Source organism: Aegilops tauschii, chromosome 5 (genome assembly GCF_002575655.3).
Source record: "Aegilops tauschii subsp. strangulata cultivar AL8/78 chromosome 5, Aet v6.0, whole genome shotgun sequence".
Lineage (NCBI taxonomy): Eukaryota > Viridiplantae > Streptophyta > Magnoliopsida > Poales > Poaceae > Aegilops > Aegilops tauschii.
Genome location: NC_053039.3, coordinates 466,674,530 through 466,746,618, shown reverse-complemented (window position 1 = coordinate 466,746,618; position 72,089 = coordinate 466,674,530). Strand labels below are relative to the sequence as shown.

General features: G+C 46.5%; 2 protein-coding genes across 2 annotated transcripts; both read right to left on the bottom strand.

Moving 5' to 3' along the window:
• Positions 1-44,878: 44,878 nt before the first annotated feature.
• Positions 44,879-46,148, bottom strand: LOC109786326 (probable WRKY transcription factor 17). The gene has a single exon (XM_073498170.1). It carries the CDS (start codon positions 45,907-45,909, stop codon positions 45,007-45,009), a length of 903 nt encoding a protein of 300 aa, XP_073354271.1. The 5' UTR covers positions 45,910-46,148; the 3' UTR covers positions 44,879-45,006.
• A 3,181-nt stretch (positions 46,149-49,329) lies between these two features.
• Positions 49,330-50,559, bottom strand: LOC109786324 (uncharacterized). Its single transcript, XM_020344903.1, has 2 exons — positions 49,874-50,559; positions 49,330-49,735 (listed from the first exon to the last, which is right to left on the bottom strand). Exons 1-2 carry the CDS (start codon positions 50,557-50,559, stop codon positions 49,330-49,332), a joined length of 1,092 nt encoding a protein of 363 aa, XP_020200492.1.
• Positions 50,560-72,089: the final 21,530 nt, after the last annotated feature.

The window sequence follows — 72,089 nt, the reverse complement described above, 5'->3', positions numbered from 1 at the left end:
TAGAGGGCCTTATTGAGTCTGAAGACTTTGTCAGAATGCTTTGGATCTTCAAAACCTGGGGGTTGAGCAACATATACTTCTTCCTCAAGCTTACCATTGAGGAATGCACTTTTCACGTCCATTTGATATAAAGTGATATCATGATGGTTAGCATAAGCAAGTAATATGCGAATAGCCTCAAGTCTAGCAACAGGTGCAAAAGTTTCATCAAAATCAATTCCTTCAACCTGTGTGTAGCCTTGAGCTACAAGCCGTGCCTTATTACTCACCACAAGGCCATTTTCATCTTGCTTGTTGTGGTAGATCCACTTTGTGCCAATGATATTGTGCTTGCGAGGATCTGGACGTTTGACCAGTTCCCAGACGTTGTTGAGATCGAATTGATGTAATTCCTCTTGCATAGCTTGAATCCACTCAGGCTCCAGAAATGCTTCATCTACCTTAGTGGGATCTGAGATAGAGACAAAAGCAAAGTGACCACAAAAGTTAGACAAATGTGAAGCTTTTGAGCGTGTGAGAGGACTTGGAATGTTGACGTCGCTGATGATTTTCTCAATCTACACTTCGTTTGCAACGCGAGGATGAGCTGGTTGTCATTGACGAATTTGATCAGCATTTTCTTCAGCACCATTTTCTTCAGGTGCATCAGCATGACGTTCTTCACGTTCTGGAATGATTTCTTCAATAGATTCTTCGGTAGGAATGACATCCTCAGTAGCCTTGAACTTGATAGTTTCCTCAGGTGACTGTTCATCTAACACAAAAGGTAGGTGCTGTCTTTGCGAGCCATTAGTTTCATCGAACTGCACATCTACAGTTTCAACAACTTTGTGGTGAACGTTGTTGAAGACTTTGTAGGTGTGCGAGTCCTTTCCATAACCAAGCATAAAACCTTCATGTGCTTTTGGTGCAAATTTAGAGTTGTGATGGGGATCTCTAATCCAACATTTAGCACCGAAGACTTTGAAATAACTCACGTTGGGCTTCTTGTCAGTGAGGAGTTCGTATGCAGTCTTCTTGAAGAATTTGTGAAGATATACCATGTTGATGATGTGGCACGCAGTATCAATTGCCTCAATCCAGAAGCGACGAGGCATCTTGTACTCATCAAGCATAGTGCGAGCCATCTCAACCAGAGTCATGTTCTTGCGCTCCACGATGCCATTATGCTGAGGAGTATAAGGAGCAGATAACTCATGAGTAATACCAAGTTCATCAAGATAGTCATCAAGACAAGAATTCTTGAACTCAGTTCCATTGTCACTTCTGATGTGCTTGATCTTCACACCAAAGTTGGTTGAAGCCCTCGAGGAAAATCGTTTGAAGACTTCCTGCACCTCATGTTTGTAAGTGACAATATGCACCCATGTGTAACGAGAGTAATCATCAACAATAACAAAGCCATATAGAGATGCATCATTTGTAACTGCTGAATAATGATTAGGACCAAAGAGATCCATGTGAAGCAATTCAAATGGTCGAGTGGTAGTCATGATAGTCTTTGCTGGATGTTTGGCCTTGGTCATCTTTCCAGCTTCACAGGCTCTGCGCAACTGATCCTTGAGGAATTTGTCATTCTCAATGCCAATGACATGCTTCTTCTTTACGAGCATGTGCAAATTCCTCATGCGAGCATGACCAAGTCATCAATGCCATAGCCAGCCTTCTGAAGCTTTTGCAAGTAGACATACGGCCGCCTGTGGTCCTGTAGAGAAATCAACAATATACATATCTCCTCTCCTAAAGCCTTCGAAGACTTTGGAATTGTCAGCTTCCATGATCACAACACAACGATACTTGCCAAAGATGACAACCATATCAAGATCACAAAGCATTGAGACGGACATGAGGTTGTATCCTAAGGACTCGACAAGCATGACTTTGTCCATGTGTCGATCCTTTGAGATCGCAACCTTACCTAGACCCAATACCTGACTTTTGCCTTTGTCAGCGAAGATGATATGCTTCAGATGCGATGGAGATATGGGGACATCCATCAATAGATTCTTGTCTCCAGTCATGTGATTTGTACATCCACTATCGAGGACCCACTCATTGGCTTTGGGTTGATCATCCTGCAGTTGAATTAGTGCAGCTTACGAACTCATATACTTCATCAGTGAAGAATATGACATCAAATTCATCAGATCAATTTAATCAAGCAGTGGAACAGATAAAACAGTATGAGGACGTGAGAAATGAAAGTTCATTTCTTCATGATTAGCCTACGTCCTTTCAGGCATTTTCAGGTCTCCAGCAAATTCTTCAGACGTTTAAGCACGTCTGGAGACCTGACCCTGCATAAAACATTAGTTCCTTTTCTTCACCACCCACATCTGAAGGGGTGGCAAAGAGTTCATCATTCTGCGAGCTCCATAAGAGAATGGTGGCATAGAAGCCATTCCACTTCGTTTCACATAAGAGGGGTTAGGATAAGCATATGAATAAGCAGAGAAATTCTTCGAGGACTTATGAACATAATGATTAGAAGAATAATGCTCATATTCATAGCCCTTAGCTCTTCCCTGCGAAACAGAAGGGTTAGCACGATGATGTTCATATGAGGACTTTGATCCACGTGAGGAATTTGGTCCATATGAGGACTTGGATCCATATGAAGAATTTGATCTGGGGTTTCTATTCTTCACAGGTGGTGTCGTGATGACATTCACCTGAAGATTTTCAAGGCACCTTTTGGGAACCCAGATTTTCTTCATAGGGGAACTGTTCCTACAGTTAGTGCCAACATATCTAGCAAATACTTCACCGTTCTGATTTTTGAACAGTTTATAGTTGGAGTCAAATGACTCATCAGAAGAATGAGGAGATTCACATGTAAAGCCAGATAAGGTAGATGGATCTACTCGAGGTTCCTTTGCAGCAACCCATGAGGTTTTGGGGTACTGCTCAGGCTTCCAGTATGTTCCATCAGCATTGATTTTCCTCTCAAAGGCAATACCCTCTTTTCTAGGGTTCCTGTTGAGGATCTGCTTTTTAAGCACATCACAAAGAGTCTGATGCCCTTTGAGGCTTTTGTACATGCCTGTCCAATACAATTCCTTCAGCCCTGCATCATCAGTGATACTAGCAATGTCCTCAGATGAGGAATTATTGACAACAGAGACATGTGAAGAATTTGTAGCAGAAGAAGCATTTGAACATTCAGTGAAGAATTAGCAGATTCACGTTCAATGCACTTCAAACATGGAGGAATGAATTCTTCCTGGGTAGCGTTGATATGTTGAGCAAGTAATGAATCGTGCTCCTTCTGAAGATCTTCATAACTCACCCTTAGATTTTCAAGATCTTGCTTTCTTTGAAGAAATTCATAAGAAAGCTTCTCATGATCAGATAAGAGAGTGTTATGATGACTTTGAAGGTTGTCAAACTTAGACTGAAGTCTCTGAAGACTTTCAGCCAAAGCTTTAGTGCGATCCATTTCTTCACCCAACATATCATCACTTTTGTCTAGCATGTTTTGAACCTTTTCAAAAGCCTTTTGTTGTTTCACAACAATCTTAGCAAGTTTAGAGTAGCTAGGCTTGAGGTTTTCATCAGATTCATCCTCACTCGATTCAGAGGAGAGGTGATTGAGTACCTTGGCACCTTTTGCCATGAAGCAATAGGTGGGAGCGTAGTCATCATCGCCTTCATCAGACTTGTTGGTGCAGCCATTTTCTTCAGAGTTGAAGATGGACTTGCTGACGAATGCAGTAGCGAGAGCTAGGCTCGCCACACCAGACTCGGACTCCTCAGATGCCTCCTCTTCCTCATGTTCCTCAGATTCAGCCTCAGAGTCCATTTCCTTGCCAATGAATGCCCGAGCCTTCTTGGAGTTGCTCTTCTTGTGAGATGAAGACTTCGAGGATTTTGATGATGAAGACATTGAAGATTTCTTCTTCTTCTTTGCGTCATCAGAACTGTAATCCTTGTATTTCTTCTTCTTTGATTCCTTTTCCCACTGAGGACAATCTTGAATGTAGTGACTAGGTTTCTTGCATTTGTGGCATAGCCTCTTCTTGTAGTCACTGGATGAGGAATCATTGCTCCTTGAGGATTTTCCAAAACGACCACGTCTAGAGAACTTCTGGAATTTCTTCACGAGCAGTGCTAGCTCCTGGCTCAGTTCTTCAGGATCACCAAGGTTACTACCAGAATCTTCACCTTCAGATTCAGAGACAACCTTGGCCTTCAGGGCACGTGATCTGCCATAGCTCGAACCATAGAGATCTCCCTTCTCAGCAAGCTGGAACTCATGAGTGTTTAGCCTTTCGAGGATATCAGTAGGATCAAGTGACTTGTAATCTCCACGTTCTTGTATCATCAGTGCCAGAGTATCAAATGAGGAATCAAGCAATCTCAGCAATTTCTTCACCACCTCATGGTCGGTGATGTCAGTGGCACCAAGTGCTTGAAGCTCATTTGAGATGTCAGTGAGGTGCGATGGTTTGCTGAACATTTTCATTGTCGAGTCTCTTGAAGCGGTTCAAGAGATTGCGAAGAACGTTGAAAGATCGTGGATGTCGCCTAGAGGGGGGGGGTGAATAGGCGCTTTAAAATAATTACGGTTTAGGCTTGAACAAATGCGGAATAAACCTAACGGTTAATTTGACAAGCACAAAACCTAAAACAACTAGGCTCACCTATGTGCACCAACAACTTATGCTAAGCAAGGTAAGCAACTAAGTGATAGCAAGATATATGACAAGAAATAATATGGCTATCACAAAGTAAAGTGCATAAGTAAAGGGCTCGGGTAAGAGATAACCGAGGCATGCGGAGACGACGATGTATCCCGAAGTTCACACCCTTGCGGATGCTAATCTCTGTTTGGAGCGGTGTGGAGGCACAATGCTCCCCAAGAAGCCACTACGGCCACCGTAATCTCCTCACGCCCTCGCACAATGCAAGATGCCATGATTCCACTAAGGGACCCTTGAGGGCGGTCACCGAACCCGTACAAATGGCAACCCTTAGGGGCGGTCACCGAACCCGTACACTTTGGCAACCCTTGGGGGCGGTCACCGGAACCCGTCAAATTGCTCGGGGCAATCTCCACAACCTAATTGGAGACCCCGACGCTTGCCCGGAGCTTTACACCACAATGATTGAGCTCCGAAAACCACCAACCGTCTAGGGCGCCCAAACACCCAAGAGGAACAAGCTCAAGGGTACCAAGCACCCAAGAGTAATAAGCTTCTCAACTTGTAACTTCCACGTATCACCGTGGAGAACTCAAACCAATGCACCAAATGCAATGGCACGGAGTGCCCAAGTCCTTCTCTCTCAAATCCCACCGAATAACTAATGCTAGGGAGGAAATTGAGAGGAAGAACAAGAAGGAGAACACCAAGAACTCCAAGATCTAGATCCAAGGGGTTCCCCTCAGATAGAGGAGAAAGTGATTGGTGGAAATGTGGATCTAGATCCCCTCTCTCTTTTCCCTCAAAAACTAGCAAGAATCCATGGAGGGATTGAGAGTTAGCAAGCTCGAAGAAGGTAAACAATGGGGGAAGAACACGAGCTCGAAGGATAAGGTTCATTGGGGAAGAAGACCCCCTTTTATAGGAGGGGGAAAATCCAACCGTTATGTGCTCAGCCCGCACACGAGCGGTACTACCGCTCCACGAGCGGTACTACCGCTCGGGCGGAAGAAGCTGGGAAACGGATCAACAAAACATGAACCTTGGGGCGGTAGTACCGCTTATAAGCGGTACTACCGCTCACCCCAGCGGTACTACCGCTCGACCGGAGCGGTACTACCGCTTATAGGCGGAACTACCGTGCCTTACTGCCGCGCGACTACCGCTGAACCCGACACGAAAAGAGCAGACCCAAAATCGAGGCGGTAGTAGAGCGGTACTGGAGCGGTACTACCGCTTGATGCTACAAGCGGTACTACCGCTGCCACCGCGGTACTACCGCAGGGAGAAAAACAGAACTGCCAAAACTTCTTCATATGAGCTCCGAATTGAGCAAACTCAAGCTTGTTGGATAGAGGAAGACGAGTAGCATCAAAACAGCGACAGGGGAGGTAATGCCAACAAATAGAGGAGTGAAACCTCCAACCGAGAAGAACCGGCATAACCTCCAACATCAAAAACATCATAGAAGATGTGAGTGAACTCCGTTTTCGATGAACTCGAGCTTGTCATCAAGATGACCATAAGCTCCAAAACTCACAAAGAGAAGAACCAAACAAGAACAAATAAATATGATGCAAGGATGCAATGGTTTGAGCTCTCTATGAACGATACGATCAAGCTACTCATCGAGAGCCCCCCTTGATAGTACGGCAATCGATCCTATAACCCGGTCTCCCAACTACCATCATGAGACCGGTAAAATAGAAAACCTAACAAGAGCAAACCTTTGCCTTGCACATGGTCCACTTGAGCTAGATGATGACGATCTTGACTCCCTAAAGATGGACCACCTTTCTTGATTGCGTTGGCTCCACGAAGACTAGTTGATTGCTCCCCCAAACTCCACTATGGGTGAGCCACCCTTCCGCACATCTTCACAAGTCCATTGTCACCACAATGTCTTCAAGCATTTGATCTCTTCGTGATGCTTTACTTGAACTTGCCCGCTTCACTTGAACTTGCACACCGCAACCTAACCCCACAAAGAACTCTCACAAAGACCATGGGTTAGTACACAAAGCGTAATTGACAATGCTTACCATACCATGGGATCGCTTGATCCCTCGGTACATCTTGTGCGCTTTGTGTGTTGATCAACCTGATTCACTCTTGACTTAGTCTTGATCAACCTTGACTCTTTCCAACTCTCTTCATTTGGATGATGTCTTGAAGGTAAACATGAATGATCACACAATCTTCTTCTTCAAGACATGCTTGCAATAAGCTCAACTCTCACATGACCAATCTTTGGATAATTCCTTAATAACACCTTGGTCACCACATAAACTCCTTGAAACCAACACATGGACTTCAAGAAATGCCTATGGACAAATCCTTCCAATATAACTCAGGGCAACCATTAGTCCATAGAGATTGTCATCAATTACCAAAACCAAACATGGGGGCACCGCATGTTCTTTCAAACGTCAACTCGAGAGTCACGTTGTGTTGAGAATCCTTTGTTGACCTTGGACAGCCTATCCCAGATAAGCTTAGCAATTTCCAAAGCACTCACACTTCCGTACTGCCCTTTGCTCAGATGGCCACATATGATGTTCTTCGCTTGGGAATCGAGTTGCCTGAATCTCTTCACATCAGTAGCATTCAAAGAAGGTGAGACTGAGGGAACACCATTTTCCACAACATACCAGAGATCGTTATCAATTGCCTGAAGATGCATTCGTATCTTATTCTTCCAGTAGGGGTAGTCCGTCCCATAGAAGGTAGGACACCCCAGCAGAGACCTTGATCATACCTGCGGTCGACATAACTAAAACTCCAGGGGGTTAAACCAAAATCACACAGAACAAGGGAGTACCTTGCTCTGATAGGCGATTATATCGACTAGAGGGGGTGAATAGGCGATTTTTATGAATTCTTCACTGAGGAATTTCAGGGTGAGGAAATTCCTAAGCGAAGAACTACTTGCAGCGAAATAAGTACTCAGATGTATACATGACATAACATAAACATGGACATCATGATGAAATGAAAACAGATACAGAGTACAGGAAGCGTAAGCACAGGATAAAACAGGATGAAGACAAACAGACTGAAGAAATTAAACTGAGGAAATTGAGAAAGTCTTCAGTCAAAGTCTTCGAACAGATATGGACAAGCACACAACATAGTAATGAGGAAATGGAAGATTTAAGGAAATAGAACCAGTAGGCTTGGTGAAGACAATGATTTGGTAGACCAGTTCCAACTGCTGTGATAGTTGTACGTCTGGTTGGAGCGGCTAGGTATTCAAACCTGAGGACACACAGTCCCGGACACACAGTCCTCACCGTATTCTCCTTGACCTAAGGTCACACAGACCTCGCCCAATCACTCATGGTAAGTCTTCAGGTGACTTCCAAACCTTCACAAACTCGGTCACTCGGTGATCCACAATTTCCTCTTGGATGCTCAGACCCTGACGCCTAACCGTCTGGAAGATCACAGTCTTCAAAGGTAACAAGCATCGGATCTATGCAAGATCAATCTCTTCAGTGATGCTCAATCACTTTAGGTTTGTAGGTGTTTGGGTTTGGGTTTCTTCAATTGATGATTTTCGCTCAAAGTCCTCGGAGGATGGGATGCTCTCAAATGACAAGTGTCAGTTTCTCTCGGAGCAGCCAGCCAGCTAGTGGTTGTAGGGGGCGGCTATTTATAGCCTAGGGAGCAGCCCAACATGATAAGACATAAATGCCCTTCAATGAGATGACCGTTAGGTGGGAAGATATTTTGGGACAGCTGGCGCGTGGCACAGCAACGGTCGGAAATTTGACTATCAAATTCCTCAGGGCTATCATGTTCCTCACTTGTAGGCAATCCACACTGGCGAATTCCTAACTCCTCAGTGAACAAATTCCTCAGAGACCAGAAGAACTTCGTCTCTGTCACTGAAGAAATTGACTGAGCTGCATGCGATTTCCAATGGCTTCACTCGAAGGAATTGGTAGGTGTAGGATTTTGAGTTGAGCATCACATGGAAATTTTTCCTTAGTATTTCCTCGACCCCCTTTAACAGTACGGTGTTTCCTATGAATCAAGAAAGAGAAAATGAAACTACGAAAACAAAAGTCTTCACGCTTCATGTTCCTTGAATGAATACCAGGTCTTCAGGGTTACACCAATTTCTTCACATTCAAAGTCTTCAGAAAGTCTTCAGAAATCCAAAGTATTGAGTCGAAGAACTTCATTTTTAGGGGTCGAGTTTCTCTGTAAATATCAAACTCCTCATAGACTTATAGACCTGTGTACACTCACAAACGCATCAGTCCCTTAACCTATAAGTCTTCAATACACCAAAATCACTAAGGGGCACTAGATGCACTTACATCAATGAAAAAGAATAAATCTACCAAGTTGATGAGCCGGGTGGCACAACAAGGGGCGGCATGACGTACGGTGGGGTAGCGTATGAGGTGCGCCTCAAGACCCGGTGGAGTCAGTGTGAGAGACCTCACAGGTATCATTGGCCTTGCTCGCATGTGATGACTGCCACAAGGTTCAGAAACTTGAACGTATCCAATGGTACCACCATGCGGTTGCATGAGTTCACATTGGAACGAATGAGGTTGACATGGGCTCCTAGTTTTCATCCCTTCCTCAATCAGTCACAGTGGCCTAAGTATGATGGGCCACACATCGTCCCCGACCCCAGACTCATGGTGCCTACAAAGGAAAGAAGAAGAAAGAAGGGGTTTATGGGTGACATGGATGATCTAGCTGGATACACCGGAATGAAACAATTTGGTAGAGGCCATTTCATGGAGGCACCGGACATCAATAGTTGTGGTCAATGTGACGAGCCGGGACACAATGTTAGGAAATCCACCAAAAAGCCACGGACCGATGCCAACACTCCGGATCACACTGGAGGTACCGGTGGCACACAAGGAGGTAGGAGTGGTAGTGGACGAGGAGGTAGGAGTGGTGCGCGTGGAGGATGGACGAATTTTGGCGATAGTGGACAAGGAGGCACTATTAGAGGGCGTGGGGGACGGTTGACTCTTAGAGGAGCCAGTGGCCGTGGTCATAGGACGAGAAGGGTTGATAGAGGAAGGCCTATTGACATCTTGCTTAACCTGGATGGTTGAAATAATGTGAACGGTACTTAAATTTATTGCTTAATTCGGTCTTGTTATTTGTTTTTCTTGCATACATACATGTTATTTTACTTTACTAACAACCAAAATTTTCTTTATAGGCATGGCTTCTTCCGGTTCCATGATGAGGCCCCGTGTGCTAACCGCGAGGACATGCCGGACAAGTGGACAGACGCCGAGTTGGATAAGGGGAAGGACAAAGATATTAGAACTCCATCATGTTGGTGTGGAGATGTTTGCAAAGTTAAGGTATCCACCGGCCACAAGAAATAATGGACATAAGGAAGAAGATATTTTGTTTGTCCCAACTATGCCTATGATCGTCCTCGTCCAGCTCACGCCTATGATGTACCGCCGGTAAGTTGTTGAAGTTCAAATAGTATTCAACCGTTGGTACAACTTGAACCTATCTTACTAATGACAAAATTTGTTATTTATTCGTACGTAGTCGCCGCCTCCACTTTGTAAGTACTTCACATGGATAGATCAAGATGTGCCAGAAGATGTTAAAAGAGATCAACGTCGAGATTGTCTAAGGAGGCAGCAGTTGTTTGAAGAAGCATTTCAGAGAGGCTTGGATGAAGAGCGCCGTGAAAAGGAGAAGATGGAGCGAAAGAAGCGTGAGGAGGAGAGGGCACACAAGGAGAAGATTGCTCGTCCAGAGGAGAGAGCAAGAAAGATTGCAAGGACTCGTGAAGCCCAAGAGGAGGATGAGGCACGTGACAAGAAAGGAAAATGGCCTCGTGTGACCCAATAAGGCCTTCGTTTTGAGAAACTTGTCATGAACTATGTCTTCGATTCGAGAAACCTGTGAAGAACTATGTCTTTGATTTGTGAAACTTGTGTTGAACTCTGTACTTTATTTGTGAAACCTCTCATGAACTATGTCTTTGATTTCTAAAACTTGTGATCAAACTATGTCATGAACTACATTTCTTGTGCTGCTGTTGCTGTCACTTGTTTGTTTGGCCTATCTGAAATGATGATGAAGAAGAAAAACAGAGCAAACTCTGCTTTGCACCCTATCGCCAGAAGCCTCGGCGGTAGGATATGAAACCCTACCATAATAGGGCGTGGTGGTAGGTCGTCGAACTGTCCTGGAAAGGAAACACTCCCCTGTTCTGCGGTAGGGTTGGCCACCCTACCACCAAGGTAGACGGCGGTAGGGTTGGCCACCCTAATGCCCGTTCTGCTGCCTATCCTGTGACCAAATAGGCCACATTTTCTATGGTAGGGTTGGCCACCCTACCGCCAGGGTTCATGGCGGTAGGGTTGGTCACCCTACGGCCTCCTCTGCTGCCTGTGCTGTGACCAAATCGGCCACATTTTCTGCGGTAGGGTTGGCCACCCTACCGCCGAGGTCCATGGCGGTAGGGTTGGCCAGCCTACCGCCAACGTCCATGGCGGTAGGGTTCCTTTTCCCTTTCTTTTTAGCCCTTTGCCTTTGCATTTCTTAGAAACTTCTATGAACTAAGCATCCACAAATGACATCCACAAATGATCGAGTAGCAAATACATACATACCTGACACATAGTTCATTACATCCACAAATGACACTTGTTCAAATGACTTAAAACATCTACCGATTCGAATGACATGAGTTCAAACTAGAAGCTTAATCTACAACGAAAAATAGATCTAAAACGTATAAGACGTTTAATTTGTTTGTCACGCTCAGTATTAGGCTTCAGTTCATAATCCGAGGATCCCACCCAATTCTCCAACACACCTTTCGTTTCGCCAAATCAGGCCCATCGAGCACGTCGTTCCGGAATCTCTGACATGCCTTGTGTGATTGCCCATCCAATAACCTGTCCGGGTTTTGTCAAGTCCCGCTCGCGGAATTCTTCTTTGCTGACAGAGAACCCAATCTCCATAGCCACAGCTTGTCTGCAAGCATATTCCATGTCATGCAGCTCATTAAGTATCTTCTGTTTTTCTTTCACAAGCCTCCGAAAAACTTTTTTCTCCTTAAGATCAGAAGGTTCCTCCATAAAAGGATACATCACTACAAAAAAATACACTTCCGTGATGATACGTGTTTGTCACAGTAGGTCGCATTTTTTGTCATGCATGTACATCCATGACAATTTTATGACAGAATCAAGATAGTCATACCTGTGCTGTCGTAGAAGTGTTCCATGATATTACCAAAATTATCATCACGGAAGTGTCCACTTCCATGACGATAAATCGCGCATCATAGAAGTGCTTTCGTCAAGGGTGACCGACACGTGGCATCCACCGTAACGGAACGCCGTTAAGCTATCTGGTCCGGTTTTGGATCCGATAACCCGCTAACAGCCCCGACCAATGGGGATTTTCCATGTGTAAAATCATCATTGGCTGGAGGAAACACGTGTCGGCTCACCGTTGGGACAGATGTCATCCACTCATTGGACAAAAGGCGCCTATGATACGTCGACACGTGGCACGGCCCAACAGAGGCCCATTCCTGTGAAAAGGCCGGCCCTTTTGACTTGGTCAAAAGGTGGCGGGCCGACCCATGGAAAGCCTGTTAACGACCTGTTCGCATATAGCCCATTTACAGCCCGCTAACCCAGGGCCCGTTACGACCTATCCGAATTAGGCCCAGTAGCGTCATCTGGGCCGTCCAATATGATTCCAGCCCATTTTAAGTTCCGGCCCATGTGAAAGGGCATGTAGCCCCTAAGTGTGGTTTTGGTAATTAAATGACAATCTCTATGGACTAATGTTTTCAGTGAGATATATTTGAAGGTTTTGTCCATAGATGGTGCCACAAGGATATTGGATGGAATCAAGGATGAATTCCATATATATGAAGATAGTGCCTCAAGGATATTGGACGGAATCAAGGATGAAGTCCATATATATGAAGATAGTGCCTCAAGGATATTGGACGGAATCAAGGATGAAGTCCATATATATATGAAGATAGTGCCTCAAGGATATTGGACGGAATCAAGGATGAAGTCCATAGATATGAAGATATATTTGCCCTATGCTTTGGTATTAAATGACAATTCCTATGGAGCATCAAGTGCATTGAATCTTATATGAAGATATGTTCCATAGTGATGCTTGAAGTGCATTGGGTTGTTTTGTGAAGTCTGCCATCAAAGCATCCGAAGAAGTCCTCATGGTATCCTTCTCTGGATACCCCGTGCACACGGGCTTGTACCGTGCGCACGGGGTCGGGTGTGAACTCTCTGGATACCCCATGCTCACGGGGCCTAGGTGTTGGCTCTCGAGATCCCATATCCAGTGAGGTTTCAAGTTGGTCGTCGGGTACTTTTATTGAAGCCATCAAGATTGGTTTCAATGCCTAAACTAATTATGTTCATGATGGAGTTCATTGGAGGATCTCAAAGATTGATATATTTGGGCTTCTGAGGATCAAGTCTTGAGAGAGTAATCAAAGAGAATAATTCAAGTTATGGTTTCAAGACAAGATCATGGTGAGCTCATGTGTTGGGTTTAGGTTGATCAAGTCTTGAAGCAAACAACTAGAGTGAAGAATTCATTGTGCCTCCCAAGATATTATGATGGAGGGCTTTTAAGGATCAAGGGCTTGAGAGAATAATCAAAGAGAAGAATTCAAGTTATGGTCTCAAGACAAGATCATGGTGAGCTCATGTGTTGGGTTTCGGTTGATCAAGTTTTGAAGCAAGCAACTAGAGTGACGAATTCATTATGCCTCTCAAGAGATTGTGATGGAGTTTTTAGAAGGGCAAGTGGTGACCAAGATGATATTCATAGTGGAACTTTATATGGTCATGGAAGAGTCTTTGGTGATATAGCTTGAAGCAATGAAGGGAAATGAAGAGTTCATTGTGGCTTTCAAGAAACCAAGATGGAGCTTGGAGTAAAGATGTTGGTTGACCAAGATGAAGCTCGAAGATTAAATCTAAGTGGTCAACTCTCAAAGCACAAACATTGTACCACGTAAGATCAAGTGATCTAGTGGTATGGTAAGTAATTGTGAATTGTTCTTTGTTACCTAACCCATGCTATGTGTTTGGTATGTCTATGTGGGTTAGGTGTTTCTCATGGGCTTTCATCAAAAGGAAAGATTTCAAGTAGCCTATGTGAGGATGACATCAAGTGGTGATGGTCATCGGGTTCGAGGTGTCCAAGTGCAAGATGAGAAGCCGGAGGTTATATGCTTTGAAGCTTGTGGTCCACATCATGATAATGCACATGTGAAGATGGGCTTAACTTAAGGCTTCCCTCATTGCAATATGAGGAAGCAATTCGAGTATCTTCACCAAGTGGTTGTGGACAAGAAAGGGATTCCAACTTGAGGCAAGCATTAAAGTCATCATCAAGCTCAAGTTGAATATGCAAGGCAAAGGTATAACTTAGCTAGGTTTTTCTAGTTTTGCCGATCTCATAGTGCTTGGTGGGAGACCGGATTATAGGTTTGATAGCCGTACTATCAAGAGGGACTCTCAGGCAAGTAGCTTGATCACGTCGCATGTAGAGAGCTCAAACCTTTGCATTACTTGCATCATTCTTTCTTGTCGATCTTGGGTGGTTCTCTATCTGAGGACCTTGGGCTTTTCCATAGCTTCAAAATGAGCCCAAGATCATCGAATTCGGAGTCCGTATGCCAAAGTTATCAACGTTTTAGTGGGCTGCTGCTGGCTGTCCTGGGGACTCCGTGTGCACGGGGTATTTGACCCCCGTGGGCACGGGGGCCCATGTGCACGGGGCTTGTACCGTGCGCACGGGACCCCGTGGGCACGGGGTCTAAACCCCCGTGCGCACGGGGTGTCCGGGAAATGCCCGTTGGAGCCCCAACGGCTAGTTTCGGAGTTTGGCTATTTAAGGGCCCTTTCCTCCCACCGGTTGGGAGTTGGTTCTTACACTTTCTAAACACCATTTTGAGCCTCTCTACACCTCTCAAAAAGCCCTTTCTCCCCTCTATGTGAAGGGGGATTTGTGGATGGATTTGTGAGCCATTTGTTGATCATATCCATTGCATCCCCTGTCCTCAATCTCCTACTTTCAAGAGTGCATCTTGTGAGATTGAGAGAGTGTGTTGAGCATTTGTTGCTTGACATTGCATTGCATTTGTTGCATTGGTTTGAGCTCCCCACATCGATTAGTTCGAGTGAGAGTCCGTGAGTTTATTACTCTTGGAGGTTTCGGCCTCCTAGACGGTTTGGTGATATTCATTGTGAAGATTGTGAAGAGGCCTATGTGGCCAAGGTTTCCCCGCGGAGCTTCCTATTGTGGTGTGCTCCAGGGAAGGGTGTGAAGTGGCCTAAGTGGTCAAGGTTCCTCCGGAAGCTTCCTTGTTTGTGGTGTGCTCCGGAGAAGTTTGTAAAGGTGTGGTGGTCGCCTTCAAGACCGACCCCGAGTGAATCGAGGCTCATCCGTTGGGGGTGACTCGAAAGGGAGAATACGGTGAGCCACTTGGTGGCGCCCCGAAGCTTTGGCTTCGGCACCGCTCTAACGGAGATTAGCACTCTCACGAGTGTGAACTTCGGGATAAATCCGCATCCCCGACTCACTTGTGGTTATCTCATACCCACACCCTTTACTTTCCGCAATTCATACTTGCTCTTATTAATATATCTTGTGCTAGTTGAATTGCTTAGTTGTTCCTACACTTGCATGTCTTGTGATATAGTTTGTGCTTGCTAGTTTCCTTAAGTGCCTATATTGTTTAGCATAGGTTGTTGGTGCACTTAGTTGAGCCTAGCATATTTAGGATTTGTGCTTGAAAAGTATCTGTTTAGTTTAATTCCGCATTAGGATAAAGCCAGATCCGTAATAGTTTTAAAACGCCTATTCACCCCCTCTAGTCGTCATCTAGTTCCTTTCACCATGCATGGCCCATGACGTCTTTCGGCCCAGATGAGGCCCTTTTTAACTCTTGGCCCATTAACAGCCCGTGGTGAAACTGGCCCGTAATGAACAGTGTATCACTTTATACCCATTAACGGCCCATTAATCCATTGGGCCGTTTGCAGCCCATGTTATCTTTCGGCCTTCTCAGGGCCCATTTATTCTTGGGCTCATTTCGAGCATTCGGTTACTTATGGCCCGTTACTGCCATTTTCTGCTTGTGGGCCAAATTCAGCCCGTGGTTACAGTCGGCCCGTTTGTGGCCCGTTAATACGTTGGGCCGTTTTCATAGCGTCATCAAATACGGCCTATTAACGACGACCCGTTATGGTCGGCCCATGAACGGACGACTCCAACTCTAGCCCGTTTACGGCCATAATGCGGTCTGTTTTTGTCCCATGTTTGGCCAATCGATCATACGGCTCATCTAAGGCCCATTGATGATATGACCCGTAGAAGGCCCATTGTTTCTACGGCCCGTAGAAGGCCCATTGTTTCTACAGCCCGTAGAAGGCCCATTGTTTCTACAGACCGTAGAAGGCCCATTGTTTCTACGGCCCGTAGGAAGCCCAGTGTCACTAAAGTAAATATGTAGCCCATGGCCTGTTAAAGGCGGGAAACTATTATAGGTTTAGACCTGCTAATGGCCCATATGAGTAACGAGCCGGCCTGAAGACCGACAACACTGAGATCCACTAAACCTTCCGGCCTAAATTACAGCATACCAACCAAAGAATAAACCTAGACTATACAACAAAGAAATTACGGCATATTAGGAATCAAAGTTCGCTACCCGGTGATAATAAAGCGCAACATGACCGCGGATTACATACACTGGGCATCAAAGGTCGCCACCAGTGCATATAAACGCGCCGACAAAAGAATATACAAAACTGAGAGCACTTCAGAAGGCACTAGACCTGGCAAGCTCGGGCCCCCGCAAGCAGCCGAACAAGCTGATGAGACCCCAGTTGTGTCAACGATAGATGCTTCACCCCTAGCTGTATGGCACCATAGTGCGCAAGGCAGTCCCCTGACATCTTCATTACATCTTTGACTTCAAGTCGGAGCTGAGCTGAAGCAAGCCTTTCCGCTTTAAGTTGAGACTGAAGAAGTCGAACTGATTGAGGCAGCGACTGCACAGAGGTTGTCTCACACCTGCTGGTGAGTAGCTTCAACTCAGTATCTTCATCAAGACAGGACCTTGGGGTCATCTCGCTGTCCTCAAGATGGTTTGGCTCACTATCTTTCCTAAAGTTCTGCCTGGCATAAGAGATACGACTTTGAAAGAGAAACAAGGAGACACGTAATAGGTTTCACAATTATATAAGCAAATAAATGGATCTGTTCTGCATAAGGAACATGTTTTTACAACTACAATTTAAAGCTGGTAGTTGTTGCAAACATCCAATCAGATGTAAACAGCAATGGAGGAAATGATGCCTATCCAAATCTATACTAGAACAAAGTTTGAAGGCTTGAGAAGGATGAACTTACATTACATGTTAATACGGGCTAGACAAAGCCCTTCTCCATGTTGATGGAAAGATAATTCAATAAATTCCCCAAAGAAAATTCTTTATAAGCGTTGCCATTATTCTACATTTTGCAAAGAGTAAATATACATCAAATAATATTGGAAGAGATAGAGGATAATGAAGCTCAGGTGCAGACTGATGATACATAATGAAATAGCAATTAATTAAGTACAGCGTTACAAGGCAAAATGTACTGACAAGAGGAATGCAGAGCCCAGTATTATCATGAGATCCTATGATCCTTTGAGCAAGGAGATTCATCTGAAATTAGTTTTCATACAAGAGAGAAGGTAAGGCACATGCAGAAATTTAGGAGTTCAAATTTTGAATTGATATCATAGACAGTACCTGACGCTGGGCTGTCAGCAGTTCTAATAGGGGTTTGGCCACTGGAGTAGGGGTAAAGTCTGTTACAGTTGGGCCTGTGTTTTCTGTGGCTGCTGATCTATCTGATTTAACAGGTATCACTACCTTTTCCAAATACCTAGTTTGTACTCCTTGAGGATCTGCCATCACCCTCTTCCTTTTGGACATCTATTACGAAAGAACAACATTTGACTGTAAAAACATAGTATGACGACACATGGAATAGGTACAGAAAATGGATAGGTATGGCATATACTCATATATGATGCTTAAACTAAGCAGATGGTGTAACAAAGTAGAAGTAATGCAAGAGGTCAGATGCAAAATATGTGCGACCAATACAACCTTGCCAAGTTAGAGCATGCACCTTGATGGGTGAATAAGATAGGCCATCCTCCACCATGCCAAGTTTGTTAGCCAGTGGATCGTTCCGCAATATTCCTCTCGTGCGCCCATTCTCATATTCATTTTGATAATGTTCAATACCTGACATGCATGAAAACATAAAAACAAGTGAGATTATCTTTGTAATGCAGAAGTGATTCTAATCCAATACTTCCTCCCTGTAAACCCCTTTGTGCTATCTCTGCAATTCTTCTAAGAGGTGACATGCATGCTATAATTTGGTGTGTGCATTAATATAATGTGGCCTACTACTCAAAATATGAGAGCTCCAGAAGTGATGATACTTTGCAGATGACAGCTTCAACATATAGTAAAGAAGAACAAGTCAACCTGACTTGACAGATTCAAAATATACTAAGGGAGAATAACTCGACCTGACCAGTCGTCCGCAAGAGAAGAGGATCGTATTAAAGAAGAGCAGAAGAGCAAGCAGATTGAAGATATTACAAGTCTTTCTATACAATGTCGGTTGGCCACCCATGATGAACCAGAGCGCACAGAGAAATACTATTCCTTCCGGTCTCTCCATATGTGGCTCACATGCATTTCGAAACTAAAGTAGGAACATTTAGCTGACCAATTAAACATCTCTCAGTTTTACTAATATTAGCATAATATGAGATTTGAATTTGTACAACTAAGCTTGTTTAGCTCGATGGGTGGAGCAGTGCTATTACGACACGAACCACGTAGGCTGATCGTGGTCATCATAAAATGGGGAAACCGTAAGCATGATGAGTATAGTGTTGACCGTGGCAGTGGGATGGCAGATCTGAAGCTGCAAACCGCGCAAAGGGTAGTTAGCAACCGATATTTGCTTTGAAATAACAACTAAGATTTGGTATGAACAAGAAAGTAGAGTCAACAAGTGACAAAGAAATGCAATTCTGCTGTCTCTCTATATGTCGCGACATGCATTTGGAAACTCAAGTGGGACCTTTAGCTAACCAATTAAATGTGTCTGTTAACTAATATCAGTATCATATCACAATCATATTTGAACAACTAAGCTTTGGAATTTTGAGTGTTGTGTTGTTTAGCTTGAAGGGTGGAGTAATGCTAGTATGACAGAAAGCACCTACACAGATCATAGTAGAGTAGATAAAAGGGGAAAACCCTAAGCATGAAGAGTAAAATCAGGAAAGTGGAACTAGCTGGACCAGTGGGTGGCGCACATGCTTTTCGAAACGAATATAGGAACATTAGGTGACCAATTAAACGTTCTCTATTTTAGTAATATGAGCATCATATCAGATTCGTATTTCAACACGTAAGCTTTGGAATTATGAGTGGCATGTTGTTCCGCTTGATGGGTTGAGGTCTTGAGGAGCAGTGCTAGCACGACACGAAGCAGGGAAGCACCTACGATGATGGTAGTGAATATAAAGGGGGGAAAACCATAAGCTTTACGAGTATAGTGACCGTGACATGGCGGATCTGAAGGTGCAAACCGGACAAAGCTACTTCGCAACCAATGTTTGCATTCAACTAGCCACTACGATTTGGTACGGACAAGAAAAGTACAGTAAACAATGTAAGATCTATTTTCCGGGTGAGATCAATAACTTAAGCACATATGGAAGAGTACCACTTGCGACGCCGTGTAGGCCCCTGCTGATACGTTGAGGGTGCTGCAGGTGCGATGGCTGTCGGCGGCGGGGAAGAAGACTTTAGATGGCAGATGGCCGGGTTGGGGGATAAATCATGTTGCCGTGGACGAGGCGGTTGTAGGAGCGGCAACGGCAAAGTGGACGACGGCGCCGATGAAGCGAGACGACACGATGAAAGGATCCTGGTCCGGCGCCGTGGATGAGAGACGTCCATCTCTTGCAGTGGACGACGGGGTAGGGGTAGCGGCTCCGGCAAGGTGGAGGATGGGGTGGCGGACGGAGGAGGCTGGCCGCAGTGGGGAGGTTGTCGTGGCGCCGATGGTGTATGAATGGGGAAATGGAGGGGGAGGGGGGATCTCAAACTTTGGGACGCGCTTGTCTGAAATGTGGGAAAGTTACGAACTTATCCCCCATTTAAAATTTCGGACATCACGTCGGTTGGGGATATGACGGTAGTCTCGCATCTCCCAAAATATTTGCCGGTAATGATTTCGGGCGAGGAGAGGGTGTTTTGCCGCCCACGGTTGGCGCCCACGGTGTATGAACGGGGCTGACAGGTAGGGCGGTTGTGTCACGTCTGAGGGAAGTTACACATCTGCCCCTATTTAAAATATTAGCCTACATCGATTTCGGACGAGGAGAGTTTGTTTTGCCGCCCACCGTGGATGAATGGGGAAATGGAGGGAGAGACACATGTCTTTCGGACGAGCTTGAATCAAATGTGTTTTGCCGCCCACGTTTGGCGCCCACCGTGTTTGAATGGGCTCAAAGGCCGTCGTGTCACGTCTGATTGAAGTTACTAGTCTACCCCTATCGACAGCAGTGTAAATCCGGTCGATAAGGATGTCAAGTGTCAGGGGTAGACAGTAATTTCCATCTTGCAAACACTTGCTTCCGGGTGTTTAGCCGGTTCGTTCAAAACTTGGGAGAATTAGCATTCACGTTTGCCCTGGGCCCTGGCAACTAAATCCAAATCCAATTTTTATTCGATTACGAATATCCACAGATAATTCTACGTTTTGTTATTTATTTCTTCAAAACCACAACAAAGATTTATTCCACCTTTATATATGATTATGATTTAGAAATGCCGCGATCTTCGAATTCAGTAGGTTGGATACACTTTGAGTTAAACAGTTATTTCATCCAATACAATATGCTCACACGAAGAACAGTTCACCTTATGTCAATCATACAAGTACTGAGGATTACCTCGCCTAAAAAATTCGGATCATTACAACACATGGACAACATAGGGGGTCTTACAACATAATCCATTCAGAGACATGACACAACATGCAAGTACAATAATCTAATGACAATTTCAACTGCTGTCTAAAGAAGAACAGGGATTACCCTGGGCTTCAGATAGCAGAAGCAGCAGGACCTCCTCCGTCTTCAAATGCAACATTCTTACTTCCTCCAATTCTTGGGTTGCTTGCATAATGCGTGCAGCTAATTGCATAATTTCCAGCTTCAAGATCGAGATTACCTCATTCATGGCAGCCACACCATCTCTTTCTGCCTCTAGTAAAGCCTCAGGAACTATAATATCTGTGCTCAGACTGCTCTCCGGTGGTGTTGCCTCTAAACTGCTACCATCTGGTAGCATGGATGGTGCACTGCTTCCACAAACAGATTCTGGGGTTGTACATTGTGTCCTAGTGTGAACGGCATCCAGAAAGGTTTCCGCTGGACATAAGTAAGAGATAGTCATCGCATGATCCATGCAGTCAGCTTACATGGTAAACGACATACGAATTATTGCCGAGCATGGCAAGCTATATTTAAATGGTTCGAAGCAGCATCAGCCGAAAAGAAATTAAAATGGTAAGATGAAACTAGGGATGTAAGTGGTGAATAAACGACATCCGCCAGTCCCATCTAGTTAGTTTTTGCTAGCTCCCTGGTTCGTTTTCCTCAAAAAACAAAAACTCTTTTGAACTATCATACCACTAGTGGACTTTAATCGGGATTAAACGGGACCCAGTTGACATCCCTAGTTGAAAGGGAGTGTACCACCGCTATATTTAAGTTGCCAAGGCATCTAAGCAGTTGAAATAATCTGAGAAAGCAGTTAACAGTGTGGGCTCATATAAACTACAAAGACAGTCTTGTGATGAAGTTCAGAGGAAAAGTTAAGGACTCAAATGAACTAGGCATGCATTTCTTTATGATAGTACAGCAAGCACTGCTGACATATTGGCCAACTCAGGTATAGCGTAACAAGTAACAAACAAACATTCGAATCAAGCAATACAGCAAAGCAGACAACTGAACTATTTGTTATTCTGTAGGATTACAGGTTGAGGGCACAAGCCAAGAAAGAAGCCCACACGCATTACATTTCACATGTACTAAAACACACTGGCTTACCATATGTTGCTGTGAAGCCTCGCTGCTGTTGCAATGTTCTTTGAAGATATCGTCAACATCCCGTGGTTGCAAATCTACTTGTTGTAGTTTATTCTGCACTCTCTATTTAGGTAAAATTAATTTTAATCGCATGCACTGGTTCGAATTGATCATCAATGGTTCATCTAAACTAATGAAAGAAGGGTGTGTGCATACACGACAATATATCTGCTTCCCTCTATTTTTATGCTTGTTCGAGGTGCCAGCCCCAAAAGAACAAATATTTTGCTTGATGGGGTTGGCAGCTCCATAATTAATAGAAGCATCAAATTAGTCATGCAACTTGGGAAGATCAAGAACACATAAAAAAGTAATGAACAGAGGCTCGTAGCAGTGATGTAATAGCTAGCATCAGAAAATGTAGGGTAAAACGAACAAAAACCAGCGGAACCACATGCTAGTTTGCTGATGTGTAATTAAGCATAGAGAACATGAAGAAGTCTGATGGAACCAACATGTGGCATCATAACAACACCATTATCATAAATATAGCATGCAAGAAGTAAAATAGTAGGCAGTGATATCTAGGAAGTACAGTAATACTTAGGACAAAACTAAAGCATATTAACTATATGTGCACTGGTATGTAATTTAGCACATGTAACATGTTCACTGCTAGAAGTATGGCCCTACAGGTGCAAGCAGAATAACGCGTCTCATGAAAAACTGAATGATGCCCTGAAGAAATTCAAAGGTGCGGTGCTTATGCTAAGAAAGTGAACATAGGCACCGGCCGTTGGATAATAGTACCTGATTCTCGGCGGCGTATGGGCATCGTTGGCATACTTGATAGCTAAGGATCGTCGAAGGTGCTCGTGTTGCGGTTGAGTTTGGGCCGGCTGTCGCCGAGGGAGTCCTGGATTAAGGGGTCCTCGGACAGCCGGACTGTTGGACTATGAAGATACAAGATTGAAGACTTCGTCCCGTGTCCGGGTGGGACTCTCCTTTGCGTGGAAGGCAAGCTTGGCAATTCGGATATGTAGATCTCCTCCCTTGTAACCGACTCTGTGTAACCCTAGCCCCCTCCGGTGTCTATATAAACCGGAGGGTTTAGTCCGTAGGACAACAACAATCATAATCATAGGCTAGCTTCTAGGGTTTAGCCGCTACGATCTCGTGGTAGATCAACTCTTGTAATACTCATATCATCAAGATCAATCAAGCAGGAAGTAGGGTATTACCTCCATCGAGGGGGCCCGAACCTGGGTAAACATTGTGTCCCCCGCCTCTTGTTACCATCCGCCTTAGACACACAGTTCGGGACCCCCTACCCGAGATCCGCCAGTTTTGACACCAACATTGGTGCTTTCATTGAGAGTTCCACTATGCCATCGCAATAAAGGCTTGATGGCTCCTTCGATCATCGACAACGATGCGATCCAGGGTGAGGCTTTCCTCCCCGGACAGATCTTCGTATTCGGTGGCTCCGTACTGCGGGCGAACTCGCTTAGCCATCTGGAGCAGATCGAAAGCTACGCCCCTGGCCATCAGGTCAGGTTTGGAAGCTTGAACTATACTGCCGACATCCGCGGAGACTTGATCTTCAACGGATTCGAGCCCATGTCAGGTGCGCCACACAGTCACGACGAGCATGACTTAGCTCTGCCGTCGGACAGTGTTCGGGAGATCACATCTGCGGCTACTCCGGCCCTCGATCCGGAGCAGATCGTGCCGTTCGAGGAAGGCTGGATAGACCCCGCCATGGAGGCCGCGCACTCAGCGGCGATAGAGCCGAATGCTGACTTCACCCCCTATGAGACCCGTGCTGCCGGACACTTGGATTCGTCCCCGGCCACGGGCTCCGAACCGCCTGCGTCCATGCCTATCAAATCTGATTGGGCACCGATCATGGAGTTTTCCTCCGCAGATATCTTTCAGCACTCACCCCTAGGCGACGTGCTAAATTCATTAAGGTCTCTCTCCTTGTCAGGAGACCCTTGGACGAACTATGTCCGGCTGGAGTGGGAAGAGGACGACGAAGAAATTTGTTCCCCACCCACCACCCACTTAATAGCCACTGTCGACGACTTAACCGACATGCTCGATTTCAGCTCTGAAGACATCGGCGGTATGGACGATGATGCAGGTGACGAACAGGAACCACCGCCCACAGGGCGCTGGACTGCCACCGCATCATATGATATATACATGGTGGACACCCCCAAAGAAGGCGATGGCGATAAGGCAACGGAGGATAATCCCTCCGAGAAGCAACCCAGGCACCGGCGTCAGCGGCGCCGCTCTAAGCCCCGCCATAGCAAAAGCAGCGATACCGGCACAAGAGACAATAACGCTGCAGATAATGCCGAAGACGAAGACAATCCCCTCCAGCCAGGCTTCGAGCAGGAGGACAGGCAAGCTAGCCCTAAGGAACAGGCAACTGGCGGAGAATCTGAGGATGACAATTACATGCCCCTCTCCGAAGACGAGGTGAGCCTCGGCGACGAAGAATTTATCGTGCCCGAGGATCCCATTGAACAGGAGCGCTTTAAGCGCCGGCTTATAGCCACAGCAAAAAGCCTGAAGAAAAAGCAGATAGATGGACTGAGGTCCTGGCGGCCGAGGAATACGAACTCGAACGCCCAACCAAGAGTTACCCAAAGCGCAGGTTGCTACCCCAACTCGAGGAGGAAGCATTAAAACTTACATTACCAGCGTATGATGCGGCTGATAGGCCACCTCGTGGCCGAGACAGAGTGGCATATCAGCCCGAAGTTCAGCCCGCACCCCGTCGCCATTCAAACAAAAACACCAAGGCCCGGGGCAACACGCGAGACCTGTGAGACGTATTGGAAAACAAAGCAGGACATACAAGATCGATCTACGGATCACGGGGGCGCGCCCCAACGCGCGACGATGATCGTCACGCCGGATACACTAAAAGAAAATCCGGCCGGGCCGAATACAGCAGACAAGACTCGTATGAACTGCGTCGTGACATAGCCCGGCACAGAGGCGCCGCACACCCCCTATGCTTCATTGATGAAGTGATGGATCATGAATTCCCAGAAGGGTTTAAACCCGTAAACATTGAATCATATGATGGTACTACAGACCCCGCGGTATGGATAGAGGACTTCTTCCTCCACATTCACATGGCCCGCGGGGACGATCTACACGCCATCAAGTATCTCCCACTAAAACTCAAAGGGCTAGCTCGGCATTGGCTGAATAGCCTGCCGACAAACTCCATCGGAAGTTGGGAGAACCTGGCAGACGCATTCCTGGACAACTTCCAGGGCACTTATGTGCGACCACCGGATGCTCATGATTTAAGTCACATAATACAACAGCCTGGAGAGTCAGCCAGAAAATTCTGGACTCGGTTCCTAACTAAAAAGAACCAAATTGTTGATTGTCCGGATGCCGAAGCCCTAGCGGCCTTTAAACATAACATCTGTGACGAGTGGCTCGCCCGACATCTCGGCCAGGAGAAGCCAAAATCCATGGCAGCCCTCACGACACTCATGACCCGCTTTTGCACGGGCGAAGATAGCTGGTTGGCCCGTAGCAACAACACAGCAAGCAACCCTGGCACATCAAAGGCCAGAGATAGCAACGGCAAACCCCGACGCAACAAAAACAAGCGCCACAAATATGGTGAAAACGCCAAAGATACGGCAGTTAATGCCGGATTTAGTGGCTCTAAGTCCGGTCAGCGGAAAGGGCCACTCAAAAATAACAATTCGGGTCCGTCCAATCTGGACCGCATACTCGACCGGCAATGCCAAATTCATGGCACCCCAGGAACGCCAGCCACCCATACCAACAGAGAATGCTGGGTCTTCAAACAAGCCAGCAGGGCAGGCGCCAAAAACAAAGATGGGGGGTCCCAAAGCGATGATGGCGACGAAGAGCCAAGATCACCAAATACAGGAGGGCAAAAGAAATTTCCCCCGCAAATCCAAACGGTCAACGTGTAAACAACACCCACATTCCCAACCCGGACCGGATGCGCACCCTTAGGGATGTCGACTTAACGGAACTAGTCGTCCCACAATATAAACTAGGGCCGGTCACCTTCAACCGCACGGATCGTCCGGTTAACGCCAATCAGGGCAATCCAGCCGCACTAGTCCTCGACCCAATAATTGACGGGTTCCACCTCACATGAGTCCTTATGGACGGAGGCAGCAGTCTAAACCTGCTTTACCAGGACACAGTGCGCAAGATGGGCATCGATCATTCGGTGATCAAACCCACTAAAGCCACTTTCAGAGGCATTATACCAGGTGTGGAAGCCAGCTGTATAGGCTCCATCGCCCTTGAGGTAGTCTTCGTATCACCAGACAATTACCGTACCAAAGAGTTAATCTTTGAAATCGTCCCTTTCCGCAGTGATTATCAGGCACTGCTCGGACGAACCACGTTCGCTCGATTCAACGTGGTGCCACATTATGCCTATCGTAAGCTCAAGATGTCCGGCCCACGCGGCGTCATCACGGTTAAGGGCAAGGCCAAACTTTCCTTCGGCACCAACGAGTACACCGCTGCCTTAACAGCAGAAGCAACGAGCAGCACCTCGCAGCCAAACCTCGAGTCGACGGCCAGGCTCCCGGACACCACCAAAGGACTCCGAACTACTTCGCGGTAGGATAGCCCGGCTCGTCCAGAGCTCAATTAAACACTCCGGCGAAGGCCAGGACAGGCCGCACACAGCGGCTCAACCGCCCTCCGGCACACAAACATTTCTTACATTTCCTTTGCAGGTTCACCTTTGCGCCGACCAGGACGGGCGATATGGAGGCAGCTCGAACGTGCAAGGGAATCCTTAGATATTCCCCGCGATGACCATCCGACTATACTCCGGATCCGCACACAGCTTCTTCCCCCCTGGTCTCAGCAGGTTCCACAGTCATATTTCTTTTTTATCACATTACCTGTACTCATACGCATCGACGTACTATTCAAATACAACATGTGGATTTATATGACGCTTGTCTGCTGTTATTTCTTATTAAAATTCTTTTATCAAGTGGCATCCGTACTCCACGATATGCCTTAAAACATGCCAGGGGCTTCGTTTTACCCATAATACGACAATAAAGTCCGAACACCTTCACGGAAGTTCGGCACCCCGAACCTATAGCATTATATGCATCAGCTCCGAATCATGTCTTGGGTCAATAGTTGGGTTTGCCCGGCTCCCATGTTTTGGTACCTTACGTTCTGCTATATCGGATAAGGTAGCACTGGGAGAACTACTGCGATTGTGTCCCGGTTCTTCCGGACGAGCACCTTAGTAGAGAAAGCCGAAAATTGACTGTCATGATACAGCAAGAGCTGGTCAGCTGTTCGAGAGGTTGTAAAATCTTTAAGGATTTCTCCCGCATAATGCCATAACCAATGCAGCGTGCGATGGATCGGTTTTTCTTCCGATCAGGTGCTTATAGAGCCCCTCGTGCGGTCTTCCGAACACCAGGGGCTGCGCCTCCTTCCTAAAGCTCCTATGGCTAAGTGAGAGTGATAAAGCCCTATAGTCTGATTGCCTAGTTCGTTGTGCTGAACACCTCCTTCGAAGGACCCAAAACTGGGATAAAGAGTGATCAAGTTTATCCCGAACACCCCCGTACTTCTTACGTGGGGGCAGAAGCCGATGATAACCCACAAGTATAGGGGATCGCAACAGTTTTCGAGGGTAGAGTATTCAACCCAAATTTATTGATTCGACACAAGGGGAGCCAAAGAATATTCTCAAGTATTAGCAGTTGAGTTGTCAATTCAACCACACCTGGATAACTTAGTATCTGCAGCAAAGTATTTAGTAGCAAAGTAATATGATAGTAGTGGTAACGGTAGCAAAAGTAACAGTAGCAAAAGTAATATTTTTGGGTTTTGTAGTGATTGTAACAGTAGCAACGGAAAAGCAAATAAGCGAAGAACAATATGTGAAAAGCTTGTAGGCATTGGATCGGTGATGGAGAATTATGCCGGATGCGGTTCATCATGTAACAATCATAACATAGGGTGACACAAAACTAGCTCCAGTTCATCAATGTAATGTAGGCATGTATTCCGAATATAGTCATACGTACTTATGGAAAAGAACTTGCATGACATCTTTTGTCCTACCCTCCCGTGGCAGCGGGGTCCTAATGGAAACTAAGGGATATTAAGGCCTCCTTTTAATAGAGTGCCGGACCAAAGCATTAACACATAGTGAATACATGAACTCCTCAAACTATGGTCATCATCGGGAGTGGTCCCGATTATTGTCACTTCGGGGTTGCCGGATCATAACACATAGTAAGTGATTATAGACTTGCAAGATAGGATCAAGAACTCACATATATTCATGAAAACATAATAGGTTCAGATCTGAAATCATGGCACTCGGGCCCTAGTGACAAGCATTAAGCATAGCAAAGTCATAGCAACATCAATCTCAGAACATAGTGGATACTAGGGATCAAACCCTAACAAAACTAACTCGGTTACATGATAGATCTCATCCAACCCATCACCGGCCAGCAAGCCTACGATGGAATTACTCACGCACGGCGGTGAGCATCACGAAATTGGTGATGGAGGATGGTTGATGATGACGACAGCGACGAATCCCCCTCTCCGAAGCCCCGAATGGACTCCAGATCAGCCCTCCCGAGAGGTTTTAGGGCTTGGCGGCGGCTCCGTATCGTAAAACGCGATGAATCCTTCTCTCTGATTTTTCTCTCCCCGAAAGTGAATATATGGAGTTGGAGTTGAGGTCGGTGGAGCATCAGGGGGCCCACGAGGTAGGGGGGGTGTGCCCTAGGGGGGTAGGCGCGCCCCCCACCCTCGTGGACAGGGTGTGGGCCCCCTGACGTGGATTTTTCATCCAGTATTTTTCTTATTTTCCAAATAGATGTTCCGTGGAGTTTCAGGTCATTCCGAGAACTTTTGTTTCTGCACATAAATAACAATATGGAAAGTCTGCTGAAAACAGCGTCAGTCCGGGTTAGTTCCATTCAAATCATGCAAGTTAGAGTCCAAAACAAGGGCAAAAGTGTTTGGAAAAGTAGATATGATGGAGACGTATCAACTCCCCCAAGCTTAAACCTTTGCTTGTCCTCAAGCAATTCAGTTGATAAACTGAAAGTGATAAAGAAAAACTTTTCCAAACTCTGTTTGCTCTTGTTGTTGTAAATATGTAAAGCCATCATTCAGGTTTTCAGCAAAGATTATGACTAACCACATTTGCAATAACTCTTAAGTCACATGTTTACTCATATCAATAGCATAATCAACTAGTGAGCCATAATAATAAATCTTGGATGACAACACTTTCTCAAAACAACCATGATATGATATAATAAGATGGTATCTCGCTAGCCCATTCTGAGACCGCAAGACATAAATGCAGAGCACCTTTAAAGATCAAGGACTGACTAAACATTTTAATTCATGGTACAAGAGATCCAGTCATAGTCATACCCAATATAAATTAATAGTAATGAATGCAAATGACAGCTGCGCTCTCCAGCTAGTGCTTTTTAATAAGAGGGTGATGACTCAACATAAAAGTAAATAGATAGGCCCTTCGCAGAGGGAAGCTGGGATTTGTAGAGGTGCCAGAGCTCGGTTTTGAAATAGAGATAAATAATATTTTGAGCGGCATACTTTCATTGTCAACATAACAACCGAGAGATGGCGATATCTTCCATGCTACACACATTATAGGCGGTTCCCAAACAGAATGGTAAAGTTTATACTCCACCTCCACCAACAAGCATCAATCCATGACTTGCTCGAAACAACGAGTGTCTCCAAGTAGCAACAGTCCCAGGGGGAGTTTTGTTTGCAATTAATTTGATTTAGTTTGCATAAAGCATGGGACTGGGCATCCCGGAGACCAGCCATTTTCTCGTGAATGAGGAGCGGAGTCCACTCCTCTTGAGAATAACCCGCCTAGCATGGAAGATACAGACAGCCCTAGTTGATACATGAGCTATTCGAGCATACAAAACAGAATGTTTATTTGAAGGTTTAGAGTTTGGCACATACAAATTTACTTGGAACGGCAGGTAGATACAGCATATAGGAAGGTATAGTGGACTCATATGGAATAACTTTGGGTTTAAGGGATTGGATGCACAAGCAGTATTCCCGCTTAGTACAAGTGAAGGCTAGCAAAAGACTGGGAAGCGACCAACTAGAGAGCGACAACAGTCATGAACATGCATTAAAATTAATAAACATTGAGTGCAAGCATGGGTAGGATATAATCCACCATGAACATAAATATCGTGAAGGCTATGTTGATTTGTTTCAACTACATGTGTGAACATGTGCCAAGTCGAGTCACTTAAATCATTCAAAGGAGGATACCACCCCACTATACCACATCACAACCATTTTAATAGCATGTTGGCACGCAAGGTAAACCATTATAACTCATAGCCAATCAAGCATGGCACGAGCAACTATGATCTCTAATTGTCATTGCAAACATGTTTATTCATAATAGGCTGAATCAGGAATGATGAACTAATCATATTTACAAAAACAAGAGAGGTCGAGTTCATACCAGCTTTTCGCATCTCAGTCAGTCCATCATATATCGTCATAATTGCCTTTCACTTGCATGACCGAACAAAGTGAAAATAATAAGAGTGCACGTGCATTGTACTAAGCTGGAATCTGCGAGCATTTAATAAACAGGAGAAGACAAGGCAATATGGGCTCTTGGTTAAATCAACAATAATGCATATAAGAACCACTTCAACAATTTAATCATGGTCTTCTCCTATCGACCCCCAAAGAAAAGAAATAAAAACTATTTACACGGGAAAGCTCCCAACAAGCAAAAAGAAGAACGGGAAATCTTTTTGGGATTTTCTTTTTAATTATTACCACTACAGCAAGAAAAGGAAAATAAACTAGCATGGATATTACAGTGAAAAAGTATGAGCACCGACATCTAGCAATGAGTGTGTGTGAACATAAATGTAATGTCGGTGGGAAATACGTACTCCCCAAGCTTAGGCTTTTGGCCTAAGTTGGTTCATTGCCACGGATGGCCTGGCGGATATCCATAGTTGTAGCTGGGGTCGTACTGCGATGCAGCAGTTATTGCCTCTTGGGCTACAGCGTGGCGGCGAGCTGCCTCCGCCCTCCTCTCGTACTCATCTGCCTCCTCTCTAGTAATAACATATCTTCCTTTTGCCTGATAATCAAAGAAGGCAGGAGCAGGGAGAGTAATACGGACAGCACGACGTCTGTCAAAGATTAAGCGATACCGGAGAGGTGATTCATTCCTCTCGACAAACTGGTGGTGGACCATAGCATTATAGTCTAAATAAGTAGGAGGCAACTCAATATCATCCTCACGAACGTCCACACCAAGAAAATCAGCTAAGCGGGTTGCATAAATTCCTCCAAAGAAATCTCCATTAAATCTATTATGATGCAACCTACGTGCAACAATGGCTCCCAAATTATAAGATTTGTCTCCCAACACAGCACTCCTAAGAATACTAGGGTCAGGGACACACATATGACATGCTTCATCTTTACCATTTATGCACCTACCTATGAAGAGAGCAAAATAATGTATAGCAGGAAAATGAATGCTCCCTATGGTAGCTTGTGCTATATCTCTAGATTCCCCCATAGTTATACTAGCAAGAACATTTCTAAATTCAGATTTGCGGGGTTCACTAGCACTACCTCATTGTGGAAGTTTGCAAGCAGTAGTAAAATCCCCTAAGTCCAAGGTATAAGATTTTTCATAAAGATCAAATAGGACCGTTGGATTACGTGAAGATGAAAATTCAAACCTCCTCACAAAGGAACTAGTGAGATAGTGGTATTGGCTGCACTTCTCTGCCTCGAAGCTCACAAGATCAGCGTTACGCAAATATGTGTTAAATTCTTCCTTGATTCCCGCTCGATCCATAAAGTTCTCTGAAGGCCATTCACAAGGCCGCACTGGAGCGTCCCTTGGTGGCTCATCGTCAGCATCACGCATTGCAAGCCTGGGTCCTTGCTTCCTTGAAGAACCACCTTGGAACATTTTCCTAAGCATATTTCTTCCTCTGAAAAATTTCTGAAATTTTTAGTAACTTCAAATAAAAGTGAACCAAGCTCAATAAAATTGGTAGCAACTACTCCTACAAGTGACTAGAGCCTATATCAAGCATTAGAACTACTTGGAACCATATAAATTTGACATGCAAGCTCTAGAACATGGTCACCTAGGCAGCACAAATTTGCAATGAATAAAGCACTAGAACAAAAACTAATTGGACCAATGGAGGAGTCACATACCAAGGAACAATCCCCCCAAGCAGTTTTGTGAGAGGTGCTTTGAGCAAGGAGATCGAAAATCGCAGCAAAATGAGCTAGAACTCGTGCTTGAGCTGGATATTGGTGTTTGTGGGAGAAAGAAGGAGTGTGTGGGTGCAGGAATAAGTGGAGGGGGGCCATCGTGGGCCCACGAGGCAGGGGGCGCGCCCTGGGGGGTAGGGCGCCCCCTCCACCCTCGTGGCCAGGTGCTTGCCCCTCCTGCTGTGTTCTCAGTGCCAGATATTCTCAAATATTCCAGAAAAAGTCATATTCCATTTTCAGGGCATTTGGAGAACTTTTGTTTTCGGGGTATTTTTATATTGCACGGATAAATCAGAAAACAGACAGAAAAATACTATTTTTACTTTATTTCAACTAAATAACATAAAGTAGAGAGAGGGTACAGAAGGTTGTGCCTTCTAGTTTCATCCATCTCATGCTCATCAAAAGGAATCCACTAACAAGGTTGATCATGTCTTGTTAACAAACTCATTCCGAATAACATGGAACCGGAGAAATTTCGAATAACACTATGTTACCTCAACGGGGATATGCACATCCCCTATAATAAGAATATCATATTTCTTCTTGACAGTAGGTAGAGGAAATTCAAAACCTCCAAAAATAATCGATGGAAATTTTCCAATAGAATTGATACTGTGGACCTGAGGTTGTTTCCTCGGAAAGTGTACCGTATGCTCATTACCATTAACATGAAAAGTGACATTGCCTTTGTTGCAATCAATAACAGCCCCTGCAGTATTCAAAAAAGGTCTTCCAAGAATAATAGACATACTATCGTCCTCGGGAATATCAAGAATAACAAAGTCCGTTAAAATAGTAACGTTTGCAACCACAATAGGCACATCCTCACAAATACCGACAGGTATAGCAGTTGATTTATCAGCCATTTGCAAAGAGATTTCAGTAGGTGTCAACTTATTCAAATCAAGTCTACGATATAAAGAGAGAGGCATAACACTAACACCAGCTCCAAGATCACATAAAGCAGTTTTAACATAGTTTCTTTTAATGGAGCATGGTATGGTGGGTACTCCTAGATCTCCAAGCTTCTTTGGTATTCCACCCTTAAAAGTGTAATTAGCAAGCATGGTGGAAATTTCAGCTTCCGGTATCTTTCTTTTATTAGTAACAATTTCTTTCATGTACTTAGCATAAGGATTCATTTTGAGCATATCAGTTAATCGCATACGCAAAAAGATAGGTCTAATCATTTTAGCAAAGCGCTGAAAATCCTCATCATCCTTTTTCTTGGATGGTTTGGGAGGAAAAGGCATGGGTTTCTGAACCCATGGTTCCCTTTCTTTACCATGTTTCCTAGCAACAAAGTCTCTCTTATCATAAAGTTGATTCTTTGATTGTGGGTTATCAAGATCAACAGCAAGTTCAATTTCTATGTCATTATCATTACTAGGTTGAGCTGCATCATTAGCATTTTCATTAGGTTCATGTTCATTACCAGATTGTGTTTCAGCATCAGAAATAGAGATATCATTTGGATTCTCAGGTGTTTCAGCAATAGGTTCACTAGAAACATGCAAAGTCCTATCATTTTTCTTTTTCTTCCTTTTAGAAGGACTAGGTGCATCAATATTATTTCTCTGAGAATCTTGCTCAATTCTCTTAGGGTGGCCTTCAGAATACAAAGGTTCCCGAGTCATTCTACCAGTTCTAGTAGCCACTCTAACAGCATAATCATTTTTCTTACTATTCATTTCATTGAGCAAATAATTTTTAGTTTTAAGTACTTGTTCTACTTGAGTGGTAACCATAGAAGCATGCTTAGTAATGAGTTTAAGTTCACCTTTAACTCTAGACATATAATCACCCAAGTGTTCAATCATATAAGCATTTTGTTTTAATTGTCTACCAAAATAAGCATTGAAATCTTCTTGCTTAACCATAATGTTATCAAACTCATCCAAGCATTGGCTAGCAATTTTAGTAGGAGGGATTTCAGCTTTATCAAATCTATAGAGAGAATTTACCTTTACTACCTGTGTCGGGTTATCAAGACCATGAGTTTCTTCAATAGGTAATGGATTAAGATCATATGTTTCTTCAATAGGCGGTAGATTAAGACCATGTATTTCTTCAATAGGAGGTAAATTCTTAACGTCTTCAGCTTTAATACCTTTTTCTTTCATAGATTTCTTTGCCTCTTGCATATCTTCAGGACTGAGAAATAGAACACCTCTCTTCTTCGGAGTTGGTTTAGGAATAGGCTCAGGAATTGGCTCAGGAGGTGTCCAATTATTTTCATTTGTCAACATATTATTCAATAGAATTTCAGCTTCATCCGGTGTTCTTTCCCTGAAAACACAACCAACACAACTATCCAGGTAATCTCTGGAAGCATCGGTTAGTCCATTATAAAAGATATCAAGTTTTTGATTTTTCTTGAGAGGATGATCAGGCAAAGCATTAAGTAACTTGAGAAGCCTCCCCCAAGCTTGTGGGAGACTCTCTTCTTCAATTTGTACAAAATTGTATATTTCCCTCAAAGCAGCTTGTTTCTTATGAGCAGGGAAATATTTAGCAGAGAAGTAATAAATCATATCCTGGGGACTACGCACACAACCAGGATCAAGAGAATTAAACCATATCTTAGCATCATCCTTTAATGAGAATGGAAATATTTTAAGGATATAAAGGTAGCGTGTTCTCTCATCATTAGTGAACAGGGTGGCTATATCATTTAATTTAGTAAGATGTGCCACAACAGTTTCAGACTCATAGCCATGAAAAGGATCAGATTCAACCAAAGTAATTATATCAGGATCAACATAGAATTCATAATCCTTATCAGTAACACAGATAGGTGAAGTGGCAAAAGCAAGGTCAGGTTTCATTCTAGCATTAAGAGATTGCTGCCTTCATTTAGCTAATAACCTCTTGAGTTAATATCTATCTTTGCAAGCTAAAATAGCTAAAGCAGCTTCTTTTTCAAAAACATAACCCTCAGGAATAACAGGCGAGTCTTCATCATCACTTTCATCTATATAATCAGTTTCAATAATTTCTTTCTCTCTAACCCTAGCAATTTGTTCATCAAGAAATTCACTAAGTGGCACAGTAGTATCAAGCGTAGAAGTAGTTTCATCATAAGTATCATGCATAGCAGAAGTGGCATCATCAATAACATGCGACATATCAGAACGAAAAGCAGAAGCAGGTTTAGGTGTCGCAAGCTTACTCAAAACACAAGGTGAATCAAGTGCAGAGCTAGATGGCAGTTCCTTACCTCCCCTCGTAGTTGAGGGATAAATTGTTTTCTTAGCGTCTTTCAAGTTCTTCATAGTGACCAGCTGATATAAATCCCAAGTGACTCAAAGAATAGAGCTATGCTCCCCGGAAACGGCGCCAGAAAATAGTCTTGATAACCCACAAGTATAGGGGATCGCAACAGTTTTCGAGGGTAGAGTATTCAACCCAAATGTATTGATTCGACACAAGGGGAGCCAAAGAATATTCTCAAGTATTAGCAGTTGAGTTGTCAATTCAACCACACCTGGATAACTTAGTATCTGCAGCAAAGTATTTAGTAGCAAAGTAATATGATAGTAGTGGTAACGGTAGCAAAAGTAACAGTAGCAAAAGTAATATTTTTGGATTTTGTAGTGATTGTAACAGTAGCAACGGAAAAGTAAATAAGCGAAGAACAATATCTGAAAAGCTCGTAGGCATTGGATCGGTGATGGAGAATTATGCCGGATGCGGTTCATCATGTAACAGTCATAACATAGGGTGACACAGAACTAGCTCCAATTCATCAATGTAATGTACGCATGTATTCCGAATATAGTCATACGTGCTTACGGAAAAGAACTTGCATGACATCTTTTGTCCTACCCTCCCGTGGCAGCGGGGTCCTAATGGAAACTAAGGGATATTAAGGCCTCCTTTTAATAGAGTACCGGACCAAAGCATTAACACATAGTGAATACATGAACTCCTCAAACTATGGTCATCACCGGGAGTGGTCCCGATTATTGTCACTTCGGGGTTGCCGGATCATAACACATAGTAAGTGACTATAGACTTGCAAGATAGGATCAAGAACTCACATATATTCATGAAAACATAATAGGTTCAGATCTGAAATCATGGCACTCGGGCCCTAGTGACAAGCATTAAGCATAGCAAAGTCATAGCAACATCAATCTCAGAACATAGTGGATACTAGGGATCAAACCCTAACAAAACTAACTCGATTACATGATAGATCTCATCCAACCCATCACCGTCCAGCAAGCCTGCGATGGAATTACTCACGCACGGCGGTGAGCATCATGAAATTGGTGATGGAGGATGGTTGATGATGACGACAGCGATGAATCCCCCTCTCCGAAGCCCCGAACGGACTCCAGATCAGCCCTCCCGAGAGGTTTTAGGGCTTGGCGGCGGCTCCGTATCGTAAAACGCGATGAATCCTTCTCTCTGATTTTTTTCTCCTCGAAAGTGAATATATGGTGTTGTAGTTGAGGTCGGTGGAGCGTCAGGGGGCCCACGAGGTAGGGGGTGCGCCCTAGGGGGGTAGGCGCGCCCCCACCCTCGTGGACAGGGTGTGGGCCCCCTGACGTGGATTTTTCTTCCAGTATTTTTCTTATTTTCCAAATAGATGTTCCGTCGAGTTTCAGGTCATTCCGAGAACTTTTGTTTTTGCACATAAATAACACCATGGAAAGTCTGCTGAAAACAGTGTCTGTCCGGGTTAGTTCCATTCAAATCATGCAAGTTAGAGTCCAAAACAGGGGCAAAAGTGTTTGGAAAAGTAGATACGACGGAGACGTATCAACCGACGGCTGGCCAACTCTCGGGATTAATATATAAAACGGCCGCACAGGAGGATAAACTTTTATATAACAGGCAATAAATATTATAAATGACCTTGTTCAAACATTACAAAGGACAACATGATTTGCATTCATGGAAATATAATGTCCTTGGTGCATAGCTCCGCTGCAAGGTAGGATCCTTTCGGGACACTCTCATAATATAATTTGGGCTTGCGGTGCTCCTTCCCCTCTGGCGGTTCTTCGGTCATCAGCTTTTTAGCATCCATCTTCCCCCAGTGCACCTTTGCGCGGGCGAAGGCCATTCGCGCACCCTCTATACAGACCGACCGCTTGATGACGTCAAGTAGAGGGCAGACACTCACAAGCCGCTTCACGAGCCCGAAGTAGCTGCTCGGAATCGACTCGGCGGGCCATAGCCGGATAATCAAATCCTTCATGGCTAGTTCCGCCGCCTTATGCAGTTCGATCAGCTGTTTCAGTTGATCGACAAAAGGCACCGGATAATTCGGTGCCAAATACTATGACCAGAAGAGCTTATCCGCAGTGTTCCTTTCTTCGACTCGGTAGAATTGGGCGGCATCTGATATGCTGCGGGGCAGCCCCGCAAATACCCCTGTAGAAATCCGAATTCAAAATTAGAAACATAATTTTCTCCTCAAATATTTGCTTTACATGGAAAAAAGCCTTACCCGCTGCGATCTTCCTCGCCTCTTGGATCTCCTGCAAGGCACTTTGGGTTTCCCCCCGGGCGTCGCTCGTGGCCTGATGAGCCTTGGTGAGTTCGGATTCTTTCTCCGTTAAACTCTGCTCCAAGGTCTCGCATTTCTTCACGGCCTCTTGAAGCTCCTGCTCAGCTTCAATAACCCTGGCCTCGTGCTTCTCACGAAGAGTCTGCTCTGTGGCTGCCTTTTTCTCGGCCTCGGCCACAGCCTTCTTAAGAGCCTCGACTTCGGTCATCACCCCTAGCGCAAATTATGAAACATATTTTATCATATTGAAAATTCGTTCGCAATCCACGCGAACAATCCTTGCGCATACCTTGTTTATCTCCCAACTGCATTTTCAACTGGCCAAGTTCCTCTTTGGCCCGCTCCAAACTTTGATTCAGTCAGAGACCTCCGCAGTATGAGAGGCAGCAGCCGCTACAGACGCCTGCTTATAAAAAAAGAGAGATAGATGTCATCAAGTGGGTCTTCCTGCGAACATAAATTTGATCCTCTGTCCGGTTCTTTCTTTCACCGAACAGTGTATCAGGGGCTACTATCCATACCATGACACGCTTCGAAACCTCATAAAACATACCTCAAAACCTTTTATAAGGCTGATGCAGGCTTCATTCAGTCCACTCTCAGCAGACTGAATCTTCTCAATCACCGCAGCCATAAGGGCACGGTGTTCATCGAAGATGGAGGCGCTCTTCAGCGCCGCCAACAAAGCATCCGACACCTCTGGTTGGATAGAGGTTGCCGGTGGAACAGGTACGCCCCCTCCAGCCGAAGGAGGCCGCCTGCTTGATTCTGGAGCTGTATTGGTCTCCGGAATTGCATCCGGTTGGGAGCCGAATTCCAGATGGTCCTCGCCGTCAACTCCCATGGGAATCTTCTCCCCCATGTGTCCGGCCCCTGAAGTTTGACCTCCAAGCGCCGCCTTCACGATCTTTTCCTCCCCTCCTTGGCCGGGGTCCTTCTGGGATGAAGCCTTGGTGTTATTCACCTGTTTGGGGGAAGGGGCCTTCGAGGGCGTCCCGCTCTCCATAGCATCCGAGCTCAGCGAATCCTCTGACGAGGATTGTTTGGTACGGGACCTCGTCGGACTACAAAAAATATGGCTCAGGTTAAAATATTATGGCATGATGAGTCTGGACGCATAAACGTATTCGGACTTTATATACTCACGAGTTCACCAGGGGCTGGGCCCTGGGATCCCACGCAGGGCCGCTGTCGGCGGCGGCAGTGCACTCTTCCGGAAGAGGAGCTTTTCCCCTTTTAGGCGACTCGGCCTCCAAGTGTGCGGAGGCCGTCCTCTTCTTTCTTCCCCTCGCGGGGGATTCATCTTCCTCCTCCTCGTCGTCCTCTTCGGAGGCGGAACGGGCATTGGAGCCTTCGGATATTGTGTCCGAAGTGCCGCGGCGACGAAGGCCGCCCCGGGTCTTTTTGGCCTCCTTCTCGGCCGTCTTCTTCGGCACCTTGTAAGGCGCCGGGACCAGCATCTTCGTCAGAAGTGGGACAGCCGATTCTTCGGGCAGCGGGGCCGGACAATGGATCCGCTCCGCCTTCTTCGTCCAGCCCTAGGAGAGTTGTGGAAAACGCATGAAGCATTTCCTTTGGGTTATGCGGATAAAATGTATGATGACTTACCGAGCTTGCAGGGCAGGATAGTTGGTACCCGCGGTCCTCGGCTGAGTCCGGCCATGATTTGCCGGACTTAAAAAGCACCTTCCAGATGTCTTTGTGCGAGGAGCCAAAGAGCTCTCGCAGGGTTTGGTGCTTGGCCGGATCGAATTCCCATAGATTGCAAGTCCGGTGTTGACAAGGCAGGATCCGGCGAACTAACATCACCTGGACTACATTGACAAGTTCGATGTTCTTGTCTTCCATATCTTTAATGCGCGTCTGGAGCACCGACAGTTCGTCGGACGAAGACCAGTTCAGGCACTTCTTGACCCAGGATGTAAGCCGCAGAGGGGCTCCGGATCGAAACTCGGGAGTAGCGGCCCATTCCGTGCCGCGCGGCTCAGTGATGTAAAACCACTGCTGTTGCCACTCCTTGACGGAATCATTAAAGGTGCCTGTTGGCCATGTGACGTTGGGCATCTTGCTCACCATAGCAAACCCGCACTCGGCGTGCTCGCCGCCCACTACCTTGGGCTTCACATTAAAAATCTTCATCCATAAGCCGAAATGTGGCGAGATGCGAAGAAAAGCCTCGCACACGACGATGAATGTCGAGATGTTGAGGAAGGAATTGGGGGACAGATCGTGAAGATCGATCCTGTAATAATACATGATGCCGCGAACGAACGGGTGGAGGGGAAACCCTAGCCCGCGGACAAAGTGAGGGAGGAATACAACCCTCTCGTGGGGTTCCGGAGTAGGGACGATCTGTCCCGCCGTCGGGAGACGGTGGCTGATTTTCCTGGCCAGGTACCCGGCCTCACGAAGCTTTTTGATATCCTTCTCCCGGACGGTAGAGGCCATCCACTTGCCTCCTGCTCCGGATCCGGACATTTTCGGGAGGCCTTTGTGGGCGGAGAAGATGAACGCTTGGGCGCTGGAGCTCGAGCGAAGGGGAATGGATCGGGAAGAAGAAAGCGTGGGTGCGAAAGGGAGTCCTTATCCCTTTATAAAGGCAGCAGGGATTCTGCGCCTCCCCACTTGCCTGGTAAACTCGCTTATTCCCCAAGCGCCGTGATTGATGGCACGGTTGGGTTACCCACACCCGTATTGATGAGAATCCCGTGATAAGGGGACACGATCTCTGCTTCGACAAGACGTGCCAAGAAAACCGCCTCGCAATATGTGCAGTAGCTGGTTGGAAAAAACGGTTCGAATAATGACCGGGCCATGGCGTGATGTCACGCTATGAAACTTGTCAGCATATTAGATTTGTGGAGTATTATACTCTCTACGGTGGTATGTGGAATTTATTTTGCAGAGCCGGACATGATCCTTGTGTTCAAAATCTTCTATGGAGTATTCGGAGGAGGAACCCGCCTTGCAATGCCGAAGACAATCTGCGCGCCGGACTCATCGTCATTGAAGCCTGGTTCAGGGGCTACTGAGGGAGTCCTGGATTAAGGGGTCCTCGGACAGCCGGACTATGTACTTTGGCCGGACTGTTGGACTATGAAGATACAAGATTGAAGACTTCGTCCCGTGTCCGGGTGGGACTCTCCTTTGCGTGGAAGGCAAGCTTGGCAATTCGGATATGTAGATCTCCTCCCTTGTAACCGACTCTGTGTAACCCTAGCCCCCTCCGGCGTCTATATAAACCGGAGGGTTTAGTCCGTAGGACAACAACAATCATAATCATAGGCTAGCTTCTAGGGTTTAGCCTCTACAATCTCGTGGTAGATCAACTCTTGTAATACTCATATCATCAAGATCAATCAAGCAGGAAGTAGGATATTACCTCCATCGAGAGGGCCTGAACCTGGGTAAACATTGTGTCCCCCACCTCCTGTTACCATCCGCCTTAGACGCACAGTTCGGGACCCCCTACCCGAGATCCGCCGGTTTTGACACCGACAGTCGCCGTCGCTGAAGCGGCTCCGGTGCTACGGTTGCGGCGCCTGTCGATATACAAGAAAGCTCATCTGTGGTAAGTGAACAGTTGCATGATAAAGAGAAAAACCGAAGGAGTACAGATCGAAATAACCTGATGAGGCTGCAGGGTCGGTAAAGTAGGGCCGGTGGAGTTGAATATGGCGTCCGTGGAGCGGGTCTGGTGCCGTGGACGAAGGCTTCGGTGGGCGCGTTGTACAGTGCTTTCGGTGAGGCGGATCTGTTGCGGCGGACGAGGGCTTGTATGAAGGGCCAGCGAAGGGACGGACGAGGGAGTCAGTGAAGGGCCTACACTGTGGTGGACGAGGGCGCCGGTTAAGCAGATCCGGTGCGGTGGAGCATGATGGCGGTCAAGGAGATCTAGAGCGGTGTACAATCCAGTCGCTGAAGCGGCTCCGGTGAAGTGGTGAGTTGGCAGTTGGGGGTTCCAAGGTGCGGAAGGTAGATCCGTCAGGGTGTGAGGTCCACCGCTGTGGCGGAGGACTAGATTCGGTGGCTTGCCGTGGTTGGGGGGTCGGGGAGGGGAAGGGGAGGGGCTCTGGGGAAGAATGTTGGGGGCAAAGAGGGGAAAACAATGGAGTTACCAAAGCAGCCCTTTTCCGTTCATGTGGCAGGGGTAAAACAGGAATATCACAGGGCTAAACTTACGGGCGCGAGATATTTCGATGTGAGCGGGAAGTTTGAAAGCTTTTGGCGCCTGAAATTATATTCTGCTCTTGTACGGCCGACTATGATATCATGGCCGAGAATTTGTTTGTTTTGCACGCAAAAAAAGTGCAAGTTTTGAAAATCAGTGTCTCCAACTCGAAACTTAGATTGTCCATTCAATTCAAATATGGATCATTGAGCTACTACAAGCAAATACCATCATATGGTCCAATTCAAATGAAATTCCAAATGTGTTTATCCTAAATATGATGACAAAAGCAAAAATGTGTATGTGTATGAATAAAGTGGATGATTATAAAGTTTGAAAATGCCCGTATGTGTATATCTCTAGGTTTGATATATGAATTTGAAATCACGAAATCCCGGCTTAAAAATGTACCTCCGTTTAAATGAATTACAAAAGCTAATGATGTAGTTGAATTCCAAAATTCCAATCTTAGGTTTGTAATTCTGGTACATCAAAGTATATCACGCATGTTCAAAAGTATCGTTATCTCATAGTCCAAACTGTGAAACAAATTGATCAACCTTGAGTGCACACACTATTGACCATGTATATCTCAATTATGCTAAAGTCACTCAAATATAGACACCTCACTCTTTATCTGAAGCAAACCCCCCCCCCCTCGTCGCCCCCCACACACACACAGAGAAGTCGTTCTCTCCCTCAAACACCAACACACGAGCACATTAACACCCCTCTCTCTTCTAAAGTCCGGACCCCAATATAGGTCTCTATCACTTCATCTCTTGGGCATGCACACATCTCTTCCCCCACTCTCTAGGTAGGTCTCCCGGCATCTCTCTTTCCCAAGCACACGCACTATGTAGAGTGTATCTTTCCCATACACACAAAACGTCGCCCCCAAATGTCTATTGTCGGTGTCAAAACCGGCGGATCTCGGGTAGGGGGTCCCGAACTGTGCGTCTAAGGCTAATGGTAACAGGAGGCGGGGGACACAATGTTTACCCAGGTTCGGGCCCTCTCGATGGAGGTAATACCCTACTTCCTGCTTGATTGATCTTGATGATATGAGTATTACAAGAGTTGATCTACCACGAGATCGTAGAGGCTAAACCCTAGAAGCTAGCCTATGATTATGATTGTTGTTGCCCTACGGACTAAACCCTCCGGTTTATATAGACACCGGAGGGGGCTAGGGTTACACAGAGTCGGTTACAAGGGAGGAGATCTACATATCCGAATTGCCAAGCTTGCCTTCCACGCAAAGGAGAGTCCCACCCGGACACGGGACGAAGTCTTCAATCTTGTATCTTCATAGTCCAACAGTCCGGCCAAAGTATATAGTCGGGCTGTCCGAGGACCTGCTAATCCAGGACTCCCTCAGTAGCCCCTGAACCAGGCTTCTGCGTCCAAAACGGGGCCGTGCAGCCGCCCTGAGCCCCCGACTTGAGATCTATGTCTCAGCCGCTACCGCTGCTGAAGAAATACCACGGCGTGCGACAACAACCATGTGGGAACTGGGTATCGGAAATCCATGATGCAGACACGTGGGAAAGTCATTGGCTCGACACATTTCATTCCCGGAGCTGGCGGCACGCGCGTACGACGTGGCGTTGGGCTTTCGAGGGGCTAAATTTTGAGGGTTTGGCTAAAGATGCCCTTGGTTGCTATGTTCATGGTTGTGCCAGTTTTATCGGTTCATTGTTAAACACTGATTAGAGTATCTGCATGCACATAAGCTAAGTCGGCCCCTCATACGCCCGTTCATGCGAGCGGGCGTGTCCGCAGATAGTGACCGACCACACCTTAAATTTTTGTTCCCACATCCACTTACCTTAATTAGCAAACCTCGAATCCATATAACACATGTATCATAAACTTCCGATACGGGTGTCCGGCTACTACATCAATATATGCTATCGGAATACCGAAATTTGGCATGTTCTACATACTAGCTATGGAAAAGATCATCCACGCTTGCCCTTGTCGGATCCTTTGGTGTCTTTGTAACGGAAGTAACGATCGAAGACGCAATATGGATCTAGCTGGGTCTCCGCCTTGTCGGAGTTGTCTGCCCAGTCACTTTCATACCCCTCCTCTTTGGGGCGCAGTCTGGCCATGGCACAGACTGCCCGGGATTGTTCTCGGGCGAGGGCGCGTGTCTTCATCCTTTGCCGCTTGTGGATGATGGGGACACGAATGGCTTCCTCTTCTGCGCCAGTGCGTGTAGCCGCCTCCGCCACATCGACAGCAGAGCGGGCCAGCAAGGCAGGCCTCGCACTCCCGTCCCCATCTGCTTATTTACGACGGGCACACCTATCCCTATAACCCTTGTACTCCTCTGGACCAGAGAAGGGGTGCAAGATGGACCTCGAGCTTCCAGCCCAGCCGGATCCGAGCGCTTGTTGCGCCGACAAAGTGGATTCATGCCAGATCGAATCCTACCTGGGTCGAGCGCACTCCTTCCGGGAGCGGCCGAGGGCCATGTGAACGGCCACAACCTCCTCCTGACCTCCTCCCCGCATGGGACGATACCCAATCGATGGATTAGGAGTGGTCGGAGTTAGATCCGCTACCCGCCATGTCGGAGACGGCCGGAGATCGCCGAAAGGGAGCTTGGAAACGGAGCTGAGTGGAGTGGAGTGCCGATTTGATGCGGTGAGCGGATGGGGACGACTATATGTGGAGTCGAGGTGGGCCATCGTGGGCCGGATCCGACCTGACGGACGCATCCAGGCACGCCCGGTCCTCCCGGAACCCGCCCTAGATTTGGGCTGGATATGAGGGGTGCCGGTCAGTCTGAACATTTGAGGCCGGTTATTGAGGCTTGTGTCTCGGTTGAGTTTTTTAACTATTAGTGATTGGGCTGTCCTCCCGGACTTACAGGATGCTTGAGACTTCCGACTGTAGATGCTTTCACTATGTTTGTCGCGCAAGTATACTGCATACATATGTATATGTAAGAAAATAAATTTGAAATCCAAAATCAAATTTTTTTAGTTAGTGGTGTACATGCATGTGTAGGCCGTGTACAAAGAACAAATGCAAGAGCACATCCAGTCCTGTCGGCTGTCGCTGCCAGGGAGCTTCAATTTGCGGCGGCCGGCGGCAAAGTGTCGTGGCGGTGGTCACCCTCGTAGGTGACGATGAGCATGGCGGGGTCGTCGGTGGCGCGTTCGACGTGCTTCCGCGCCGGGCAGCCCTTGGCGGTGCTGCACCTATAGTAGCAGCGGGGGTAAGGGGACCCCTTGATGGGCTTCTGCCCGTACTTGCGCCACGAGTAGTCGTCGCCGGGGATGTCCGCCGTGCGCGAGCTTACCGCGGGCACGCGCGTGGTGTACTTCACCCGGTGCTTGCGCTTCTTCGAGCAGTGGCACCGGCCACCGGCGGCGGCGGCGGCGACGTCGGAGTGCGCGCCGCTCGCGCAGGGCGTCTGCTGCTGCTGTTGCTTGCGTTTGGTACCAGCCGCGAGCGGCGGCTTTCCGGAGGACACCAGCTGGCCCGGGCCCTTGGAGACGCTGCCCTCGCCCCCCGCCGTCACCGACGAGAAGAAAGACGTCGACGTCACCGAAGCAGCGGCTGCCGCTGCCGGCGCCTTCGAAGGCTTGGTGAAGTCCAGCGTCAGGCTTTTCTGGGGCGCCAACTGCTGCGAGGCTGCCGGTGCCGGTGGCCGGGCCGGCATCCGAGGAGGAGAAGAGACAGGAGGGGGAGTCAACGAGGCGGCGCCTCCTCCAACAGGGCCGCGGCGGAAGCGGGCGTGGCCGCTGCGGCCGAGGATGTCGATGACCCGGCGGAACCCCGATAACGCTTGGTCGGCGATCTCCCCGAGCGGCGGCGGCGCGCAGTCGGCGCGGGGGGAGAGCGACGCGACGAGGAGCTCGAGGCTGCTGAGCCCCGCCGCGGCGGCCTCGTGGAAGGCCAGCTGCTGCTCCCCGCCCGCGAGGGCGAGGCCACGTGGGGCGTAGCCGCGTCCCACGAAGTCGACGGCCATGGTCGGCGCCGGAGAAGGACGGGGAAAGGCGCGGCCCTGGCTGCTGCTCGCGGCGGTTCTCGGCTTGGTTGTGTGACTTTGAGATTTGAGGTGCAAATGGATGGACGGAGGCCGAGGGGTTTTATAGCAAAAGTTGAAATGGGAGGAGCAGAATATGGATGCAAGTCAATGGATTGGTTAGCAGCAAAGGGGAACACAAAGCACTGATCTCAGGAATGGGTTGGACTTTGGAGATGAGCATAGAATACAGCAAAAAATGTCATCTCGGTCTCCTCCTTTTTAATATTCAGCGGGAGGTGGAGTGGAGATGCGCAATCTGACTTGCCTTGGAAGTCAGCCCTTGGAAACGGGTGGCAAGCTTCCTAGTTCCAACAACTGCCTCTACCCTAGAGTAGTTTATTATACTCAGCTACACAAAATCCGACCCCTCAGATGTCAGCGGACCGTGACCGGTCATCCCTCAAATTTAGAGCATCTACAGCCGGAGTTGGCAAATCTGGTCTCCTATACGTCCGCGGACGCGCCCGTGCACTCCCTAAATTCGGGCCTCCACACCCGCGTATCTCATATTCCTTACCCTATATTTATACAAATTCATGCAACTAGTACGTAGATCATGAAACGATCAAAATCGACAAGAAACGGGCATACAAACTGGTACCAAATGGGCACAATTCACATAAACATCACCCAAAAGATCACCAAACGGGGAAGTCACATAGTTCAACGATCCAACACATTGTAACTACATACTACAAGTAGATTATAAACAGGAGAGGGCGAGCTTCACCGCTTCCTCGCCGGCCCTTTGCCCTTTCGGTCGCCGGCGCAGCTGTATGAGTCTGCGGAAGGAGGTGGGTTCACGTCGGAGCCGTCAGACCTGTCGTCGGAGGAAGAATCAGAGATGACGATGTAGCCTTGCAAATGTCGGACGACGCGGTCTTGCTTGCGCTTGAGCTTGGCCACCCTCGCCGGCTCTGCTGCTGCCTTCGCCGCCTCCCACTCGGATTGCTCAATGCCGAGCCGTAGCTGCTTGGTGTTGATCCTTCGCAGCCGTCGGTCCTTCGTCTCTGCCTCTGTCCGTGACCGGTAGCACACCCACTTGAGGAGAGGGTCCTCCTCGTCGGGCACCCGGCGGCGGCGGGCGGACTGCGCAGACGCATCTGACCCACCCGCCATCTCCCTTGCCCTCTGCCTCTCGCGGCGGGCGGCACGTGCCTCCGACTCCGGAGTCCATATCCGCGGCGTCAGTGGAGCGGGCACTAGAACCCAGCGCTGCCCGTGCGGAGTAGCGGCCAGAGGTGGAGGAGGTCGTCGGGCGGGAGGAGCAGATCGGGCAGGCCTCGCAGATCCGCGGGCGGGGCGGGAAGGGCCGGTGCCGGCGTCAGCGCTGCGGCGACGGGCGACAGGTGGCGTCGCACCGGACCCGGAGCTGCCGCCCGGATTGACCCGCGAGCGCTCGAGCGCGATACAGAGCGCCATCTCCTCCTCGTCTCCGGAGCTGCCGTTGGAGTGGCTGTCGGTGCTGGACATGCTCGCCGACGCTAGGGATTTCGCGGATTGGGGAAATACGAGCGTCGGGGGGGGGGGGGGGGGGGCGGAGCGGAGTGAGCTAGGGTTTCTGCGGGAAGTGGGTTTTTGTGGGGTCGGGGTGGGCCAGCGGTGGGTCGGGTTGACGAGGCGGGCGCGCCCGGGCGTGCCCGGGCCGCCTCATATCCGCCCTACATTTGGGACAGATATGAGGGGGCCGATCAGCCCCGGCGTTTGAGGCCCGTTTGAGAGCTTCAATTGGGTCGGGTTTTTTGTGACCGGTCAGTGACCGGACGGCCTGCCCGGGCGTATGAGATGGATATAGGGCGCCCGACTGTAGATGCTCTTACTCCTCCATCCATATAGGGCCTAATCTGTTTTTCGAGAATGCATTTGACTATTGATAAGATTAATAGTATATGAGATGTATAATATGAAAAATATATCTTTGGAAGCTCTTTTCATATACGAATTTAACGGTATGCTTTGTGTAACTTGCATTCTATATATTATTGCTTTAACATGTGGTCAAAATTAATCTCGAGAAAATCATTAGGCCCCATATAGATGGATAGAGGGAGTACCTTTTCACAACGGTACCTCATAATCTCAAGTCCATACTATGGCATGCATCTTATACTATCTATACAATCTCTATGATGCAACATAAAGACTACTACATCAGCACATGCCATCGAATTACCAAAAATTGGCATGTTCTACCTACATACATACTAGCTATGGACAAAGATCATCCACGGTTGCCTCTGCCCTTGCCGGCCGGCTTTGTCGTGCAAGTACCGCTCGAAGATGCAAAATGGATCAAAAGGATCTGCTCATCGCCGAAGCTGTTGGACCCGTCGCATTGTCCTCCTCCTCCTCTTTGGAGAGGGGGGGGGGCAGTCCGGCCATACACTAACCGACCTGTTTTGCTGCCTCGGCCACTTGCATCCTCTAATACCCATGGGAGGGCACACCGGTCCATGTAGCACTCATATGCCGGCGGACCTGAGATGGGCGGTAGACAAACCTCGATCCTCCGTCCCCGGCAGATCCAAGCGCCAGTTGTGCCGATGCAATGGATTCGTGTTGAACATGTACCGACATCGGTCGGACACACTTCGCCCCGGGAGCGGCGGACGCCCATGTAGGCGGTCATAGCCTCCTCCGGCCTGCATGGGACGACCCTAGTCGATGGATCAGGAGTGGTCGGAGTCATATCACTGACCACCATGCCGGAGAGGGCCAAAGAACCCGGAAGACGACTTGGGGACAAAGCGGAGTGGAGTGAAGTGAAGTAGCTAGGGTTTGGATCGGGAAGAAGATGAGGATGAATATATGTGAGGTTGAAGTGGCCCAATATGGACCGGTTCCGATGTGGCGGACGCGCCCGGACCTCCCTATATTCGTCCAAGTTTTGACTGGATGAGAGTTGTTGGTCGGCCTGTGCGTTTTGGGCCGTATGAGTCTGAATCGGTCTTTTCACTAGTCAATGACTGGATCGACCTCAGGGCCCGGCTGTAGATGCTGTCAAGGAGCATAAGAGCATCTACTGCCGGACTTGGCAAATCCGACCCCTCAAACGCCTGCGGACACGTCCGGGCACGCCCGCGGGCACATTCGGACAGGCCCTCATATTTCCTTACGTGCATCCAGATATCTCAAATTCGGACTCTCAAATCCATGCAAATACATGCACGTCGATCATGCAACACAATGTCGCACATAAATAACAAATGGAAAAGGTTTACATAAAATTTATTTGAAGTGCCAAACTCAAGCATTGCCTCCTTGGTTGCCATTTGTGGATCCACATGTGCTCCACAAGATCATTGAGTAGCTGCGTGTACACCTGCTGATTTCGAAGATTCTGATGCATCTGCAGAAAGTTCATAAGCTGAGCCGCATCTTGATCTTACGAGATTTGAACTTGTTCTCGGGTGCTTCGAAATCATGGGTTTGGGCTACACCATCACCCTCATCCTCGACAATCATATTGTGCAGAATAACACAACATGACATCAGTTGGCACAAAGTTTTCGATTCCCACATCATTGCAGTGCTCCGCACAATTCCCCAATGAGCTTGAAGCACAGCAGATGCCATCTCCACGTCCTTCCTAGCCGCCTCCTGCATTGTTGCAAAGTGGCTCTGTTTATTGCCACGCGGCTCGGATATGGTCTTCACAAACGCCGCCCACTGAGGATAGATACCATCGGCAAGATAGTACCCCATGTTGTAGTCCCGGCCGTTGACGGTATAGTTGCACGACGGTGATTCCCCATTGCAAAGCCTCCTGAACACCGGAGATCATTGAAGCACGTTGATGTCGTTGTGAGAACCTGGCATTCTAAAGAAAGCATGCCAAATCCATAAGTCATGTGATGCCACCGCTTCTAGTATGATGGTGGCCTCTCTGGTGTGACCTTAATACATTCCCCGCACATCTTTGGGGCAATTTTTCCATTGCCAATGCATGCAATCAATTGATCGGAGCATTCCTGGAAACCCCCTTGCCTCTTCAATAGCCAACAACTTCTCCGTGTCTTGTGCATTTGGTTCTCTGAGATACTCCGGTCCAAACACCTCAACCACAGCGCGAGCAAATTTGACAGTAGTCTTGTGGCACGTGCTCTCCCCCATCCTGACCATCTCACCAACGGCGTCTGCAGCACTACCAAGTGCAAGCATCATCAGAGCAGCCGTGCACTTCTGTTTGGGCGAGAAAGAGAGTTGGCCGCAGCAATCCCTTCTCAGCTTGAAGTAGTCGTCGTGTGCCTCCACTCCCTCCGCGATGCGCAAAAACAATGGTTTTCGCATGCGAAAACGGCGACGAAACCATGGATCATCCGGAAAAGCAGGTGTGGGAGCAAAGTAGTCATTGTGCAGTAGCTTTGCTCCGGACACTCTGTCCCGGTTGATCACTCTTCTCCCTTTGATTGAGCCCTTGAAGTTGAGAATATGCTCCACTTGCCGGTCCATTTCCTCTTGCATGCTCATGAGCATGATCATGTCCACTTCTTCGTCCGAATCCGGCGAATCCAAAAACTCATCTTGAATCATTTGGTCAAGCTCCGTCGGTCCATACTCCTCGTCCGACGAAGCATCGGAATCCATCATTTACCTAACAAAATCACAATAATTTTGGTCGGTCAATGTGTCGAACACATCAAGCGCAAGGCGGAGCCGGAGAGTTGCCGGACGTACCACGGTGGCGTCCGGGCCAGCGACAACGTCCCCCGCGGCGAGGACGGGAGTGCTCTTCCGGAGCTGGCGGCGGAGAGCCTGGGAACGGCTGCGGAGCGGGCGCGGCGGCCGAGCTGCGAGCCGGACGGCGCGGAGGAGAAAGAACACATGAGAGAGCAAATGGATCTGGCAGCTCGGGGGCGGGGGGGGGGGGGGGGGGATTTGGTGTTGGGGTCGGGTTGTCGGGTCCGACGTGGCGGGCGTGCCCCGACGCCCCCATATTCGCCCCATATTTGGGCTGGATATTGGGGTTGCCGGTCAGTCAGGGTGTTTGAGGGCTGTTTGAGAGGCCCGTTTGGGTCAAAAAATCATGACCGGGCAGCGACCGGGTGGCCTGCACGAATGTATGAGGCGAGTTTGAGAAGTCCGGTTGTAGATGCTCTAAACTAGCGTGATTTTCTATTACCATGGCGGCTTGGCGAGTGCGCCGTTGACATTAGGACTCCCGATCTGTATTAGTTTAGGCCTGCATCAGGGTCGTCAGAGTCAGAGGAGAGGCATGTGGTGCATGAGCGATTGGGGCTTTCTACACGCCTCTAGTTTATCCCGTTGACAAATTGCCCCTGCCGTGTGGTGCCTCTGCTGACCAGCTAGGTGCCACCCGGAAACATCTTTGACCCGAGCATTACTTTGATGAAGGAATAAAAGGGGAGGAGGACATGAGCGTCAAGGCTCGCCCGCTTTGTGATTGGGAGCTTGTGGGTCGTCGACTAGTCGTTATCATTCGCATCGCCTCTCCTTTAGTGGTTTCGACTTTTTCTCTTTGGCCAATTAGCTGACCATCCGTCCACGCGTAGAAAATGCACGCTGTCACGGCTGCGGACTTAGAGCATCTTCAGCATGTGATATAAAATTTGATGATGTTTTTTTGTTTTTGAGATTACGCCAATAGCGTATCATATCTTTATAAAAGGAGGCATAAGTTTACAGGATCCCAACAGTAATGCAACTCCAGACTCCGACTATGGTCAAGGACAACTTGATGATGTATAAAACATTGTAGGGTAGGAGAGAGAAGATTTTATATCGCCACAGCTGCCGTTGCTTTAACAGGTGATGTGAAATTTTATCTCCCCTCCCTGGCCGCCTTTTTCTATCGGTCATTTCGTCGAAGATGTTGAGGATGCCGGCGGCCGTGGCAACCAGTGAGGATGATTCCAAAACGTCCAGTAGCTGCGGCGGGACTGAGATCCAGTGCCTTGCTGTAGTTAAGTCACCGCGCGCTTTGCCCCTTACCATCCACCGTCCAAGTCGATCCTACGGCCAGCAATTCACAGCCAAAATACCCACCTGTGGACAGAAGAGCGAGAACGGGCAGGGGAAACAGAGGCGCTTCATACAGAGAACGGAGCAGAACATTAGTTCAGTTAACACGCAGTTCAGTCCATCAAAACAACAACAGTTTGACAAACAGCAGTCTTACAAGGCTGTAAACAACGTAACAAAATACAGTTTAATTTAGCAAGCAAAAACACTTGGGTTCCGTTGAGCAAACATCAAGCAAAACGGAAAACCCAAGCCATTTTAAATACATGGACATTCAGTTAAGAGGTTCAAGAAATCAATAGGACAGAAAATGTGAACAGTACAGAGTATTTTGTAGGCGTGAGTAAACTAATTTTTGAAGCAAATTAACATAGAAATTTGTTTTTACGTAATCACTCAAGTACATAGTGTTGGCCCTTTTACTTGTACACTTATGCCACAAAATACTATAGTTAGCTCCCAAGTCCAAAATACTATAGTCAACCCTGTCCAAAATACAGTTGATACTGCACAAAATACTATCTAACAAGCTTGTACATGCTAGAACAGATCTTCATCATAACGGGTAGCTCTCAAGAGCTGCGTGTAACTCATTATTTTGTTGTAGTCTTGAAACTCCATATTTGCTGCTTTATCGCGACCATCCTTCTCCACTCCTATTTAAGGCTCCGCCCAATCATGTTTCATTTGTTGCTTCAATAAAACTTCTAGTAAGTAATTTAGGAATGAATGGTAACAACACATCATGTACATATTGCTACATACCTTTGCTATTTGGTTTTTGGATGCAGCAACTTTAGTTGGCTTGCGCTTCCCTTTGAGTAACTTATCAAGCCAAGTTTTCCTTCTTCTCAATTTTTGATTGAACCACTTTTTTCTTGAGCTTTGCAGCAGTGAGAACCTCTTTTGTTTGCTGCACATTTGGGTCAACATTTTCTTCGTCATTACATGGCTTATTTGTTGCATTGGTAATTGCATTGAGTTTATCCTCTAGTTGTGGACCAATGCAATCAAGTGCATCTTCTAAAATCAAACAACATTCCACAGAGTAGGCTATTTTATATGCCAAAGTGTGAAATTTGTGAGACAAATCTTTGTACCGAAGTTGGGTTTCCTTTGCAATCTTCCTTTGTGATGCCATCAAGTGACAAGTTTGTGGCAATTGAAGGTAATGATTGTGTTCTAGCACAATATCTGTGACTTCATAATTTTTTGCCACTCGATCCAATGTTATTCATCCGGCCTTTGCAATATGTTCTTATTTCGGCTCTAATACGCTTTGGCACATGATCGAATGTTATCCTTTTTTTTGAAGACCCTCATTGGAACAAACAAATCTGCATGAAGTCACTTCACCATCAAACTTGCTTACATGTCTGTTTCTCTTCCTCACATCAAACCCTGCACGGCCCTCATATGCAACCCAAAACACCCAAGCTTCATCTGCATTTCTGAACCTCGTACCAACTTGAGGTATTCCCTTATAAATTTCACCCATTGCACAACACTTTCAAATGCACAACACTCATAACACTCAAATCTTGTCAAATTGCACAACTCCGCAACTCAATCAGCAACAATTCTGTCAAATGGGACAGTACACACATCATTCAATTTCACACAACACATAAAAAATGAGCTAAATAGCAAAGACGGCTACCTGTTGGAGTCGGGCTGGAGCTCAATGGCCACTTGTCGGTGTCAAAACCGGCAGATCTTGGGTAGGGGGTCCCGAACTGTGCGTCTAAGGATCGAAGGTAACAGGAGGCAGGGACACGATGTTTTACCCAGGTTCGGGCCCTCTCGATGGAGGTAATACCCTACTTCCTGCTTGATTGACTTTGATGAGTATAGGGGTTACAAGAGTTGATCTACCTCGAGATCGTAATGGCTAAACCCTAGATGTCTAGCCTGTATGATTATGATTGCCTCTACAGACTAAATCCTCCGGTTTATATAAACACTGGAGGGGGCTAGGGTTGTACAGAGTCGGTTTATAGAGAAAGGAATCTTCATATCCAAACGCCAAGCTTGCCTTCCACGCCAAGGGGAGTCCCATCCGGACACGGGGGAACGCCTTCCATCTTGTATCTTCACGGCCCACTAGTCCGGCCCAAGTCACACAGCCCGGACGCCCGAGGACCCTTAATCCAGGACTCCCTCAGTAGCCCCTGAACCAGGCTTCAATGACGATATGTCCAGCGCGCAGATTGCCTTCGGCATTGCAAGGCGGGTTCCTCCTCCGAACAGTTCAAAGTAGTTGATCACTAGAACTATATCCGGTTCTATACAATAGTTACAACCCTGAACCACAAGGGCAAAACACTTAAACAAAAACACGATATGTCTTCACTGATAGTTCTGCTGACGTCTCGCCTCTTTATTATTTTGAATCGCTTTTCAATCCCCCGATTCGTATTTCAAGACGCAGCCTCTGGTAACACGTCTTGTCAAAACAGAGATCGTGTTCCCTTATCACGGGATTCTTATCAATACGAGTTTGGGTAATCCAACCGTGTCGTTCGCATGACCCCTTGGGAATAAGCGAGGTTTAAGGCTCGCGGGGGGACGCTCTATATTCACTGTCTTTATAAGGAGATAAGAATCCACCTTTTCACCCCACGCCTTCTTCTTCCTCAGCCCATCCGCCCTCGAGCTCCAGCGCCCAAGCTTCGATCCCTTCCGTCCCTAGAAAACACTCTAGCCATGTCCAGATCTGGGGCGCAGGGCAAGCGGATGGTCTCCTCCGTTACGGAGGAGAACGTCAAGGAACTCCGGGAAGCGGGGTACCTGGCCAAGGAAATCGCCCACCGGCTTCCTGCCAAAAAGCAGATCATCCCCACCCCGGAGCCTAATGAGAGGGTAGTATTCATCCCCCATTTTCTTCATGGATTAGGGTTTCCCCTCCATCCTTTCGTCCGCGGCCTCATGTTTTACTATGGGATGGACTTCCATGATCTAGCCCCGAATTCCTTCCTCAACATTTTGGCGTTTATCATTGTGTGTGAAGAATTCCTCCGCATCTCCCCCCACTTCGGCCTATGGCTCAAGGTCTTCAAGGTGAAGCCCAAAGTGGTTGACGATGAACACGCAGAGTGCGGCGGAGCCATGGTGAGCAAACTCCCCAACATCACCTGGCCCAAGGGTACCTTTGTGGAGACTGTGAAGGGGTGGCAACAGGGGCGGTTCTATATCACGGAACCCCACGACACCGCATGGGCCACCCCTCCCGAATTTAAGTCCGGGCCTCCAACGCGGCTTACATCCTGGCTCAACAAGGGCCTGGATTGGGCGTCGTCCGACGAGGTGATGACGCTGCAGAAGCGCGTCAAGGGTATGGTAGACAAGAACACCAGTCTCGCCAGCGTGATCCAGGTGATGCTTTTTCGCCGGACTCTCCCCTGCCAGTGCCGAACTCAGTATATGTGGGAGTTCGATCCGGACAGTCCTCGGACCCTGCAGCGGTTCTTCGGCACAACGCACGAAGACATATGGCAGCTGCTTTTCAAGGCCCAAAAGTCGTGGCCGAAGACAATCGAAGACCTCGACCTCGACCACGCTCATTCGGCCACTCCCGTAAGTTTTCTGTCGACCTCAATTTGTAAATCCAAGTAGTATACTGAGCTTTTCATTCTTCCCACAGGGCTGGACGAAGAAGGCGGAGCGGATTCACTGTCCGGCTCCACTACCCGAAGACCCAGCCATCGCTGTGTTAACGAGGATGCTGGTTCCGGTGCCATATCAGGCACCGGAAAAGAAGGCCAAGAAGAAGGGCAAGGAGGCCAAAAGTGGCCTCCGCCGTAAAGGTGCTTCGGACGTAGTGTCTGAAGACACCGAGACTCACTCCTCCCCTGAAGAAGACGAAGGGGAGGAGGAAGAGAGAAATTCTCCCCTTAAGGGAGGAAAGAAGAAAAGGGGGCTTCCGTGGATCTAGAGGCGGAGGCGTCTAAGAAAGGAATAATCTCCCTCACGGACGACTCCGAATCGGACGCCGATGAGTGGCGCCCCAGGCCGAAGCCCCTGGCCGGACCGTAAGTACCCCAAAGGCACTTGTACTTATATATCCATCCGGTTTTCCGCTTTGTGATTTTAATATACTGAATTACGTGTCGCAGTCTGGCTCGCGTCCTCCCCCAGCAATCCTCATCTTCGGGGAATTCACTGGATCCAAACATGATGCATAGCGGGTCGCCTCCGCCGGCCTCCTCCCCCAAAGCTACGGACAATGCCGAAGTGTTGTCCCGAAGGACCCTTCCGGGTCACGGAGAGGTGCGAGAAGCCTCCAAGGTGGCGCCAGAGGGTGATACCTCTGCTACCGGAAACATGGGGGAATCAACCCCCATGGAGACTGGCGACGGGGGCCATGCCCAATTTGGCCCCCAACCGAATATTATTCCGGAGACCCATACGGCTCCGGAATCAGGTGAGCAGCCTCCTTCGAAAGAAGGGGGTGCGTGCTACCTCTTGAGCACTGCGTTGGTTTTCCCTTGAAGAGGAAAGGGTGATGCAGTAAAGTAGCGTAAGTATTTCCCTCAGTTTTTGAGAACCAAGGTATCAATCCAGTAGGAGACCACGCTCGAGTCACACGCACCTACACAAACAAATAAGAACCTCGCAACCAACGCGATAAAGGGGTTGTCAATCCCTTCAAGGTCACGTACCAGAGTGAGATCTGATAGATATCATAAGATAATATTTTTGGTATTTTTATGATAAAGAGAAATAAAGATGCAAAGTAAAATAAACGGCAATAGAAATAGTGAAGTGTTGGAAGATTAATATGATGGAAAATAGACCCGGGGGCCATAGGTTTCACTAGTGGCTTCTCTCAAGATAGCATAAGTATTACGGTGGGTAAACGAATTACTGTCGAGCAATTGATAGAATTGAGCATAGTTATGAGAATATCTAGGTATGATCATGTATATAGGCATCACATCCGCGACAAGTAGACCGAAACGATTCTGCATCTACTACTATTACTCCACACATCGACCGCTATCCAGCATTCATCTAGAGTATTAAGTTCATAAGAACAGAGTAATGCTTTAAGAAAGATGACATGATGTAGAGGGATAAACTCATGCAATATGATATAAACCCCATCTTTTTATCCTCGATGGCAACAATACAATACGTGCCTTGCTGCCCCTGCTGTCACTGGAAAGGACACCGCAAGATTGAACCCAAAGCTAAGCACTTCTCCCATTGCAAGAAAGAGCAATCTAGTAGGCGAAACCAAACTGATAATTCGAAGAGACTTGCAAAGATAACCAATCATACATAAAAAATTCGGAGGAGATTCAAATATTTTTCATAGATAAACTTGATCATAAACCCACAATTCATCGGATCTCGACAAACACACCGCAAAAGAAGATTACATCAAATAGATCTCCAAGAAGATCGAGGAGAACTTTGTATTGAGATCCAAAGAGAGAGAAGAAGCCATCTAGCTAATAACTATGGACCCGAAGGTCTGAGGTAAACTACTCACACATCATCGGAGAGGCTATGGTGTTGATGTAGAAGCCCTCCGTGATCAATGCCCCCTCCGGCGGAGCGCCAGAAAAGGCCCCAAGATGGGATCTCATGGGTACAGAAGGTTGCGGCAGTGGAAATAGGGTTTTGGCTCCGTATATGATGTTTCCAGGGTATATGGGTATATATAGGAGGAAGCAGTATGTCGGTGGAGCAACGAAGGGCCCACGAGGGTGGAGGGCGCGCCCAGGGGGGTAGGCGCGCCCCCCTACCTCGTGGCTTCCTCGTCTGTTGCTTGACGTCCACTCCAAGTCCTCTGGATCACGTTTGTTCCGAAAATCACGTTCCCGAAGGTTTCATTCCGTTTGGACTCCGTTTGATATTCTTTTTCTGCGAAACCCTGAAATAGGCAAAAAAACAGCAATTTGGGCTGGGCCTCCGGTTAATAGGTTAGTCCCAAAAATAATATAAAAGTGTATAATAAAGCCCATTAAACATCCAAAACAGAATATATAATAGCATGGAACAACAAAAAATTATAGATACGTTGGAGACGTATCAAGCATCCCCAAGCTTAATTCCTGCTCGTCCTCGAGTAGGTAAATGATAAAAATAGAATTTTTGATGTGGAATGCTACTTAGCATAATTTTCAATGTAACCCTCTTAATTGTGGTATGAATATTTAGATCCGAAAGATTCAAGATAACAGTTTAATACTGACATAAAAGTAATAATACTTCAAGCATACTAACTAAGCAATTATGTCTTCTCAAAATAACATGGCCAAAGAAAGTTCATCCCTACAAAATCATATAGTTTGGTCATGCTCCATTTTCGTCACACAAGAATGCTCTCATCATGCACAACCCCGATGACAAGCCAAGCAATTGTTTCATACTTTAGTAATCTCAAACTTTTTTCAACTTTCACGCAATACATGAGCGTGCGCCATGGATATAGCACTATGGGTGGAATAGAATATAATGATGGGGGTTATGTGGAGAAGACAAAAAAGGAGAAAGTCTCACATCAACGCGGCTAATCAACGGGCTATGGAGACGCCCATCAATTGATGTTAATGTGAGGATTAGGGATTGCCATGCAACGGATGCACTAGAGCTATAAATATATGAAAGCTCAACAAAAGAAACTAAGTGGGTGTGCATCCAACTTGCTTGCTCACGAAGACCTAGGGCATTTGAGGAAGCCCATTGTTGGAATATACAAGCCAAGTTCTATAACGAAAAATTCCCACTAGTATATGAAAGTGACAAAACAAGAGACTATCTATCATAAGGATCATGGTGCTACTTTGAAGCACAAGTATGGAAAAAGCATAGTAGCATTGCCCCTCTGTTTTTTTGGGCCTTTTTTTTCTTTTGGCCTTTCTCTTTTTTTGGGACAATGCTCTATGAATGATGATCATCACACTTCTATTTATTTACAACTCAATGATTACAACTCGATACTAGAACAAAGTATGACTCTATATGAATGCCTCCGGCGGTGTACCGGGAAGGACAATGAATCAAGAGTGACATGTATGAAATAATATGCATGGTGGCTTTGCCACAAATACGATGTCAACTACATGATCATGCAAGGCAATATGACAATGACGAAACGTGTCATGATAAACGGAACGGTGGAAAGTTGCATGGCAATATATCTCGGAATGGCTATGGAAATGCCATAATAGGTAGGTATGGTGGCTGTTTTGAGGAAGATATAAGGAGGTTTATGTGTGATAGAGCGTATCGTATCACGGGGTTTGGATGCACCAGCGAAGTTTGCACCAACTCTCAAGGTGAGAAAGGGCAATGCACGGTACCGAAGAGGCTAGCAATGATGGAAGAGTAAGAGTGCGTATAATCCATGTACTCAACATTAGTCATAAAGAACTCACATACTTATTGCAAAAATCTACAAGTCATCAAAAACCAAGCACTATGCGCATGCTCCTAGGGGGATAGATTGGTAGGAAAAGACCATCGCTCGTCCCCGACCGCCACTCATAAAGAGGACAATCAAAGAACACCTCATGTTTCAAATTTGTTACACAACGTTTACCATACGTGCATGCTACGGGATTTGCAAACATCAACACAAGTATTTCTCAAATTCACAACTACTCAACTAGCACAACTTTAATATCACTACCTCCATATCTCAAAACAATCAGCAAGCATCAAACTTCTCTTAGTATTCAACACACTCATAAGAAAGTTTATACTAATCTTGAATACCTAGCATATTAGGACTAATTTCTCAATTAAAGCAAATTACCATGCTGTTTTTAAGGACTCTCAAAATAATATAAGTGAAGCATGAGAGAACAATAATTTCTATAAAACAAAACCACCGCCGTGCTCTAAAAGATATAAGTGAAGCACTAGAGCAAAAACTATATAGCTCAAAAGATATAAGTGAAGCACATAGAGTATTCTAATAAATTCCGAATCATGTGTGTCTCTCTCAAAAGGTGTGTACAGCAAGAATGATTGTGGTAAACTAAAAAGCAAAGACTCAAATCATACAAGATGCTCCAAGCAAAACACATATCATGTGGTGAATAAAAATATAGCTCTAAGTAAAGTTACCGATGGACGAAGACGAAAGAGGGGATGCCTTCCGAGGCATCCCCAAGCTTTGGATTTTTGGTGTCCTTGGATTTACCTTGGGGTGCCATGGGCATCCCCAAGCTTAGGCTCTTGCCACTCCTTATTCCATAATCCATCAAATCTTTACCGAAAACTTGAAAACTTCACAACACAAAACTCAACAGAAAATCTCGTGAGCTCCGTTAGAGAAAGAAAACAAAACACCACTTCAAGGTACTGTATTGAACTCATTATTTATTTATATTGGTGTTAAACCTACTGTATTCCAACTTATCTATGGTTTATAAACTATTTTACTAGCCATAGAGTCATCAAAATAAGCAAACAACACACGAAAAACAGAATCTGTCAAAAGCAGAACAGTCTGTAGTAATCTGTAACTAACGCAAACTTCTGGAACTCAGAAAAATCTATCAAAATAGGACGGCCTAGATAATTTGTTTATTGATCTGATGCAATTGGAATCAGTATTTAATCACGTTCTGGTGACTTTTAACAATTTGTTTTGTGAACAGAAAGTTTCTGGAATTTTCAGCAAGATCAAATAACTATCATCCAAGAAGATCCTATAGGTTTAACTTGGCACAAACACTAATTAAAACATAAAAACAAATCTAACCAGGGGCTAGATCAAAGATTTATTCCTAAACAGAAGCAGAAAGCAAAAAACTAAAATAAAATCGGGTTGCCTCCCAACAAGCGCTATCGTTTAACGCCCCTAGCTAGGCATAAAAACAAGGATAGATCTAGGTATTGCCATCTTTGGTGGGAAATTCTTCAATAAGACACCTATAACCCCTAGGAGTTTCTTTCTTTTTATTAATTATCAAACTCCTAGGCACAAAATCAAGGAAATCATTTCTAGCAAACGGTTCCATAATGATAGCAAAAAGATTGGGATGAACACTTATTGATTTTAAATCCGCAGTTTCCTTACTAGAGGATTCACCTTTATTTTTAGGAACATAAACAAGCTTGGAAATTTTGGTAGGAGGATTTGGAGTATTTTTAACGGAAGAAAAAGCGGACCCAAGTTGGTGATAATTTCCTCAAGTTTATCGATTCTAGTAGAATCTTTCTATTCTTTCATTAACTATGGGTTCTTTTCCTTAAAACTTTTCAGAGTAACTCCCACCTTAGATCCATATTGGGTAATTTGGTTGTGGATCTTTTTATCCAAATTCTCAATCAACTCTACAGTAGCAACTTTATTTTCAATAATTTCAAGCCTTTGCATCACATGTTCCAAAGTTAACATAGTTCCATTAACCAAAAGAGGCGGTGAGCCAAACAAATCTATCATAGCATTATAAGAACCAAAAGTATGGCTACCCAAGAAATTCCCTCCGGTAATGGTATCAAGAATATATCTGTACCAAGGAGTAGGGCCTACATAAAAATTGCGGAGAAGAATGGAAGTATATTGCTTCCGGGTAGATCTATTTTGAGCATTGCAAATTCTATACCAAGCGTCTTTTAGATTTTCTCCCTCCCTTTGCTTAAAATTAAGAAGAAGATAAGGGACTAGCCATAATGACCAGGCAAGCAAGAAAGCGACGAGCGAAAAAGAGAGGGCAAATAAAACGGCATGGGTGAAGTGGGGGAGAGGAAAACGAGAGGCAAATGGCAAATAATGTAATGAGAGGGATAAGAGTTTGTGATGGGTACTTGGTATGTCTTGACTTGTGCATAGACTCCCCGGCAACGGCGCCAGAAATCCTTCTTGCTACCTCTTGAGCACTGCGTTGGTTTTCCCTTGAAAAGGAAAGGGTGATGCAGTAAAGTAGCGTAAGTATTTCCCTCCGTTTTTGAGAACCAAGGTATCAATCCAGTAGGAGACCATGCTCGAGTCCCACGCACCTACACAAACAAATAAGAACCTCGCAACCAACGCGATAAAGGGGTTGTCAATCCCTTCACGGTCACTTACGAGAGTGAGATCTGATAGATATGATAAGATAATATTTTTCGTATTTGTATGAGAAAGAGAAACAAAGATGCAAAGTAAAATAAACGGCAATAGAAATAGCGAAGTGTTGGAAGATTAATATGATGGAAAATAGACCCGGGGGCCATAGGTTTCACTAGTGGCTTCTCTCAAGATAGCATAAGTATTACGGTGTGTAAACGAATTACTGTCGAGCAATTGATAGAATTGAGCATAGTTATGAGAATATCTAGGTATGATCATGTATATAGGCATCACATCCGCGACAAGTAGACCGAAACGATTCTGCATCTACTACTATTACTCCACACATCGACCGCTATCCAGCATGCATCTAGAGTATTAAGTTCATAAGAACAGAGTAATGCTTTAAGTAAGATGACATGATGTAGAGGGATAAACTCATGCAATATGATATAAACCCCATCTTTTTATCCTCGATGGCAACAATACAATACGTGCCTTGCTGCCCCTGCTGTCACTGGGAAAGGACACCGCAAGATTGAACCCAAAGCTAAGCACTTCTCCCATTGTAAGAAAGATCAATCTAGTAGGCCAAACCAAACTGATAATTCGAAGAGCCTTGCAAAGATAACCAATCATACATAAAAAAATCGGAGGAGATTCAAATATTTTTCATAGATAAACTTGATCATAAACCCACAATTCATCGGATCTCGACAAACACACCGCAAAAGAAGATTACATCAAATAGATCTCCAAGAAGATCAAGGAGAACTTTGTATTGAGATCCAAAGAGAGAGAAGAAGCCATCTAGCTAATAACTATGGACCCGAAGGTCTCAGGTAAACTACTCACACATCATCGGAGAGGCTATGGTGTTGATGTAGAAGCCCTCCGTGATCAATGCCCCCTCCGGCGGAGCGCCAGAAAAGGCCCCAAGATGGGATCTCACGGGTACAGAAGGTTGCGGCGGTGGAAATAGGGTTTTGGCTCTGTATATGATGTTTCCAGGGTATATGGGTATATATAGGAGGAAGCAGTACGTCGGTGGAGCAACGAGGGGCCCACAAGGGTGGAGGGCGCGCCCAGGGGGGTAGGCGCGCCCCCCTACCTCGTGGCTTCCTCGTCTGTTGCTTGACGTCCACTCCAAGTCCTCTGGATCACGTTTGTTCCGAAAATCACGTTCCCGAAGGTTTCATTCCGTTTGGACTCCGTTTGATATTCTTTTTCTGCGAAACCCTGAAATAGGCAAAAAAAACAGCAATTTGGGCTGGCCTCCGGTTAATAGGTTAGTCCCAAAAATAATATAAAAGTGTATAATAAAGCCCATTAAACATCCAAAACAAAATATATAATAGCATGGAACAACAAAAAATTATAGATACGTTGGAGACGTATCTAGCATCCCCAAGCTTAATTCCTGCTCGTCCTCGAGTAGGTAAATGATAAAAATAGAATTTTTGATGTGGAATGGTACTTAGCATAATTTTCAATGTAACCCTCTTAATTGTGGTATGAATATTTAGATCCGAAAGATTCAAGATAAAAGTTTAATACTGACATAAAAGTAATAATACTTCAAGCATACTAACTAAGCAATTATGTCTTCTCAAAATAACATGGCCAAAGAAAGTTCATCCCTACAAAATCATATAGTTTGTTCATGCTCCATTTTCGTCACACAAGAATGCTCTCATCATGCACAACCCCGATGACAAGCCAAGCAATTGTTTCATACTTTAGTAATCTCAAACTTTTTTCAACTTTCACGCAATACATGAGCGTGCGCCATGGATATAGCACTATGGGTGGAATAGAATATAATGATGGGGGTTATGTGGAGAAGACAAAAAAGGAGAAAGTCTCACATCAACGCGGCTAATCAACGGGCTATGGAGATGCCCATCAATTGATGTTAATGTGAGGATTAGGGATTGCCATGCAACGGATGCACTAGAGCTATAAATGTATGAAAGCTCAACAAAAGAAACTAAGTGGGTGTGCATCCAACTTGCTTGCTCACGAAGACCTAGGGCATTTGAGGAAGCCCATTGTTGGATTATACAAGCCAAGTTCTATAACGAAAAATTCCCACTAGTATATGAAAGTGACAAAACAAGAGACTATCTATCATAAGGATCATGGTGCTACTTTGAAGCACAAGTATGGAAAAAGGATAGTAGCATTGCCCCTCTTTTTTTTTTGGGCCTTTTTTTTCTTTTGGCCTTTCTCTTTTTTTGGGACAATGCTCTATGAATGATGATCATCACACTTCTATTTATTTACAACTCAATGATTACAACTCGATACTAGAACAAAGTATGACTCTATATGAATGCCTCCGGCGGTGTACCGGGAAGGACAATGAATCAAGAGTGACATGTATGAAATAATATGCATGGTGGCTTTGCCACAAATACGATGTCAACTACATGATCATGCAAGGCAATATGACAATGACGAAACGTGTCATGATAAACGGAACGGTGGAAAGTTGCATGGCAATATATCTCGGAATGGCTATGGAAATGCCATAATAGGTAGGTATGGTGGCTGTTTTGAGGAAGATATAAGGAGGTTTATGTGTGATAGAGCGTATCGTATCACGGGGTTTGGATGCACCAGCGAAGTTTGCACCAACTCTCAAGGTGAGAAAGGGCAATGCACGGTACCGAAGAGGCTAGCAATGATGGAAGAGTAAGAGTGCGTATAATCCATGGACTCAACAGTAGTCATAAAGAACTCACATACTTATTGCAAAAATCTACAAGTCATCAAAAACCAAGCACTATGCGCATGCTCCTAGGGGGATAGATTGGTAGGAAAAGACCATCGCTCGTCCCCGACCGCCACTCATAAAGAGGACAATCAAAGAACACCTCATGTTTCAAATTTGTTACACAACGTTTACCATACGTGCATGCTACGGGATTTGCAAACATCAACACAAGTATTTCTCAAATTCACAACTACTCAACTAGCACAACTTTAATATCACTACCTCCATATCTCAAAACAATCAGCAAGCATCAAACTTCTCTTAGTATTCAACACACTCATAAGAAAGTTTATACTAATCTTGAATACCTAGCATATTAGGACTAATTTCTCAATTAAAGCAAATTACCATGCTGTTTTTTAGGACTCTCAAAATAATATAAGTGAAGCATGAGAGAACAATAATTTCTATAAAACAAAACCACCTCCGTGCTCTAAAAGATATTAGTGAAGCACTAGAGCAAAAACTATATAGCTCAAAAGATATAAGTGAAGCATGAGAGAACAATAATTTCTCGTCCTCTCCTCCTCCATCATCTTTCTCGTCCTCTCCTCCATCTCCCGCTGCCTCTCCGCCGCCTCCGCCAGAAGTTTCTCCGTTCTATCTCTCTCAGTCTGTATAGCAGCCTGCAACACCACTCACATGACCATTTGTAATCATTGATGGAAGCGCACACAATGTAATGGAGAAAGATAACTGAGTACGTATCACTAACCTTGATGGCGAGTTGCACTGGCCGTTCACGAGGCCTTATCTCAGGAGCGGAGCTCGACTGGCGCGCCTTGATCTCCGGGAGAGTGCTAGGACAACGGATAAGTCCATCTCCAATGGCTATGGAGCCATGGGACCTCCCGCCACCAGATATCATCACCAGCTCTGGATCAATGGGACCCTGGCTCGGGTTAAAGTCCTCCCCTTTACTCGCCTTCCCCTCATCTCTATATCTCACGAGCTTGTTGTGGGAGGAGATGTTGGTGAAGCTGTTTGCATCATCGAGGTCAGACTGAGAGAAAGCCTTGACTTTCTTGAAAGAGCCAGTGTGGGCCATGGCATACAGGTCATACACCTCTGGCACCTTATCCGCCTTATTGTAGCGTGCCTGAAAGAGAGAAACAATGAAAATTAGTAATTAAAGGCTCAAGCTAGCATGATGAATGAATTGCATGAATCATGAAGCAAACCACATACCCAGTTGCGCCCGAACTGATATAAGTTGGAGCTGCCTTGATGGTGTGGCACACCTTCCATTTGGGCACGTTCGTCCTTGGCCTGGTTGTGGAGGGCTAGCCATTCTTGTGAGCACCACTCATCGACCAACACCTCCCAACAATCCATCCGATCCGCACACCATCTCGGAGGCGCCTAAGTTAGCAAATAGAAACTTGAGCGCTACGGCTAAGAATTACTAAATGAAGGAACTTAAGTAGAAGGCCTTAAGAATTACCTTCATGTACTGCTCCTTACTCAGGAACTTATCGCGGCACGCCGGCTTGGTCTTCTTGATACCACGCAAGGCGTAGTAGTCTCGAACAGCCTGCACCCGAGCCTCGTGCCGTAAGTTCTGGAGTAGGCGCTTGCAGACGTTCTGGATAACATTTGCGCTGTCCTCCTCGTATCCCTCCTCACACCTGTAGAATGTCTGCAATCAAATGAGACAATATTGATTAGTACAATTAATAACTAGCTAGTTGAAGATTTTGAAATGTGTAAAGGAGAAATTACCCAGAACATCCTGATCACCATGTCTGCCCTCGTGTCGCACACGACACCGTCGATAATGACATCCGGCGGGGCCGGGGCAGCCACGTAGTGCTCCCAGCTCAACCCAAGCTCTAGAAGCCGACCCTCACCAGGCAACGTGACAAACCCCGGGAAGTTTTGCCAGCAAAGAACTCCAAGGACGGAGTTGGGCCGGCGGACACTATGATGGTGGTCCCAACCCCTGCAGCATGACAAGGCCAACGCATTAGTTATTTGAAGAAACGTGAATGCAGAAGGTACAAAAATATTAAATGCACTTACGTACCTCTCCCCATCAGGGAAGATCAACCACCTCTGCTCGCGGGTCGCCGGCACGGACGGGAGCCGTGTAGCACCACGCTGGTAGACGGTGCCACCCTCCTCCTCAAGATCAGTCGGCTCCCCGCCATCATCAGCATGGCCACTCGGCTCCTCGGGCTGATCCGGCCAGGTACCCCATCCGGACGTGTGCTCCTCCGGGGTCTCATGGGCCGAACTCTCGTGGGCCGATGGCCAGTCGACCCGAGGCTCATGGGCCCAAGACCCATGGACCGGAGGCTCGTGGACCGGAGTCCGTGTAGCCTCCTCCTCGGACGAGTCAACCCTAGCAGTCACGTGCTCGGGTGAAACAGCTGGGGGTGGCGGCGAGGAAGGCGCCGTAGCAGTCACCCTACCTCCTCTCCCGCGACCACGTGCCCCACCTCCTCTCTTCCTACCTCGTCCCCTGCTGGGCACCGCGGTCGACGAAGAAGGGCCCGGCGGTGTGGAAATACTGTCCAGCAACGCTCGGCGGAGAGGTACGTCTGGAATCGAAGACCTCAGACCACGCGCCGACGAAGAAGGGGCCTTGGCGCGCTCCCGACCAGCGCCCACCATCTTTCAACACCTGCCATGACAAACAGTAAACGAAATTAGTACAACATAAAAAAAAGACCGACATGAATAATAATATGTGTATCACTTAAGTGTATCATCATCAAGTACAACATTAAAAAATTTAATACCTGACACTACTAATAATCTCGATCAGTATCATCAATAAATGCATAATCATCATCATCACTATAATCAATGACGGGCTCATAGGGTTCAGTGGCATCAACATGTGCAAGGCCACCTTGATGTAATCGGTCAAGCAATGACAGGTCATCTGCAGCAGTAACCTCTTCTTGTTCCGGCTCTTCTTGTTCCTCCTCTGGGGCGTGTCGGATTCACTGTCGCTGTCTTCAATGTTTTGGGGTGAAGTATAGCGGTTCTTGAAACGCTTTTTGGAAAGACGTGTCTCTTGGAAGAATTCTCCTTCATATGTGTCTGGGTTAATGTGAGGTTCATAATCCTCTTCCTTTGGGGGAGATAGTCTAGCACGTGGCGGCACTTCATAAACGACATCCCAACCTTTCAGATTTGGATTAGTTTGGCAGGCCCACGGTAGATAGAATACTTGGGTCGCCTGTTGAGCCGTAATATAGACATCAGGAACATCTAAATGGGTGCTTTGGTTGATTTCAACTAGCCCTATATGTTCATGAGTCCTTCTAGTCTCCTTCGGCTGAAACCAATAACATTTGAAGACTACGACATTCGGTGGGTTTTCACCATAGAATAGAAGTTCATAAATTGCTTCAACTCTCCCATAATACTCGGTACCTCCTTCGCCGATAGCAGATACACAACAATTTGTAGACTTTCGGTCGGCCATAGATAGCTCTTTGCCATAGGTACGAAAGCGATACCCGTTGATGTCGTATTTGTCAAATGAACGGACCTTATAGTCAAAACCATTAGCGACTTGTCTCAATTCGGCGTCCATAGACTCTGAATTAGCCTACAAGTTTAATATGAAAGGATTGTTGCATTACGCACAAATTAGCGAATGAAACCGGGATAGCCGCCTACATATTAGCCTACAAGTCTAATAGAAATTACCGTTTGTTTGAACCAAGAGATGAAACCGGGATAGCCGCCTCCTTGCTTTGCGAGAAGCTCATACTCTTCGACAGAATCCTTTTGGATCACCGCTCCATACGAGAATAAGGCGACGTATCGACTGTATGAAATATCCAGGAATAAGAGCAGTTCAAAGGAAATAGAAGTTGCGAAACTATGTACCGAGAACTTACTCGATGTACGGCCGCACTTCTATCAGGTTGTTGAAGATATACAACGAAATGGTCCGCCATTGTTCGTTATCCGAAGATACTGGATTTGAAACACTGGCTGGTGCGAGATTCCCTTTGAATAGGCTGAGGTTGGATCCACCCTTTTTAGGGTCGTCAGCATTGTACCGAGGCTTCGGATTATGCAAATGACGATTTTTGGCTTCGTAGTGTGCTGTCACGAAGTTTGCCGCCTCCTCAGTGATGAATGCCTCAGCCATCGATGCTTGAATTCTACGTTTATTTTTACATTTTTGTCAAAGCGTCTTCTGCATCCTCTCAGTTGGGTAGCACCAACGATTTTGCACGGGCCCCCCCAATCTTGCCTCGGTCGGGAGATGCAAAATCAAATGTTGCATTGGATTAAAGAAGCCCGGTGGAAAGATCTTCTCTAACTTGCAGATCAACTCCGGCGCCAACTCTTCCATTTCTTCTAGCACGCCAGGCGATAGTTCTTTCACACAAAGAACACGGAAGAAATAGCTGAGTTCTGCCAGTACTAGCCATTCATCCTCAGGGATGAAGCCACGCAACATCACCGGCATTACCCGCTCAATCCATATGTGCCAATCATGACTCTTGAGACCAAATATCTTCAATTTATCAAGACTGGCTCCCCTCTGTAGATTCACTGCATACCCATCGGGGAACATCAACTGCATTTTCACCCACAAGATAATTTCCCTCATAGCTGGCCTTCCAAGATTGAACCATGCCTTTGGCTTCGTCCAGTTCTGCTTTCCTTTCGGTTCTTTCATGTTTTGTAACGGCCTATCACATAGCGCCTCCAGATCGACTCTAGCCTTAGTATTATCCTTTGACTTCCCATCTATGCCGAACAATGTACCAAAAAGTGCCTCGGCGATATTCTTCTCAGTGTGCATCACGTCGATGTTGTGTGGGCAAAGGAGGTCTTTGAAGTAAGGCAGATCCCATAAGCATGTTTTGTGAGTCCAGGCGTGCTTAGAATTATACCCCTTGAAGTACCCTGGACGCTCTGGATCTGGCTCGAGAGCGTTTAACTGATCCAGGGTCTGTTGGCCTGTCAATGCATGTGGTGCAGAGTTTTTGACAACTCTACCTCTGATGAAGTTCTTCTTGTCTTTCCTGAACTTATGGCGAGGATTCAGGAACTGTCTATGCATGTCGAAGCAAGAAAACTTGCGACCGGCCTGAAGCCAACGAAACTCAAGAGCTCCCTTGCATGTGGGGCACGGGAACCTTCCATGCACACACCAGCCAACGAATAGCGCATACGCCGGCAAGTCATGCGTCGAGTACATGTACCAGACACGCATTATGAAGTTCCGTTTGCTATAGGCATCGTATGTCTTGAACCCATTATCCCAGGCTTCTTGCAATTCGTCCTTAAGCGGTTGCATGTACACATTCATATTTTTCCCCGGATAGTTGGGCCCTGGAATTATCAACGTCAGGAAAATGTTCTTTCTTTGCATAATCTGTCCGGGGGGGAGATTGAGTGGAAAGACAAATACGAGCCAACAACTGTACTGGGCTGCCGTCATACCAAACACACTGAACCCATCCGTGCTGATGCCGACTCGAGGATGCCTCGGATCTGCCGCTTTGTCACCATATAATTCATCAAACTTTTTCCACGCAACACCATCCGATGTGTGTACAATCATCAGATTCCCATCTGCATCTAGTTCGGTTCTTTTGCCCGTTTTGTGCCATGTCATCTGTCTGGCCGTCTCTTCGACCATGAAAAGACGTTGAAGTCTTGGTACGATTGGCATATACCGAAGAACACTAACGGGGATTTTGGTCTGTGTCTTCTCACCCATACCGTTGTCTACCACAACATACCTGGAAGACTTGCAAATGGGACAATAGTTCAAGTCCGCATAGTCAAGCCTAAACAAGACACATCCTTTCTCACAGGCATGTATCTTATCATAGGGCATCTTCAGTGCACGGGGGATTTTGTCCGACTGGTACAGGTTTGCAGGCATTACATGGCCTTTGGGTAGAAAGCGTCCAAATACTGTCATCATTGCATCGTAGCATTCTCTGCTCAAGTTGAACCGAGCCTTCAGAGCCATTACTTGTGAGATGGCATCCAACTGACAAAGCTCAGTGTGCTCATGGAGCGGACGTTTTGAAGACTCCAACATTTCATTGAAGGCCTTTGCAGATTCCTCCATCTCCTCGTCCGAATCCCGAGCATCATCAAAGTCTTGCACCATGTTTTTCATCCCGGTACCATGCTCGTCGGTGCGACGATGATCCACCTCAGCTCGGTCACGTTGGGCAGACTCACCATGAAATGTCCACACCTTATAATCGGGCGTAAAACCACTCTTCTGCAGGTGTTTGCCCATTTCAGCCTCTGTCCTCTTTTCCCAATTGCCGCACCGTAAACAGGGGCACCAGGTTTTCCTCTGGCCATTTGCAAATGCGGCTCGCACAAACCCCTTGGTTTTTGTGAACCATTCAGTGCTCCATTTGTTCTGACCAGTGTGACCGGTGTACATCCACGCACGATCACTCATCTTGACTTTCAGAGCTACTAGACACACAACAAATATATATATATATATATATATATATATATATAATTCACCATGTATGTATTCATCAGTTGATCTACTTTGTCAATTTTATTACGTCCATGCAACCTACACTCTAATAGGTAATGATAGGTCCTAATCCCACCCGAGTATGTTTAGATTGGGTTCATTTTCCCATGCTATGCCCCGGATCCTACGCAAAATTTCGGCAGCACCTCCCCGCTGTTCTCCTGATACACGTCTCTGCAATAAACAGAGAGGATGTGTACCCGGAGAACAACAGGGGAGGCACTGACGAAATTTATGCGTCGGATCCGGAGCAAAGCATATGGGAAAACGAACCCAATCTAAACATACTCGGGCTGTCCATGGATAGCGTTGGACAATTCGAAAGAATCAAGGTTATAAATATGCAAATGCATGCATATTTATAACTATGACGCTTTCGAACGGGAGACACATATTGGTTACGCATACTGATGATTCAAGACACATATATATCTAGCTATCAAGTTTCATCGGAATAGATCAAATAATTAATGGGGGAGGAGGACATGTCATTTGTGCTCACCCACGAACGAAGGGGCAGAGCTCGTCAAACGCACGGCGAGGTTGTCGAACACCAAACCTCGCAGCGATGAAACAACTGCACATTTAAAACTACCCGATCAACACAATTATATATGATGTTTTTCATAACAAAATCGAAAGATATATGACCTAACTAATAATTCACAAATATATGACCCCGTCGGCTTCTGGAAGGCCAAAGAACACCTTTTCGGGAGGTGTCGGGGGTCGGGGTGTCGTGTCGGTCTCGGGGTGCCGTGTCGGGGTTGGGGTCTCGGGGTCGGGGTGTCGGGTCGGGGTGCCGGGTCGGGGTCGGGGTGCCGTGTTGGTGTCGGGGTCGGGGT

What these genes read in the sequence shown, in the direction of transcription:
- LOC109786326 (XM_073498170.1), bottom strand. Translation starts at nt 45,909, where the DNA reads ATGGCCGTCGACTTCGTGGGACGCGGCTACGCCCCACGTGGCCTCGCC.
- LOC109786324 (XM_020344903.1), bottom strand. Translation starts at nt 50,559, where the DNA reads ATGATGGATTCCGATGCTTCGTCGGACGAGGAGTATGGACCGACGGAG. An exon ending in CCCAAAGATGTGCGGGGAAT is followed by an intron (nt 49,736 to 49,873) that starts GTATTAAGGTCA and finishes TCCGGTGTTCAG; the next exon opens with GAGGCTTTGCAATGGGGAAT.